The sequence below is a fragment of the Cinclus cinclus genome, chromosome 10 (genome assembly GCF_963662255.1).
Source record: "Cinclus cinclus chromosome 10, bCinCin1.1, whole genome shotgun sequence".
NCBI classification, from domain to species: domain Eukaryota; kingdom Metazoa; phylum Chordata; class Aves; order Passeriformes; family Cinclidae; genus Cinclus; species Cinclus cinclus.
Window position 1 is genome coordinate 17,555,771 of NC_085055.1, and position 72,089 is coordinate 17,627,859.

General features: G+C 40.4%; 2 protein-coding genes across 2 annotated transcripts; both read right to left on the reverse strand.

The window, feature by feature from the left end:
- Positions 1-4,171: 4,171 nt before the first annotated feature.
- Positions 4,172-4,663, reverse strand: KCNE4 (potassium voltage-gated channel subfamily E regulatory subunit 4). The gene has a single exon (XM_062499486.1). It carries the CDS (start codon positions 4,661-4,663, stop codon positions 4,172-4,174), a length of 492 nt encoding a protein of 163 aa, XP_062355470.1.
- Positions 4,664-29,646: 24,983 nt separating this feature from the next.
- On the reverse strand, positions 29,647-57,130 carry ACSL3 (acyl-CoA synthetase long chain family member 3). Its single transcript, XM_062499128.1, has 14 exons — positions 56,771-57,130; positions 50,186-50,363; positions 44,879-44,988; positions 43,543-43,681; positions 41,572-41,722; positions 40,843-40,966; positions 40,604-40,675; positions 39,983-40,122; positions 39,100-39,272; positions 38,407-38,481; positions 37,583-37,774; positions 36,657-36,771; positions 31,984-32,141; positions 29,647-29,810 (listed from the first exon to the last, which is right to left on the reverse strand). Exons 1-14 carry the CDS (start codon positions 57,119-57,121, stop codon positions 29,647-29,649), a joined length of 2,142 nt encoding a protein of 713 aa, XP_062355112.1. The 5' UTR covers positions 57,122-57,130.
- Between the last annotated feature and the right edge of the window lie 14,959 nt (positions 57,131-72,089).

The following is a 72,089-nucleotide window of genomic DNA, read 5'->3' on the forward strand; positions in this document are numbered from 1 at the left end:
GCAGTGAGTTGTAGCACATGATGGCCTTATCACCATGTGTGACCTGTGCTCTGGTCCTGGCAAAGTGGATTCACTCATTAGCCCTCCTCTGGTTATTCTCCCCGGGGCTAGAGCACAGCCATGCTGGGAGAGCTGGGGAGATCCTGTGCTTGGGGAAGAGATGGTTCTGCTCTCCCCCTTCATTTATTCAGCAGGTTCAGCCACTGAATGACTGTGCAGCTAAGCATGATGCACTGCTAGGATTTGGGACAGGTCCTGTCACACATGCCAGCACGGCAGCCTTGAGAGCTGGCATTTCTAGCTACAGTAGGTCCTGAGCCAGCCCATCTACACAGGCCACATGTGGCCATCTTCTCCTTTCCTTTCTCTCAAAGGGTGCATCTGGTAACTACTGCAGCAAATGGATGAGGTATAGCACTGCCAAGAAATGGGAGCATAATTGCTGTGTTCTTTTACAAAAGAATGCATTTGTAAAAAAAAATCACCTCAATTCAGTCAAATTACAGTCAATTATCATGGCCTTCAAGCCAAGATCTATTAGCTCTGAATCTAACTTAACTCAGTTACTGAAGCACACTGGAAATGTCATTTATTTTGGAAAAAACAATATTAGTACCTTTTACTCCTTAGTAGTCAAAAGGATTTTGAAAGAAGATTAATGGGAGTAATCTTTTTTCTTTCTATCTGTAGCTTTTGAAGATCAGCAACACTTATTTTGGAATAATAGCTACCTGGCAGTCTAGAGTCACTGGGCTGTCTTCAAGGCTTCATTGCATTCACTTGCACATGCATCTAACTTCTATAGCTAAAATAGATTTTTGCTTTTTTTTTGTTTTTTTTTTTTCTTTTTCTTTCCCCTGGTGTCATGAAAATACTGATTTGGACAAAGAAAAATGCCTTAGGGCAAAGGCAAATACATTCAGAACTACCTACATGCTTTCTCCAACCCCACAACCCAAGGACAGCTCCATCACAGTCTGCAAGAAGGTGGCCACATTTTTGTGTTTAGTAACTCTTTTCAGTGTAAGTAGGCCCTGAAGCAGGCAGTGTTTCCCTTTATAGCAGCTCAGTTTAAAACAAGAAACTGCTGGAATAAGGTACCTTTGTGATCCATGCAGCAGAGCTGTAATTTACATTTTGTCCTGTTTTTCCTCCTTATCAGCAGCGCTGTCAGATATCTCTTGATTCATTGTGGTGGCAATGGAAACACTGAAAAGCCCGTTGGTAAATGTGGAGATGCAGCGTTCCGGGCTGACCCACTATTCCAGGACACACCGCTGTCCCGGGAGACTGCACGGCTGCAGGGAAACACTGCCCTGCTGGTGGGGACCTTCAGGTCCACAGAAGCTTGTGACCAGGCCCCTGAATTATTTAATAGGGAGTGAGGGAAGAGAGCAGAGCACGGGGGAGCCTGTTTTGTGGGAAAGAGAGCAGATAGAACTATTTAGCAATCTGATTTTTGAAATAACCTCAAATTACCCCGTGCAAGCAGGTCTTAACCAGTGCTGGTGAATCTGTACATGTAATTCAACAGATTTAGGGAAGTTCAAAGTTGCCCCTAAACATTTATCCCCTTCTTAGGGAGGCAGATTCTGAAAACCCCCTCTCTACATAATACTGGGAATGACAGAGGAGTGGTGAGACCCAGGGTCAAAGCTTGTGACAAAGCCAGCTCTGTGCCATGGCCAAGCAGTGGAAATCCAGTGGGACCACAGATCTGTGTCACATACTTGTCCATAACCTCAGCCCTAGCCCACTCAGTTTGCTACAATGCAAATCTAACTCTGAAACTCCAAATGCAAACATGTCCAGAGGCTGACTAAGCAACACAAGTTTCCACAGCAGTTTTGCCAGCCTGCCCAGTGCCTCCCCAGCACCCCCAGGTCTGTGCAGAAGGGGATCCCTGGAGCTCTGCTTGCACACACTCATGACCTGAGCGTGCTGCCCAACAGCCAACAGGGACCAAAGGTGGGTTTGGAGCACCTGGCTCAGCCCTGCAGTCAGCCCACGATGCTGCAGCACTGCAAAGATCAAGGAATCATTTCAAAAAGAGGCTAAGAAAAGGATCCTGCAGGAATGGTGCCCAGTCTCCTTACTGGGAATCTAGTTGACGTAGTGAACAAACATGGAGACTTTTCCAGGAAATGTGTTTCTTTATTTAAATAAAATTAGTGCCAGTAGAAACAATAAACCTTAAATACATGAGACAATTATATACAACTCAATGTTAGGAATTATATACATCATTTTTTTACAGATACAAGTACATTTATACCAAAAATAAAGGACAAAGGAGAAAGCAATGGAAAATGTGACAACTTGCACATGTCAGTCTCATTTGGAAAGTTTCAGGATTCAAGTGATTCCAGGCAAAGTGCCAAACTTAATTTGGCTCCTTTCAAACTTAAAACAGCCCCTTTTAGAGTAAATCTACCAAAAAGCTTTATATGGTCTGATCCAAAGTTCAGTGAAGTCGATGGAAAAACTCCCGCTGCCTTCAGTGTGCCCCACAGTCCCTTTGTGAGCACAATGGAGCCTTTGTTGTGCTGTGCTTAGACAGAGGCAGCAATCCCTGATCCCTGCATCCATTAACCCTCTGAGCCCTTCCCAGCAGAGCAGCACAGCTCACTCTGGCCTCAGCTCATGTCTGCTGCTCAGCATTCACGCTTTTCGAGCTGTCTCTCAATCTCTAATGCCAGTGGATAAATCACAGAGCTATTTTAGTGCAGGAAATATGTGGAGGCATTTTGCAAACATTTTGCTGTGCAATGCTTTAGATTCAGGCTCTTCAGCCCTCATGCTTTAAAACTAATCAAAACACTGTAATAAGTTAATATAAAATATAAGGTATGATTGAAATATTAATTTTCTTATTTGTATTTATTTTTACTTATTTTAAAAGTGCAATAATTTAGCAACAATTTTCACGAGCATTTGAAAAATGTCACAGTACCATTAAACTGGGGAAGGGGGAAGTCTGTGGTGATTTTAAAAACTAGTTACTAATAGCTTTATAGAAATGCATGTGTCACATGTGAGCTGATTTAAAAAAAAAAAAGATGTAACACAATGCTTACCTACACTGGCTTAAACAGAGCAGAAAGTTTAGATTCTTTAATTATCTAAATGGGTACGATTTTACTGTCCTCAGATAGAGAATTTAACTCCAACAGAGAAACACAAAATCTTGTGCCAGTCCCTGACTCAGCTGATGATTTCAGTGGAGCTGGGAATTCACCCTTGCTAGGTTAAATTCCAATCAGAATTCCACCTATTTTTCAAGGGGGTGTAACAGGGCAGCATCTGTTTGAGCCTTTCTATGTTGTACAGACTATAACAAAGATCTTTCATCATCTCCTTTAACTTACAGATCTTCATCTTTCATGATCAAATGTGCACATCTTTAAAAAATACAGAACAAAAAACTAAACCCCCTTCCCTGTTAGTAACTCAGTCACAGGCTGGATTGCAGCAGGAGCTGGTGAAGCTGACCCAGCCAGTATGGGTACAACCTAAGCAAAGACACAGGTAAGTGTCACAGGTCTGGAGACAGACCTTACAAACTGCACAGAAACTCAGTGCCTCTTTTTTTCTGCCTTGTCTTTCATTCTTTCTGTACCTAAAGTCAGTCTCCAGCCATGCTGCAATCTCCCTTCAAGTACAGCACCAACAAATTTTCATCTTTCAAGGCCTTACAGAGCAAATGTGCTGTTGGCTGTGGTTTGTCATAAGAAAAACACGGTAAGAGTATTTCTATTCTATCACAGCTTTGTGTGAATGAGCATTACCCATCATCTTTAAGAACCAGGCATTTGCATGAGGGTAACTTCCCCAAATATTTCCCAGATATTTACAGAATTCTGAAATATGCAGAGACATGCCAGTAATAATTACCTCGTTAGAAAAAAACATATATATTCACCACATTCTTAGCTTTCATAGCAAGAAATAATAATGGAAAAATTAAAATTAAGCAACCCAATTATGTGCAAGTTACACTTTGCAGTTGGGTACCACTGCTTCCTTGTCCTGCCAGCTCTCAGGAACACCTTGGGCCCAGGAGCACAGATACCTGTTCAGAGTTCATTGGAGAGCAGAAAAGCAGAGCCACAAGTTCTTCATGGGAGCTCCACTCATGTTTTGGCAGCTGATCAGGGGAGCCCTGCAAGTGCTAGGAGTTCTTATGGATGTTTTCCACAGAGCCCTCGCTGCTCTCGTTGAGGGGCGTTTCTGACACTTCCCCGAGTTCAGAATCCAGCACTTCCTCCTGGATGGTGAAGTGCACATCTGGGGAGGAGGACTCGGAGCTCACGCTGCTGCCTTCCATGGAGCAGATGGCACAGGACAGGGATGGCACCATGCTCTCCTGCAGCATGTTCAGCATCATGGGGATCTGCACAGATTTCAGCCCTGCTACGGTTGGGAGAGGTTTTACAGCTTCCCCCCATTCTCTCTCCTCATCTTTGTAGAGCAGAAGCAGATTGGATGACTTCTCTTTTCTTTTGGATTTCATGTAGCCAAGCATTATTCCTATCAGGAAGATCCCGTAGAAAGACATGACAATCAAAATGTAAAAATATTCATTGCCATTGTTCTTCTCTGTGCTGGGGGATTCGGCATCAAGCATAGCTTGGGTCACATTTGCATGGTCCATCTTCAGCATGGAAAGTGTTTTACCACTTTACCAGCTAAAGCCTAGAGGAGAATGTAAAGGGATATGTAAGATCAAATTTCAGAGCAAAGGTGTAAAAGAACCACCTGGAAAATCATTACCCAAATTCCTCCTTATTCTTTGTAAGTTTGCAACCCCCACACCTGATTGAAGTTCTCAGTATGTTATACCTCTGTATTAGTATTGTAAGTGAATGGACTCTTATTCAGAAACAAAAAACATTAAAGGAAAGAAAACACATAATATTGAATTATCTTGGGTTCAATACTGAATTATAAAACCCCCAATCCACATGATTAAAGAAAGAAAACTATATTATAGGAAATTCTTTGCTAGGCACTTAAACATAGTTTTGTGCTACTTGATCATGTTTCCGTGGTGGGGGAAAGCTAGAAGTATTGTTTTGTTCAGCGTTGCAGGAAAAAAAATAATCAAAAAGCAACTTACGCCGGTATGCAAATAATTCCTCCTTTTGCAAAGCTCAAGAGACCTTTCCTCTACCAAATGCTGGGTGTTCTGAAAACTTTCCTCTGCTGCAGTTGGAATAAATAGCTCTCAAGAAATGTTTCATCACGTGTTTTAGAGGCACAGTTTATAATAGTTTTGTGTTGGAGTCAACAGATGAACTTGAAGGATTGCAGTTCAACCCACTGAACTCTTAACAGCTGTGAAAAGAAAAAGAGTTGGGAATTCAGATTTTACTCTTTCCTAACCAGTTCCACACTGGTTCTTTCAGCTTGTGAATCTGCTCCTTTAACATCCCATTTGTTAAATCTAACCTCTTACCATGAGAGCTGCTACACAGAATGGAAAACCTGTGGATGTTATTCTGTGTTTGTTGCAACATACAGAAAAAACACATGTGAATTTTATATTAGACAACACCAAGTTATTTACATGTCTGCTATACAGAGTCTTCCCTAAGGAGACAGAGGAGGAAACAAGTTCTTTTCTTTGGTCAGGACTAGTGACAAAGTTTTAGAAAGTGTGTGCAGAACAAAGTGGTGACTTCCAACTCGTGCTGCAGCTCCACTTTGCTGCCAGGTGAGGGGTTGGGCAGAGCTGGGCCCTGAGAATTGAGAGAGTTTTGGATGGATGGGTGTTGTGCTGCCTAACTTTGGGCATCACAGCAGTAACTGTGAGATCTCGGTTCTCCTCATACTCAGTGGGAGGGTGCAGACTCCTCCAGGGAGCAATTAGGAGCTCCTGAAGTTTGCAGCTGCCTTCTGCCTCTGTAGAAGCAGCTAAGAGTTAATGCTGTGTGCATGATATCATGCCTAGATAGATAGATAGATAGATAGATGGATAGATAGATAGAAGCCAGGGCCACTGAGTTAAGGATGATTTAAGTACAAAGGGACGTTACCAGTTCCTGGGCAGAGGGATGCTCTCTGAGCACTGCTGGAGGCTGCTGGGCAGAGCAGGACACCTCACAGCCCACTGGGGAGGGCACTTAGGATGCAGCCTGGCTTGCAGGGCCCACGGAGTTCCCAGTCATCAGCTCAGTGGTACAGGAGGCTCTGAGACCCCTTTCCAACACGTAAGCAGCAGTCCAGGCCATGGGAAGAAAGAGGCCCAGCTTGCACCTTAGGGATTTCATTTCCTTATCCTCTCCATCCCCGTTCTTCACACACAAAGCCCAATTAGTCAGGGCCCACATGTGAATGTCACCCCTTCTGCAAAGCTTCAAGGATGTTTATGTAACAGAACACTCCACTTCCAGAAAGCAGTGGACTGGTGCTGGAGTTTCCCAACGGTAGGTCTGGGGTTTTTTCCCTGCAGTCACTTGTGGATTCTTTGCATATACAGCAAATTCTTTTCCAAACTCTGCCCTTACAATCCCTCTGAGGTAAAGGCAGATAGGATTAACTTCTCTTCACATGTAGGAAAAGGCAAGAAAGAGAAGTTAAGCAACTTTAGATGTAGTTGAGCATTCGAGAAAACACAGAATTGTATCTGTGTTTGGAACCAGTTCATTTCTCTGAACAACTACAGAAAGAAAGGAAAAAATTACATTAGCCAGATTGCCCTCTCTGCACCTTAAAATAGAGAATCCTCCCTTTAGGATGTTGGTTTTATCTCCCTGTGCATTCCCATGTGATAGCTCAGGAGCTGTTGATGTTGGACTAATGTCTACTGGGATTTCATCTGACAAAATCTGTCTGCAGCACCAGCTTGCCAAGTCTGAATTCTTCTTCCCTGTTCCCGACAAATTGCCGAGCAGGCAACAAGAGCATATCAACTGTGGGCTAAAGCAGAACCCAGAGCAAGTCTCTGGCTTTTCTAGTTAACTTTAGGGAATATTTACTTCACAGCTTTCTCAGCTCCATGTGATATCTTCCCTCCCCATTCAGCTCTGAAAATCTGGGGGAGGGTTTAAAAATTAAAGACAATGTGTCAGATTTTAGCAACGCCTTCTCATGCAGCACTTTCATAGACTCATGAGGAAGTGCCTTGCATTGCTGGGTCAATGAAAATTGGCTCAGCACAAGGAGAAATCCTTTCTCTCTGCCCGTGAAACCCTCTTGGAAGTTGCTTGATCCTGAGAACAAGACCAACTAAAGCTCGTCATCAGTGTCACCTCTCACCTGAACACTAAGGCTCCTCCAGAGGCGTGGATACCCCATGGCTCCCAGCAGTGAGCCAGCAGAGCAGGGGCAAACCAGCTCTTCTGCAGGCACCTGCCTGTACAAACAGAATCCTTTATTTGCTCCAAACCCTCGTATTCTTCATGTAGGTGAAGCTCTGTGTAAAATTACCAAGAAGAACTGGAGCACCCAACAGGAGCACAGGGAGGAGACTGCTCAGGTATGTCCACAGATTTATGCAATTCCCCAAAAGTTTAACTGAAAGATGACTGGATTGCATAATTCTGCAGAGTTATTGATGAAAACTCTTCGCAACTATGTTTACTTTGGCTAGCTGATGATAACTCTTCTCCATCTGTTAGCCTGTGGTTCTTAAAAACAGTTTAATTTTAAAAAGGCCTGCAAGGAATTCCCGAGTCTTCTACGGAAATGAAGAGGAGGGATAGCAAGACATAGGGGAATAACCACCTGAAAAGCATATGCCACTTGCTTACTGGTGTCATCAGTCAGCTTTCTCAAGCAGTACTCTGTAGAAACTATATTTTGTCTCAAAAAAAGACCTAGAAAATTAAAAATCAGAGTTCCAGTTTTGTGTTTCAAAATTATATTTGCTGCAAATTATATTGTAAAGATATTGATCACACCAAAAAGCCTGGCTAATCTGATTCTTATTTTTTAAGTTAAGCTTACTAGCTACTTCTTTCTTGATGTCTCTTTCGTTCTTCCTTTCAGATCAATTCTTTTCCCTGAACTTCAGAGAATTTCCCCTGAAATTTCACTTTGGCATCTCTTACGCTTTCAGCAATTGGCTCTCACGTGTTCCTCTTCACCTTCTTTGCACCCATCCCAAACAAGGCTGTAACATTTAAGAATAATCCTCATGCTGTTGCTATCACCTTCCACATTCCCCCTCTGGAAAACATTCAGGCCAATAAAGCAGAGCAACAGCCAGGCACTCCAATAATGAAAAGGTCACAACATAGTTGTTGATGCCAGATTTTCTTTCTCAAGGTCCCTGTCTCCTAGAGAGCCTTTTGTGGCAGCAATCTCCGTCAACAAAGGACGCAAACGTTGAGGCTTGAGGCATCCCACGGGGCAGGAATTCACAACATGGCTTAAGGGATCATATAATATGAGCCCTTTCTCCAAATAAAAATTTGAGGACAGTCAGAAAACTGAACAAAGACATAATTTGTTATGAAGACAACATGAAACCTCCTTAGAGACCCAGATGACTCTGCAGGCTGCCATGGAAAATATATGCCTAACCCTTCATTACAGGCATAATCCATGGTCTGATGCTGCATTTATCTTTCTTGCCCCAGTTAGTTATAAGAGTTAACAAGACTAAAGACACCAAACAATTGTTAAAGGGCCAGCTCCTATGGGAAGCTGAGCCTGTTCGATGAGTGTTTGCTGACAGTACCACTCTAAAGAGTACCCAAGTATGAGCTTTTTTAGAGTTATCATCTGGAAATAACAGAAAAGATAAACAGGAAGGACAGAAGAGCTGGGGTTTTTCTTCTTCTTGCACATGTACATTTAATGGAAGTAATGTTTGGTCATTTACTGCTGGGGAGAAAAGGGAGAGAGAGATTTGGCCTGCAAGTATGAACTTATTTTTGATTTAGACCTTCCAGACACTACAGCTTGGCAAAGAACAACCAACCGGTGGTGATCAATGATCAATGTATTTCCTTCACATGTATTATTTCAATTAAAGTTGGAGCTGCTTTTGACACCATGAGGAAGACATGATAAAACAGATGTTGCTGGTCTTGATCTGGTCTTGTGTTTAAGGACCTGCCATGCTGAGAGGCACACACTGACTTTTAGTCCTGCAGCAAAACACACACCTCACTGAGGACCTGAGCCCAAGCCCCCCAAAGCTACTGGCAGTGCCTCTCCTAAAACAAACATCCAGACCTGCTCCTTTCAGATTCTGTGTGGCTCAGTGAAGCCTGTGAGTGTGTTGGAATAAAAGCTAGTTCAGAGGCAGCAATACACTCATTCCCAGAGTAGGCAGTGAGGGGCAGAAATAGGGAAAGCCACATGCCTCCTCACTATTAAGTGTAATAACAGTATGAAATTTATGAGATTTACTATGTGCTCTTAATGCTTCCATGCCTCATCAGTTCAGCCACTGAAGTGAAATTAATCTAATAATACCTACAAATTTCTCGTGCTGGAGGCACGGCCTGGTAACACACTGGCAGATCACCATCCAAAAAGGCAACAGCCACTGTGTTCATAAGCACAAGGGCTGGGTTGGCATTTGAGCCACTTGCACGTGGCTCTAAGTTCAGTGTCATTTTCCATCACTCTCCCTTATTTTTCATACTGCACAAATAGATGACATTCTTCATAAATGTGACACGAGCAATTTCTAGAGGAAGATGTGTCATCCATAATATACTGTGTTGCCATCTGGATGTCAAATGGGAGTAATGGTCTGATCTGTTATTAACTATAAAAACCTTAGTAAAACGCTGCAGCTCTGCCTTGTTACCTTACACTTTTCACTGGGGAAAAATGTAAATACAACTCCAGAAGAGGCAGGCATCAGCATTCCCTCCAATTTCAGAGTTTGGTTTGCTTTAATTCAAATTTCATTTAACCTTCGTAGCAGATCCATATTTGTGAAACTTGAAATTTCTCAGGCCTTCTCTGCACACAGGGCAGCAAAAAGATTTTTTAATCAATAGAAGCAAATACAGGGTTTAGCAGCACCTCACAGCCAAGGTGACCATCTGCACTCAGTCTCAGCTCTAGCAGTGGCAAGAGATTTCCCAGAAGCCACGTCTGGAGTGTGCAATTGCTCTCCAAGCACACAACAAAGATCTGTAAAGGCAAATTGAGAGATGGCAAGCAACAGAAAACCTCAATGATATCTGTAATAAAAGTTCAGACTAAATTTAGCATTTACTGTAAGACACGTGCTGTGAGAGTCTTGGAGTTTTGGAGAGGCATTCCTTTTCAACCTCTAAACTGAATTTCAGAAAGCTAGTAGTGACTGGAAACAGAGTGGAAACAGGTAACTTTCAAGATAGCAATAGCAAGAAGTTACATTAAAAAATACAAACTTTTCAGTGGTTAATATGATAATCTGAGTTCGAAGTCACCACAGCTTCAATTCTGTCTCCTGTAGCTAAAACAGGTTACAAAGTTATTTTATCAACATAGATTTCCATGCAATAAAATGAAACCTATACTTCACATTGCCTTACCCTTTTCCTTTGATGTGGCACAGTGAATGTAGTGATGCATGATTTGCAAATGCATTTTTTTTAATTTTTCCTTTACTTTTCCTTCTGCCAAATATAATAATCTGTTGCATGCACTACCTTTAAAAACAAAAGGAACTCAAAGCTTACTTTGCTTTTGGAGTCAAATAGATTCAGCTACTCTCTGTGGCTCATCAGTGTTCAACATTATTTGCTTCTATCTGGATCCAAAACAGCAAGCAAAATGCAAAATTCTGGATGCCATAAAAAAGAAAAAAAATAAAAATATCAAGAGCCTTCTAATGTGATTAGCAGAGTTTAGGAGAAATTAATTGACAAATCTAAACACAATTCTTTCTCTTCAGCAAAGAGAGTTCTTGCTCTCCCAGCTATGGAAAGGTCCTTATTTAGGTCCATTCATTATCCCTGAACAGCTTCTAGCTCTAATCTACTCAGAATTAGCACCTTGATTTATATTAGTAAAGGCTTTTCAACTATAAATTTTAGATAAAGGGGTATGTATCTATATTCAAAGGGCTTTTGAAAAATTCCCCTGGATGAAGCACGAAGATCTCAGTTTTTTCTTTTTCTTTTGTTAATTTGAAGACTTTTTACAACAAGAGAAAGCCATCAATGCCAGTAATTGCTAAGCATAAGAAATAAAGGGGAAAAAAATACACTGAAAATATTCAAGTGCTCAACTTGAACTCTCACCTGACTACAGACCATAAATTAAAGATCATTGGAAAAGTTAAGAGCTGGCTGCCCAGCATACAGTAGAAAGCTTATGCAGACACTGATAAACATCTAGCTGTCCAGTTAAACACAACCAGAGATCAAATAGGAAAGCATGCAGTCATTCCCTGTGCCAGGAAACATTTTATTACAATGGATTCATATCAGCAGGGACCCTGCTGCCCTTCTGAGTAGGAGCAGCTGCACATCACCTGTTGTCACTTATGCAAGTTCATGTCTCATGTCTCTTCCTCCTCCTCAGTTCTGTGGGCTATGGGGAAGCCCAGCATGGCATGGTCATTTTGCTTTGAGCTTTTTAGAAAAAATGATATTTGGAAGCCAAGGAGAACAGAAGAGCAGGATCCTCTCTCATGAAATGAACAGGACAAAGTTCACACATGCAGTGACTTCACTTGCCCTGGTTCAGAGGTGTATCCATTTTCAAAGTTGTCAAATAATTTGAGAAGAAAAACAGACAAAAATTTAACCATGAGGGAAACCACAGGCTCTGAAATCAAAGAGACAGTTCTTGCTTAGTCCTACTAAACCACAGCATTGTGGGTTATTTTTTCATACATCAAGAAATGGTAAAGATTCCAACATTTAACAATGCAAGTTCCGCCTCAGACATGCCCAGAGTTCCCACTGAATCCAGCAGGATTTTAGGGAGTGTTAGAGATACAACTGCTAACACAAGGCAGGGTACAGTCTGGCTTCCAATTTTTCTGCCTTAAGATTAAAGTACCTGCCAGTACTAAGGGGTATTTCATATCAAGTTCTAACACTGCTCTTGAAAACACAGCTTTCAAAAGAGATTGGAAACAGAGAGGGAGATCATCATGGCATTTACTACAAAAACAATTCCACCCCTTTAGGAACTCACACCATACAGTAAAGACTACACCCCAGCGTCACAGTGATCCTCCATCCTCCTGAGGACAGAAAACAAGTACAGGGGGAGATTCACTCTCCTCTCCCATAAACAGGTGTAGGGCAGAGATGAAAGGAACAGGGAGTGTTGTCACAGTAGCACACATCCAGCCCAGTCAAAGTGAAAGCACTTGCAAGGCCTTAGAGGAACAACCCACACTTTTTTCATTGTTATTTCTTCCAATCCTGCAAAATCAGCTCACAAAGAAAGAAGCAGCCCATCCTTGTTTCACAGCCATGTCAGTATAACATCCCAGGTCACTGTGACCTTCAGTGCTTGTGAGATTTTCATTTTCACATGAATACCAGATGTTGAGCCCTCTCCCTCTGATACTCACTTTTCTACAACATCAGGGGCTCTGCATCTTGTGCATTTGTAGCACTCCCTCTCAGTTCTGGTTGTGAAACCTCCACATTTAACTGTAGTTGTTACAGCAAACATCCATTAATTTCAGCTCTCAACCCTGTTGACCTAAATCTTCATGGGATTTCAAACACAGCTTAGATTACATCACTGCTGTTCTCTACAGCACTCCCCTTTCAAGCTGAAGCAACTAAGATAGCACTTCAGTTTGATCTATTACATCTTGGCATCTGTTGACTATATTCACTTTTTAGAGCACTCACTTTTTAAAATACTCAGAACAGCAATTTGTATTCTTATTCCAAAAGTCTGCTTTGGCAACACAACAAAGGAACAAAATAGCAGTCTGGGGTATAAAGAGCATCAATAGGATGAACTCCAGGTGTACAGCAAAGAGGACAGAAAGTACACAAAAGACACAGCAACAGCACATGTATCCTCTCCATAGGGAGGGATTCTGCAAGGCAGAGAAGGGAAAGCAGTAAGCTGTGATTTCTGAAACCTGGGTCTAAGATTTGTTCCTGTGTTTCAGTATTTTGGTATTAGTCTTCATAGCCACAGCTGTGAGTGGGCAGGGAAAGGGTCCCTAAATGCATAATGTAAAGAATGGGCTGTAAGCAATGCAGGATCATGCCAGCCCTAACAAGACAGGATTTCATTATTCTTAACTGTTAGGAAAACTTCATTTCCTTCAGATAACACAAGCACTCCTAATCCAGCCTTGCGTGGACAACCGATGGGGTTTGAATAATCTAATCCTCCACTACCAGGACCTTGGATAATGTAACATTATCCCCCTCGGAATCTCTGCCCTATTCCATGCTGGCTCTGTGCCCACACCATGGAAAACTGCCCCTCTGCCATGTGAGGAACAGAAACAGGAGAGAGGGCACACATAACTGTGCAACAATGCTGGTCAAAACAATCCAAATTAAATTCCCAAATGGATTATTAAAAAATTATAACAAAGAAAAGAAATATAGCAACATAAAAATGTTACTCTAGGCAGTGGTGGTTTACTTGCAAATGGTAAGATAAAACACCAAAAAACAAAAAAAACCCAAAAAAAACCAAAACAACAACAACAAAACAAAAATAAATAAAAAAAACCAGAGGAGATGTATTTTTCAAATGCAATCCCTTATATTTCAGTGGGCAGACCTGAAAAAATTTTGTTAAAGCAAAGTTAACCATTGTTTTGGTGAAATTGTGCTTTTAGAATTTAAAGGAAAACACTCTCTTCCTCTCTTGGCTGCTTGTAACATGTGAATTATCGGCCCAAAGTAAACAACATGTGGTCTTGTGTGGTCTTTTCATATGAGGTTGGTATTTCACTTGAAACTACGAAGTGACAGGAAGTGGGGAGTTCTGTGCAGATACAGGAAACCTTGTGTTTTCCCAACAAGCTATGGAAATGCAGTGTGTTTGAAGGGGGAAAAAAATCATTCCTGTTGCAGATGGGAAATGCAAAAAAAAAAAAAAAATCTAAACACATAGAATGAATAAATATTTCTTTGAGTCATATAACTAAATAATTTAATGTAACCATATTTACAACATTTCCTGACTCTTGCATGAGCATGTCAATGCCCCAGCGTCACTGAGTACCAATCAATTCTTACACTACAGTGTTAAAGGGATTCCTGAAAGCAAAGCCACTCCTGCATTATTTGCAATATAGTTCTTGATGTGTGGAGGTTGCTCACATAAATCACCCACTTAGGGAAGAGAAACAGTGCTCTGGCAGACAGAAAGGCTCAGCACAGCAGGTAAGGAGTGCATTAGCTGCTTTCTTCAGCAAGGCTCCTGAGGAATGATGAGTGTTGCTACCCATCCAGGTGGGTTTGCGTTGGATTTCTGAACCGCTGCCTGCTCACCCAGCCCCAGCACGCCCTGCCTCCTCCCACCATGGCAGGGCTTGCACACCAAGCATCTACTCCGTGAGTTTTCCAACTGTCTGCTCCCTTTCCCTACCCCAAAACCCCTCTCCCGCATGACCTGTGCATATTGCCATCAGTCCAGCCCTCCCTCTGTATGGCTGTGACCTCCACCCTGCCCAGCAATTCAACCCAGCTCAGCCACAGCCCAGGAGAGGTTTGCTCCCCCCCAGGGACCCCACAGGATTTGGCTGCATCCCTGCATCCCACGGGCTCAGCTTCGTGCTCTGTGGAGTGCAAAGGCAAGAGGACACAGCCTACTGTCATATAAAAAGTCATTCCACTGTGAACTGAAAATGAAAACTGGAAGCCATTGCTTTGGGTGCTGGGACTCATCTGGCCCTTGCCTTCATTTCTGGGCTTGCCACCTTCTGAGTTAAACATCCTGTCACCCTTTCCCTCTGTGGCTCTTGTCCCTACCCTTTGATTTCTCCCAAGTTACCTCATTTTCACCACCAGTCCTTCAAAAAACTGGTTGCCAAAGAATTTCCTTAGAACCCCTCTAAAATCAACCTACTATCTTATAGTAGTAGGGTGAAAATTGAGATAGAAAAAAGATTTTAAATAACACTAAAATACTACGAAAAAATACTCATGTGCACTCAGTACCACATCCTTATACTTGTCCATAACTTCTGTGTCTCTTCTCTGACTTTACTGGCTATAAACACAATGTGTCATAGCAAACCAAATTGCTATGTTTGTGCTGGGACAGAACTGTGTTTTTCTGCAGCAAAATACCTCACGTTTTCCTGAGCCCTGAAATAGCAATCACCCCATACATTTGTGAAGCACTCTCAGCTGGGACAGCTCTGCAGGGTTTCCAAGTGCTTTCCCAATACCTCAAGAAAGAGCTGCCCAAACCAGTTCCTTCCTTCTCCCCAAACATAAACTCTCTTGGCCAGATTTCCTGGGGGTGCAGCTCAGCCCCTTACTCCCCCCACCACCAGCACTGGGGCTGGTGCAAGGCACATTCCAGGGATGCTTCCAGCCACAGTGTTGGGGCTTCCAGCTCTTAACTCTCCTCCTTTTCCTCAAAGTTCACCCATGTTTTAGTCAGATTTTTTTATTTTAAATAGTTGCTCATTCAAAAGCAGAGAGGGGTGCATCTATTCTGGAAGGTTCCCTGCCCAGGTCCTCCTTGCCTTGTATGTCTTAATAGGATTGGAACACAGAACAAGAAAATATTAATCTGAATTCATTCGCATTTGTAAATAACAGATTTAAATGAAAGAGTGACTGCAGATTTAACAGCATTAGGATTAGCTAGCAGCATAAGCAAAAAACAAAGAACAATGGAAAAAAACTCACAAAAAATTTAAAAACCAGTTCTTTGGGATTAAGGAGTTTTGACAATTAAGCTTTATGATTTGCTGCTGAATCAACCAAAATATGTCATTATTTGTCAAATATGAAGTCAAAATATGTCATTATTTTCTCCTAAACCCAAGAATTAACAAAAAAAACCATAAAAAAACAAACAAAAAAACCTCCAATAAATGCCTTGGTCTATTATAAAATATTTTTTTTTTTTTTTAAATCAGGATCTGAAAATTACTACAGAACATAACTAAAATGTAAACAGCACAAGATTGCCAGTGATGAGCTGTGCAAGGGTGCAAGTTTGAGATGACAAGGGCAGAACCAACTTGTTCTGGACTCCTTCATGATGTGGGGGTGAACTTAAAAAAAAATCTCTTCCAGTTATGTGAAGGATAAAAAGCAGCTGCAGAGTCACTCAAACAAGCAGAGACCAGCAATCCCTGAGGATACCACAGCACTTACCTCCAGGAGCAGCAGGCTCTGCCCTGCCTCTGCTGCAGCTCTGTCAGAAGGCAGGGCTGAGCTGATAGACACCACAAGATCCCAAAAGTTCCTGCTAGGAAGCCCACAGCCCCTGTGCAGCCAGAGGGGTGCTCCTTCACAGACACCCACTACACTTCATTTTAAGGAAAGAAAATATCTCTTTCAGTACAGGCACTCAACCAGCACAGGCAGAGCCTGAGAACTGCTCAATTCCACAGGACACAGCAAACCCACACAGACATCATCCCCCACTGAAGTCACTGGGGTGGTTTGTTTTTCTCTAAGGTGAATAATCTGCCCTTTAGGTTTAATACTTAAATCCTTTCCTAGAAAATATTCCTGGCAACTCAGCTCTGCAAATTGCCTCATAACCTCGTATCCTGCTGATAAAAGGGTTGGTCGCTTCTTCACTGTGCCCCAGAACACCACGTTTGTGTTACTACAAATCTGCACCTTTGCAGCCACCTCCAGGTCTCACGGTTTAATGTTTGCTGGTCTCTGGTACATCTCTGCCATTAGCTCCCTCTCAAACACAACTCACACACACTCTCCAGTTTTAACAAACCACAACAGGTTTCCTAAGGGTGGAAGTTGTGATTGATCCTGTCTCATTGTTGGAAATCTCAGTGTAGGGAAGTTGAGGTCATCACTAAAACACAAACTTGTCTTTTTAGTTTTTTGGTTCTTGGCTCGTGTCATTTATCCAGCTCCCCACTGACGAAACAGGGAAAGGGAAAGGGAAAGGGAAAGGGAAAGGGAAAGGGAAAGGGAAAGGGAAAGGAACACAGACAAGTTGGGTACCCAGTGCTCAGACACTTCCAATAAATAGCCCCGTGCCTTGCTGTGATTTAGCTCAGGAAAGCAGCCATTTTGCTAAATTAAAGATATTAGATGTCTTATGAGTAAAGTGAGCCTGGGCTTTGCTCCCTAACTTACTAGCATTTTCATTTAATTTCTCTTGTTTTACTCAACCCTTCATTTCAGAACTGGTCAAGTTACAATCGCATAGGTCCATTACCACATGGAAAAATCCACGTGCCAGGCCAGTGCCATCGACTGCAGCAGCACCTTAGGAGCAGTGACTCCAGCAGGAGTGAGCTGCACATCCCCAGCCCAGCCTTCCCCCTCAGCCCGAGTTGCCATGGCTACGAGAGATGCTCAGGAGATCGGGACATGCCGAACAGAGATGAGATTGCCACGGCACAGAGGCAAGAGAGGCCACCCGGGGCAGGGGACACACTGCCAATTCTAGATGCCATCGTTTTCATTAATAAGGGAATGTGATGTAGCCAATTACCCACAGGTTATGGAGATTTCTGGGGCTATTTCTGTTGGACTAAACTTAGGAGAAGTTCTAATCCAGCTTTAAAAACAAGTGGCAAAACCACACGAGCTTTTTAACAAATCATAGACAAAACATATTGTATTTCTATCGTTATAACAAAGTGGGGGCAGTTAATATGGACTAAACATAAGTAAAAACCAAATGAGGATCCCTCACTTCTACATGAACTTCATACTACTTTCTAAAGATGAAAGGTGGAGGCTTCCTTCCCTGGAAGCAGAAACAGTGCAAGCAGCAATCTCCTCTGTACCAGCATTTTTAATACTGGAAATTTGTCCACAACTGGGGGTGTTCAAAACTCAATCTGTGTGACTCATAGACACTCTTAAGCAGGACCGTGTTATCAACTCCCCCCACTTAATGAGACACCCTGCAGCACTGAGATTCTCATCTCACACAGCTCAGCTGTTGCCAAGACACCATTCACACTTCTGACTCCCCATTAACATTAGCTCAGAATCTTCTGCCCTCGGCTTTCAAAGCACCCCAGAAGGACTCAAGGTTGCTGTAAGAAAACAAGGCAAGAGAAAAAAAGCTTCTTGCTCTCGCAAGAAAATTAAGTTCAGCCCATGGTTTTGCATGCCTCAGATAACTAGGAAACCAGAAAAATGAAATCCTAAATCCATTATTTTAATCATTTGGGGATCTGAGTTGTGAATTTTGAATTATAACTTGCTAGGACTTGGCAGGAGCAATTAAACTTTAAAAAGCAGACATGACCATAGGTTCCCCTGTTTCCACCCGTTTCTCCCTTGAGTGCTAACAAGATCTCTGTCTCTGTCTCTGCTTACATCCATAGCTGAGTCCTTCCTCCTTCCCTGGAAGCCCACAGCACAACCCCTACACTTCTCAGCTGCTTCCCCATTTTGTTCAAAACACAGACGATCTGAGCAGAGGTTCAGACAGGGGCACAGAAACTGTTCATCCTGAACAGAGTTTTTGGGATCAGCATCCCAGGCTGGAGATGGGGAAGGCTCTGCTGCAGAGGCTGGCCAGCACTGCTGCTCCTCAGCATGGACGAGGTCAGCGAGACAGAAAAATTCCAGCCAGCCTCATCTCACTCCATGATTTTACTCTGCCTGAAACAAACTTCTCTTTGACCCTACTCTCCTCCTAGGATGCAATCACAGCACTTGTGAAATGCTCTTGCTCCTGCAACACGAAACCCACGGCAGGGAAATCAGTCCCGTAGATCTGAGTCTGAGCAGGACAGACAGACATCCAGTAAGCACCACGTTCCCAGGGCGGTGTGTCCCAGGCTCACACTGGTACTCTCAATCCGTGTCTTTAGCCCTCGGCAGGAGGCTAAGGCTGGCACAGGGAGATGAATGCCAACGCTCCTGCAGGAAGCCAACAGAGCAATAAATGTCCAACCTCTGCTGCAGCAACCAGACTGTTCTTACCCTCAGGTAGGTTTGTGTCAGATCTTATTTCAGCTGAACTTGATGTTAGCCTTCAGAACAGGCAAAATAAAGAAATCCTTACATCTGTGAAAAAAAATATTGCAGGCAAATAAAAGAGGGATAAGAACCCCTAAACCAACACATTTTGTTGAGGTTGGTGTAACGATACCTGGGTGTGAGAAGTGGAGATTTCTGATTTGCACCCTTCATTCTGTCTCTGGACATGTCACTTTCTCCAGAACTGAGAGGAAAACACTACTGGGTCACTGCCCAGCAGGAAGATGATCTCCAGGGAGGTCAGGGGCTCTTCCCTGCAGCAGAAAAACTACAAAGGATGGATTAAGAAGAGATAAAGATTTTTTTTATTTTGCTTTGCTATTTTGAAATAGACAGTCAAAATCTTTTCAAAATAAATAAAGTAGGACTAAGAAGATAATTCTTTGCAATAATGAGAGGTATTGCTTTTTTCTTGATCCAAAATGTAAGGGAATCAGGTCAGAACTGTGGGTCTTTGCTCTTGTGGGAGATTCCCAAATTCACAGGAAAACAAATGTAACTTCTGCTCACCAAGCCATCTATCGCACGCAACTGCTATCATGACTGAGTCATTGACAAACTACAAACATTTCCCACAATTTTCCCGTAAGATTTTGGGGGTTTTTTTTGTCAAGCAACTGAAAAGAAGAAGCCAAGTCAGCTCCATCGCAAAAATCCCAAGTTACATTTTAAATATTAGTTACATTATATTTAAGTAGTATAAATGTATATTGCCATCCTTCACACCTACTGTCAGCTGAGTTTTCTTACACTTCAGTTTCAGGGTATGAACTCAGACTGTGCCCCAGGATATTCATACACCTGCCTTTTAAGACTATCACATGAACCAGCAGAGAAACACCAGCAGAGATTTTTTTGCTTTGAAACTACCAATACCAACATTTCAGTTCATTAGCCAAGGAAATAAAAAGAGTTCAAGTAAATTAACGGACCTCACACGTTCTGAGTTACTGATTCCCTCAGTGCTGCAGGAGAATTCACACCCAGAGCAGGTGCAGTGACAAGGGGCTGTGTCACACTTGTTTGCTGATGTCCCCAGCACCCCAGGCTGGTTGGGGACTCCATGACTAAGGTGGGTGGCCTGTGCAGCTGCAGGGGCTCCAGGCTGCTCCAGCTCCCACCTCTGTAAGCATCCCCAGAAGTGATCCAGGTCACACCAAAAAGTTCCAGCAGACAGATTGAGGTATAAACTCCAGAATAAAACAGATGAAGAGAAGGGACAATGAAGAGGATTAAAGTTTCAATACACTTGAGAAAAAATTTTTACAAGTCAACTCTGTTAATGCAGAAAGTCATTTGCTGCCGCCGACACATGCTTCTGGTTTTAAAAATGATTTATAAATAAGGCGTAAGATACCAGATGTGGAGATGATGCAAGCATTTGAGATGCATCAATCTTTAAAGCTATTTCTTTCTGAAAACTATGAGAAAGGTCTTGGCAGCAAAATCAAAAAGTTTTTTTAAAAAGAGCAAGAAGATACTAATTGTTTCTTGAGGGGAGCTGGGAAGAAAACCAGAGCAGGACTATGGAACAATAGCTATAATTTTCTGTGTCCTTTGCTGTAAAAAGTCAGAGTTTAGGAGGAAGGAGCTGAATTCAGAGGCTGCTGTCAGGAGAAAGAGTTCTCTTTGCCGGGCTGGGTTTGTGCAGTGCTGCCATGGGAGACCGTGGCTTGGCTATGCCCCCATCCAGCCACACTCACAGGGGCCCACCTCCTGGAAAAACCTGGAGCAGGAGGAGCTCACCCTCTCCCAGCCCTCCCAATGGCACTGCAGCCCTCCTAATGGCACTGCCAGCCCTCCCAATGGCACTGCCAGCCCTCCCAATGGCACTGCCAGCACTCCCAATGGCACTGCCAGCCCTCCTAATGGCACTGCCAGCCCTCCCAATGGCACTGCAGCCCTCCCAATGGCACTGCCAGCACTCCCAATGGCACTGCCAGCCCTCCCAATGGCACTGCCAGCCCTCCCAATGGCACTGCCAGCCCTCCCAATGGCACTGCCAGCACTCCCAATGGCACTGCCAGCACTCCCAATGGCACTGCCAGCACTCCAGCTCCAGGCACACTGGGGAACAGCCAGAGACTCAGATACAAGAAGAGAACATGATAGAGAAGGAACCAAAGAATTCTTAAAAGAAGTCTTACTTAAACAAAAAGTTGAAAGAAGCCAGAGAGCTGGCTGTAATCTCAGCCCTAAGAGCGAAAGAAATGTGAAATTATAACAGCATGTGCTCCTAAAGAGACTTTCTAAGGCTTTGTTGCTGTGCACCAGCACAGGATTCTTCAAATCACAATGGGCTAGAAATTTCTATGACAATAATGCTGTTCTGTGTACTACTGGAGTTTTCTTGAAAATGTAAATAAACAAAGACAAACAGATGGAAATAATTATAATTTGAATACTTGGAATTGTTGGAGTGCAGTTTTCAACTATCCCAGATCGGTCTGGGCCCTAAAAATCTACCTAAACCTTTTCTAGCTAAAGCCAAAAGAGAGGGGAAAAAAGGAAATCATTCCTGGCACAAACAGGTGGGAGGTCCCTGGGCTCTGGCCCACTCCAGCACACAATCCATGGAGCCCTGAGGGACAGCCTGGCACTCCCCACCTTCAAGTAGGGACAAGCCCTTGGAGGGGACACCCAGGGAGTGATCCAGCAGTACAGGTGATTGACCAAGTATTTACTGTGGCACACAGGGGCAAGGACTATGGTTTAGCTGCTGTCAGCAAAGGAGAGGGGCAGCCAGTGCCCCCCAGCCAGCACAGACAGGGATGGAGAAGGGGTGAAGGGGCAGCATCCTGGCACCAGGAGTGCATCCTGTGGTCAGTTAAACTGTCAGACATCACATGGCAATTCAGAGCCTTGTTTAATTTTAAATACAGAATATTTAGACTAATAGGAAAAGGTTCCAGGATAATGCAAATTTTTTTCTTTTCCTTTTTTTTAATCAGGGTTTTTTTTTTCCCACTTCCCACTGAATTGGGGCTGCTACAAACCATCAACACTGGCTATTCACAAATCATCAAGCCAGAGGCTGAGGACAGCAAATCTTTGCTTTCATGGCAGGCATTTCTCAAATGGAGTTCTTTCTCTCCACCAAATTATCTCACCCTTCCACAACGACCCCAAAACCAGGGTAGGTACACACCTGCACAATGCCCTGAGCACAGGCTGCTGCAGGTGACACTTGGCAGCCCCCAGCCTCACTGTTGCAGCATTTCAGAAAAAATCCTAGAAAATGTCTAGAAATCTCTGCCAGTCAAGACTTACAGAGAGCATCATTCCTTCCTGTGGAAGCAATCCATTTTACCTACATCTTTTTGTAAATTCTGTAAAACAATCAAAAAATACAAAACATCAGCTATGGAAAAAAAGCACACCAGAAAGAGCTGACCAGCCCATAGTATAACAAAAAGTTACTGGTAGAAAATAGAACCGATAGAAGGAAATGGAAAAATGGTTTAAAAACAAGTATCCCTTAGTAGCACAGGGAAATATTCTGGGGAAAGTCCCAAATCTCATCTATTTATGAAAACATTAGGAAAATTACTGCAAGACCCAAGGGAGCACACTCCCCATCAGCAACACACCACCCTCAACCAGACCTGTCACCTGTCAGTCCTGGAAAACCTCAGATAATCCATTACTAAGCATACAGAAGAATAACTATATGGGAGATACTTTCAAATAAATATTTCAGAAGTTTATCAAGACTTCAAATAAAAATGAAAGAAATTTCTGAGAGAAATTTTAGCACATTTTTACTTGTAACATCCTTGGAGAGACATCAGAGAGTACAGCAGGAACCATCAATCCCCATGGTTGTCTGCGCCAGGAAAGGACAACCCAAAACCTTCTGGCCCTCAACCTGCCCTGTAACAGGACACCTACACAATGTGCAGAGGCACAGATATCCCACTGCAGCTGCACTCAATCAGTAACTCACCAACACATCTTGATAGAGAAATTACTCTTGAAAAGTCTCCCCTTTTTGACTTTCCTATTGTTTTACAGCTCTTACCCAACTTTGGCAAGAAGGGGGGGGAAGAGGATGTGATGCTGAACAGGCCAGATTGCTTATTGGCATTCTCAGCCTTCCTGCTGATTATGTTACACTGCTTTAGCTGGAACAGACCCAAGTCCTGAATTGCAACAAAATTAAGCAAAATCACTTCATTTCCAAGAAACCTGGTAGAAATACCCAGTAAAAGCGTGTGAGATCCAGAGAACTCATGAAACACAAAATGCTTAATGGGTTTGAGAAAATAGCTTCCTTGCAGCTTGTTAAACATCCACAACCTATCTTCCAACTACACCACATAACAGGAACTACACTTTCCAAACCATTCTTCACTCTTGTAAGCTATATGCATAAGATTTAAAAACAACTGTACAAATATGATACTAGGAAATGTACCAAAAATAGAGAGTTCGCTGAAAAATTCCTGATACAAATCTTATTTCAAAAAAACTGAACTGTATCTGACCAGCATTATTAAGATAAAGTACAAACTCAAAGCTTGTATTAATAGTTAAGCATCCAGGATGTTTTGCCAGGTTGGGATACAATTACTTTTATGGGAATTTAATAGTTTATTTTGCTATTAATAATTTCATATTTCAAAATGATGCTTCTTTCTTCCTTAACCTCTCTAGGAGCCTAAAGTAGCAGAAACCCAATGGAAACTTACTTTATGTAAGGAAACTTGCTCAGTATAAGGATCTACATCAAAATCTCACCTTTTCAGAGGAATAAAGGTCATCAGCCACCAGGCTCATTGCCAAACACTACTGTGATTACACATCAGTGGGAAGCCATCAACTTTTCCACTAAAGTTTAATTCTTACATTCATAAAGTTGTCTCTCAATTACCCACAAATAACTACCAAAACAAAAACCAAACAAGCTACTCAACCTTGCTACACCAACAGAAGGCATTATTAGAGTTCCAGAGAAAGAAATAAACACACATTTGTGATAAAGGTGGAAAGGGAACAGTGGAATACATGGCAATGCAGGGGCTAGGGATTCAAATACGGTACATGGCTTTTCCTGCTGTTGCACTTGGCAATGCTGAGTACCCCCGAAGTCTGATGTAAAATATCTTTTTGACATTTCATGCGTGACAGGAGCTGCACTATCCTTTTGGGTACTTGTGCTCCCAGGTAACTGGACCCACCGAGCTCCCAACAGGGAGGCAGTGTTTTCTTTTCCAGCAAGCACTGGGGAGCAGGCAGCAGCTGGGGGCTGCCCATGCAGGAGCACCTGTAGGTAGCAGTGCCCTGATGGCCAAGGTCTCTGCGGTGGGCAGGGAGGCAGCTAAAGCCAAGCACTGGCTTGCACATAAAGCAGGAATGAAATGCTGAAGCTGGTCCATAGAATGAAATCTGGGATTCAAATCACAGAGACATTACTCGCTTAAAGCAAGAATCTAGGAGAGAAAATACTTGCCAACACACTCTGAACCTTTCAGGCACCCACAGCTGCTGTCCCTCCAGCCAGCACAGCTGGGTCTGTGCTAGACAGAAAACATTATTCTCAAGTATTACAACTGGTTTTTAAAAAATTACTCACCCTTTCAAATGCTTGGGTACTCCCTTTGCCCGCTGTCACCCCTGGATTTTTTTTTGTAGACAATAATAGCAACTCAGGTCTACAGTGTTTCTATTTGTATTTTTGTTGTATCAATTTTGGATCCCATGTCTCTCTAATAGCTACTTGAATATATTTTCTGATACAGTTACATTTATCCTGTCTGATATTAGTTGCTATAATAAATACCCATGATAATAGTTCTGAACTTGTTTATTTCTCTTTACTAAAGAGACCCTAACAGCATTTTATTAGTTATAAATGTCTAACAGAAAAACAAAAAATCAGCTAAAGTGAATCATATTACCTTAAATGATTTGAAGTAAGTTTTCAGTCTTAAAATCCGCCAGTATTTTTGAAAGAAGAAAATAAACAACTACTTTGGATATAACTGAATCTAGAGGAAGCTGCAGCCTTCTCATGGCTGGTTAAAGGGATAAACAAAAATATCAGCTATACAGCACGTGAGGTTTGACATTTTGTCAGCACTATGACCCTGAGCATTTGGGGAACCTGCAAATAGACACAAAAAAGGGGAAAAGAGGCTTCTGCTGAGATGGCTCCAGGCTGGACATGTTACCAGCAATGCTTTGTGAGCATGTAATCAAAACTTGATATTTAAGTGCTTAAGATCTCTTATGTCCAATTGCAAGCATCGAGTATCTGACCCTTCAACACACAAACTTAAGGAGAATTGCATACTAAATACAAGTCCTAGCACACTTAGATAGGAAGAAAGGTCATAAGCTTACAGCTTTACATCAGGTATTACCCACAGCCAGTTTTTCTAAAACCAGGTAAATGGCAGATCATATGCATATAAAAATTGACCAAACACTATTAATTTTCCTGCAGTGAAAATCCAGGCTAACCTGGTAATTCCTGCTCCTGCATTCAGTACAAAATGGGCACACATATTTGAAACAACTGACAATACCAAACATATTTCTATATTATCAGCTCTGTACTACTGAAAAAAATGAATGTACAGGGCCAAATTTGTGAAATTAATTTTATTTTTGAAACATGATATCCAATTACAAATAAATAATTCATACAATATAACTCAATTAGGATATACAATATTCAGGCAGTTCATAGTAACAACCAAGATCACATTGAAAATGAGTTTACATTAAATAACCCATTACAGCAATATACAATTGGTCATTCAATTAATGTTTCAGCCTGGTCCAAGGTTTAGGCAAGTTGAAAGCTGTTCCTCCTACCAGTAAAGAAACAATGTACACAATTTTATACCGAGTCCAAAGTAGTTAATACACCACAGTAACAAAAATTAAAAATGCTGCATTGCATCACCTAAATGTAGTTTTAGTACAGAATAAAAAGATTGTGAATTTTAGCAGGACAAAGGTTATTGCAAAGGAGTTTTATGTCCTAAAGCAATTTCTGCATAAACTTAGGAGCTTTACAGTGTTCCTAATGTATGGTTGTGATTCCACACCCTTCTCTGCATCCTGTCTGTACAGCAGTGGATGTAGGTACCTGTGATGTTCTCAGCTCCAGTCACACACTGCTTTTCACTTCCATTTCAGCAGAATCTTCCCCTGCTCAGCTACAGCTCCCCTTGGAAGTGTGCTCCTGCCTCTGAGAGACCTGCAGCAGCAAACTCACACTGTTTTTTTCTGACATGCAACTTTTGAAATTCCCACCCACCGCAGAAATGCTACGCTCTGTAAAGAACACTTACATCTAGACTGAATGATAGCCTAAAGTCCTGACATTTTGTTAAAGAACTGTGAAACTTAAAGGATATTCACATGATCCCTGGAATTTCTCGGTCAACCACTGTAATAAAGAAATACATAGATTTTCACAAGAAAGTAAGTACTTACAATTTTCAATGATTCAGAGACCTGGTAAGTATTTATTTACAAGTTTTGTTAAAAATCCCCCCCGCCCCCCCCCCTTTTGGGGGCCTTTCAGGTGAGGTATATGCCCCTTGCTCTTAGTTTGAACTCAGATTGTTTAAAGTTACAGCTCTTTCCATCACAAAATCCCCCATGTGACAGAGACCACTCCTCCCAAACACACACTTCTGTTCCTGTACAGCTGCCCACTGTCTTTGGGACAGCACAGTGCATTCCAGCAGGTACTTCTGCTCTTGGTACACAGGGCATGGGAAGACACATACACACACACAAAAAAACCCCCTAAAAATATAAATAAAAAAAAAATATGAAGGGAAATTCCCAGCTGGCAAGCAGTGCATCTCTGCAGGGCTGGAACAACCCCTCCAAAGCTGTCCCTGTGCTCAGCAATGCAGAAGCACGGGGTGGCAGCCAGAAGGACGTGGCAGCCTGCAGGAGCAGGAGCAGGGAGGGGAGGGAATCCCACACCTGAACTGCAGCCTGACCGAACACCCCTCTGCAGCCACGTCACTCCCCAGCACCCACAGCACAGGTGGCCTCAGAGGGACATGAAGTACTCACAATCCAGCAGTAGTGGAGTCTGTCTCTTGCTATAAATCAAAAGAAAAAAACCCCATACTCATCACAAAGATTTTTTTTTTTAAATCTCTCTCCAGCGCTGAGACTAAACTTAATGAACTGCTTTGTTTTCACATTCTGTAGAAGAAATAAATGTCCACAATGAATCTGATGCCTAATGAAAGAGAAACTATATATATCACACCCATTTTAAACATAAAAAACCCTGAACAGTAAAATCAAATGTACAGTTAGACAGCAACCCCATCTTGTGACTGGATTAGAAAAAAGAAAATAAAAGTACTATTTCCAAACCATTTTTAAAGTTTCATTTATGCAAGTTCTCAAAAGGGGATTTAAACCCTTAGCAGAACAAAATACTAACTTCAGATTTGTCTAACCAAAAGCAGATTTATTTTCTTAAATCTGCTGCACAATGCACCAAATTGATATACATAGTACTTCAGCAATTTATTAATTTTCACTAAAAAAATCACAAAAATATTTGAACAACGTACAGTCTGTGCTGAGCTCTATTTAAGAACTTGTTGATGGAGTACAGACACCAATTTAAGTGTTAGTAATGTCTAATACATGGTGTGACACTTCCCTACAGCCTTAGTAATTTTTCCACATTTGGATTCTTCAGTAATTTTACAACATTTACCTTGTCTCTATTTGCCACAAGGTTCTCATTTATCATCTGGATATCTAAAGGCAGTAATCTCAAAAATATGGTTCCAATTTATTTTTGTTGCTTCTATTTCCATTTGATTATTTACACCAAAATTTACCAAACGTTAGCAGCTTTTCATGGACAGCAGCAGGGGAAATTCATAATTAGCACAAACCACCTCATTTCACCAGGGTACCTGCTTGATAACCTTCAATTCCTATGAATCTGTTTTCTATAATCAATGGAAAACATTCATTTAAAAAAATATTTCAGGGGTTTATAAAATGAGAATGTGCACATCAAATATCTCCCACATCCTCATGTCACAAAGACAAACAGCAGGAACTCCCTCTCCCAAACTGAGCTTCTGGCCTTCAGCATTGCTATGTGCTACCATAGCAGGGCACTAAGTGAGCATCAGGACCTCGAGTTTTAGTACTAAAAGTAAACACTACACACAAGAGTAACCTCCAAATTAAAGCCATTTTAGTATTTGCTTCATCACAAAGTTGACTCATGTATGCCTTTTCACATTCTCATGTAACCCTGATTGTTCTTTCCAGAAATATTCTGAAAATAAAATTCACATCTGAAACAAATCTGAACACTCTCACTGGAGATGAAAACAGCCCCCGTATTTTTTCAAACAATATCCATGAATCTCTACTGAAACAGAAACTGAGACTCCTTCCCAAAGTAAGAACAAGTTGTAACAAACCAAGCAACATAAATACCTCTGGCTGACAAACGCTTAAAATATCTGTTTCTAAAGCAAAAAGTATTACACAAAAGAACAGAGAATCAAGGGGAGATTTTTAATGGCACAAAGGGCAGCTAGGCACTGTGTGAGTTGAGAACATAACTGTCATTATGACTTTAAAAATCCCCCCCAGGAAGGTTTGGGTTGCAGCTAGAACAGAGCAGGGGTCTTGCCAAACCTTCATAAACAATGAAAGAGCAAACCCACTGTAATGTCCAAATCTAATGAGAAAAGACAAAGGTTGCTACAGTCCCTTTGCTAAAAGGACACAGTCAAGCTTGTAAAGTGTTAGGTGAAATTAATGAGAGTTCATATTAGCACTATACAATGCAGCTCTGGATGAAATGGTCACAAGCTATATAAAAAAGGAGTTTCTGTATCTGAGAGATTATTCTTAGGTTTAACTACTGCTGTGTTAATAGCATCTTCTGTATTAAAGGAGCTTTAACTAACACCTGCAAGAGTACCTGCCTTGAGGCAGAGTTGTGCCATGAGCATCCTTCCATTTTAGATAAAAATAAAAGCAACCATTAGGCACATATTGAAGGTGTATTACACAAGCTGGAATGTAATTTTCTCCCTCAGATTTACACAGAAAAATAGCACAGCAGCAAATAACCTGGTCCTCTGTTCAACAATTACCTTGTAAGAAGCATTTTCAATGTACATAATGTCACAACATCAATACCTTCTTATCTTTAAATAATTAGGTAAAAAAAGGCCCCCAGTATAACCATTTCTTATATAGCCAAGTCCTCTCTATATACATCCAAATTTTAAAGATACAAATAAAACATTATACAGGATTTATAAATGTTTAAAAACTTGAGGCTTCAGAATCATGGTTTCCCAGAAAGACCTGGGAAAATCCACAGACTGACAAGGTAGCAGAGAAAACTGGAAAAAAGGAGACAGACACAAGTTTGCTGCCATAACATTTTACTAAACTTGCCAGTCATCATGGTGACGTCATTAGAAAGAACAGTTTAAGCTGGAAATGAGGAATGGTGGTTTTCTGTGTTGATCTCACGTGTTGAGACGAGACAGGCAATTCAAGTATTTCCTATTTGATCCAAGCTCATTGTAGCAAAGTGGTGCAGAGAGGATTATTTGACGTTTTTTCCGTACATTCGATCAATGTCCGTTTGATAGAACGCCGTGAGCTCTTTGCGTTTTAGTTTGAACGCGTCTGTCACCAGACCAGTCTCTGGGGTCCAAGGATCAGGGCTCAAACGGATCTTCACTGGTATTTCAAACTTCTCCAGATTTGCTGTAAGAATAAATATTTTTAATACAGAACATAAATGTAACAATTTTCCTAACGTTAAGCACAAAAGGAGAAAAGCACGTGACCCAAATGAAGAAGAGCTCCTCCAAGCCCCCATGGTTGGTTTGACAACAAGCAGAGTGACAGGACTGCTAGTACCTGTTGTCCAGTTTCCACAGAAATACTGGAATAAAGCCCAGCTGTTCAGGTATCTGTGCAGCTCCCTAACTTCAAAAAGAGCCTCAGTGCATGGAAATTATAACCTCAAAACAGACTCTGTTCTACCAGCATCATGATATTCATCATCTGGTGAGAAAAATCTTAAAATCCATACTACTTAGGTTAGAAAAAATGGGGGAGTTTTTTCCTGATAGTTCTAAATTGATGATGGGAATTAAGTTCATATGGGAGCTCTTCCCTGTGCAGAAAGAGTGCAGTGCTCTCTCCACGTTACACCTTCAGCACAAAACACTATAATTTGCAACAATTCCTGCTGTGGTTTCAGACATGAGAAGAGAAAAACAAGTAACTAAGAAAAGTAGCCAACAGATAGCAATAATAATAAAAAAAACAAATCATCTTTTCAAGTTGAATCTCAAAAATACACAGAGATGTACTCTTACCATGTGCAACCTGCCATTTTCAGATTTTCCTGTCCCTTTTTCTCCTTTTGGCATTAGATTACTGGGTTTGGGTTTTTGGAGATTTTTGCAATTTATGACTAAAACCCATAGTATTTAGAAGTAAAGCCCGTCATACAAAAGTGAAAACCAAAACCAAATATAAAATAACACCAAAATAATTGAATCGAATACTACCTTTCATCAATTTTAAAAAAGTATTTGATTTGATAGAACAGCATTGTACAAAAAATAAAAGCAACTTTGTACATGTTCTCCAACAAAGCAGCTTCTGAGAATGACTTTGCCCATATGCTCCATACAGTGAAGAAAACCAGACTAGAGAGGTGGAACAAGGAAAGAGCAGCTGCAGTGTTGAGACTGCACTCATGGCAGGAAGGTGCTCCTGGGATGGGAGCTGGCAAATAACCTCATCAGAGTTTAATATATTCACAAGCAATATGGAAAAGAGATGAATATTAACAAGCAGAGATTGCTGGAAGCATGTAGGTATCCAGGGTAGAAAGGATGAGGACAAAGGGCAAAGAAGGACAGAAGGACATCGTGATACTGAGCAACTACAGAGCAGCAGCAAACATCCACTGCAGGAAAGTGTCAAGAGATGAGTACAGAAAAATTTACACCCCGATGATCATTTTAAAAAGTCATTCTGTGGCCGTACCTGACAGCATTATGAAAAAAGCTCGGTGCTCAGAAATGGCAAGAAACAAAAGTAAGGCAGAAATTATTATAAAACATCCCTGTGCCACTGCTTCATTCTGCACCAGAACAGCCTGACAGACTACAGCCAACTAGCATGAAAAAGCTACTGAGGGGGAAGAACAATCCACACTGACAGAATCACAACCACCACTGGGACTGTCCACTGCCCCTCCCAGAGCAGAGTCAACCTGAGATGGCAGATGGAAGGCCTGGGACAAACAAGGCATTTCTTCACACAAACAGGCCAAGCTACAAACTCAACATGAGATATTATGGACACTGATGTGGAATATCTGAGTAATTTTCAAATGTGGCTGGAAGAGTTAATGCAAGGAAAGTCTAAAAGTTACTAACTACAAAGATGCTGCTTAGGTTTTGGAAATCCTTCAGATGAAAGTGGAAGCCAAGAGAGCCCCTGTCCCCATGGGTTTATTTCAACCCTGCAGTGGTATGTAGCATGTGAGACTGTCTGTTACCTAATGCATATTATGATTATGGACCTGTAATTGATCCACAGTGGTTTTGGATAAGCAGCAAGGCCAACAAGACACTAAAGGACATCTTAAAGACCACACATATATACAGAGAACTGTATTTGTAACGCTTCCCTGTTTTTATAGTCTTTCCTCAGCTATTGGCCACAGTAAAAAAAGCTGCATGAAACAAAAGGACCCAACTCATGTTTTGTTGTTGGGGGTTTTTGTGTGGAAATCTCATTTCATATGGGTTCAATGAAATACATACACTCAAGGAAATACTTTTTAGGGCCTATGCTGATCTATTTCACAGACATTGCAGTCCACAAGATTGATACCATCTACCCAGCCACTCACCTGCCAAGGCAGCCTCAGCTAGCACCTTCAGAACCTCTTTTTCCATCTCAGGACTGTTACAGATCTCTTCCCAGGTTCCTTTAAATCCTTTTTTTCGGGCTAGTTCTGCGAGCTCCTTTTGATTTGGCACAACAAATCCAATGACATAAGAATGGAAACTGAGAAGCACAATGTACTTTAGTATGAATTTTGCAAAATAAACAACTGTTCAAAAATAGCATTTCAAGTTGAGGGGTTTACACTTCATACAGAGATTGCTCTAACAGCTGGCTTTTGTTCACCTGATAATCTTCGTGAAAGAGTACATAAGTTACCTCTGCCTGCTTAAAAACAAGTAGAAAGAGAAGCTACTTACCTTACAGTAACTGGATTGCTTCAAGGTGTGCTGTCCATATGCATATTCCACTGTGTCTCATGCCCAAAGCTTTGGGAAGCAGTACCCACACGATGTCACTGTGCCCTGCCTCTCCTCATGTTTTGCAGCCCGGAATGGAGACTGGTGCTCGGCTTCCCTACCTCAGTTTCCTCTCAACTGCAGAATCCAGTTACTGTAGAGGAGTAGAGGACTGCAGTGAAGAGGGGTTGGAGAGCAGGTTGTGGAATGAGCATATGCACAACACATCTCAAAGGATGCCTGCTTCTGTAAGGGAAGTGACTTCTCTTTCTCTTTCAAGTGATTGTCCATACACTCACTCTACTGTTGGCACTCTTTGTCTGCTCCTGATGTGCCCAGAAAATAGGAAGCTGTGATCTCAGTCTTTGGGCCCTAAAGCACAATTTACTCTGAAATAGGTATTCGAAGTTTTTCAGATGGTGTGAAGTTTAGGTAAAACGTGCACAGAACCTCACACAGAAGACACATTCTAACAAAGCAGATCACAGAGCCTGAACTGAAAGTGATCTCAGAAGAGCTCCTAATCAATTCACCTGCCCTGAAGCAGGGTCATATGCAGCTAACAGATGTTCGTCTACATCTTAAACATCAGCAAGCACTAATGCCAGTATTTCATCATAGCATGGATAAGCTGCTCCTGATGGCAACTCCCAACTCTTCCTCTTTGCAGTTTACCTCAGAATAATCAGATTTCTCTCTTTTCCACAAAAGCTATTTATTCCTTCACAGATTTTCCTTGTCATATTTCTAGTCTTGCTTCCTTTCTTAGGTTTTTTAGACATCAGCAGTGTCTTTTCCTCCTAATTCATGCCATTATAGAACTCTGCCCAGACACTGCCATTTTTTTCCTGGACTCTTTTCATGAGGTCCATCTCTTCAGATGTGCTACATGTAGAACTCAGACCCTTTAATCCCTGTTAGAGCACAGATATCTTTGAGCATTTTGTAGGCAATACATCTGATTATGCCCTTTACCTTCTTATAACAGCATGGCACTTGTGGATTCATGTCAGCTCCTACAGAATTGCTACCAACTGGTAGTTCTCATCCTTAACTTCTGTAGTTTATTTAGCTGTCAGTATAATTTACAACTCTTCTCTTTAAAATTAATGCTGTTTTCAAGCAAATCTCCATCTCCAAGCTTGCTCTGCATTCTCATCCTATCCTCCACTGTGGCTTTGGTTCCCTCCCATCATAACTATCTACAGATTTGTTAAAACTTTTCAACTCTTACCAGACAGATCATTAATACAAAATACGGAAACTTAGCCCTAGCATGCAGATAACTGTAACTATATCCCTTAACAAGATAATTTTAAGATACTACCTCTAAATGTGCTTTTGGTTACTGCACATTGCAATTTTCTCCTTTGTTATTGGCATGTATCATAAGGGGCATCTGACAGGAGTTGAGAAGCCTGCACCAGAGTCCATTACAAACACAGACTTCCCTGGCAGCATCACCACAAGCTTTGCCTGCCAGCTCAAAACCATTCTCATTTTTCTCTTCCTTAGAATGCATTACAGGATGATTTCAGATTAGCCTCACTATCACTACTGCTTGCATCTCACCTTCTTCCTTTGCCTCTGTCCCATTCTCCCCCATGCACACTCATGCTGCACTCTGTACTTACTGAACCCTTGTAACTTTGCTCCCTACTCTGTAGGTATTGTGTGTGAAGGCACCTGGGACACGAAGGACTCTGGCACTTTCATCTCTGGCTCCTGTAGTCTTCTGACATGCTCAGGATCATGTCCAGAAATATCACCAGTGTCTCCAGGGATAAACAGCATATAGAAATAATCAGTTGGCTGGGTAAGCATCAAGCTTTCTGTTAATCTAAAATTCAGCCCCTTGAGTAGAAGTGTACTTGTTCTGAACAAACAGGTTCATCCAGCTTTTCTTTTTCTTGGAAAGAACGCCTTGCGGCTCACAGTTCCTGGTACATGCAGTTTTTCATTCTGTGCCACGAAGCTAAATCTTCTCCTGTTGCAGTTCAAATGCTAAGGCATTTATTTTGTCTTGAGAGGTATCCTGAAGGTACATCTTCCCTCTCGAGCAGTTACTTCCCTCTTGCTGCTCCTTATGCCAATCTTTTGTATTTGGCAGCTTTGTCTGGGAAGTGATTTTCACTGGAAATGTTCAGACTTTGGTCATCCAGACCTCCTTAGTCATCTCTTCCATGATGAAAGATTTTGCCAAACTGTCTGTCCTACATAAGGCAGCCTCATTCCCTTGCTGTGCTTATGGTTCTACTCACATATGGCTCTCAGACCTACGGTCAGAAACACACTAAGTGGCACTACACATAGATACCACTGTTTCTATTCTGTGAAGTCTGGTCCTTATCTCCTTGAGATTACTGAGGACTCCCTCAGGTCTTTTGTCATGTTGGCTCATTCCTCAGGTAACTGAGCTACTTGTTTTGCTGAGGTGATGCTTGAAACCCACTTAATGTGTCTTGGACTGGTGAAGTATTGATAAAGCAGTAGGAGTCCACCCTGACAGAGCTCTAATCACTATTCCTTTCAGCAAATGTTTTTATTCCTTATCTCACTTATTTTGTCTGAAGTCAATACAGCCTTTGAAGTAGCAATACCATGCAAACAATTCTGAATTCCTACTACCATGTTTAGAGCTTTTCACCCTAAAATCTAAGGTCAAATCACATATTAAACCCATCTGTATAAGTCTGCCCTCCGTGTCCTTTTGCATTTGGAAGACAGAACAGCTACAAATAAAGGACTCCTCCTGCACAAGAGATCACCCAGGTAAAGTATATGGAGAGACAGGATCTAAGAAAGGTCACAGGCATTGTTACAAAACCTCTCTGAGCTCAGACTGCTGAGGTGAGCACATGCCCACAATGAAATGTGCATATGGACAATCATTCAGGGACTCTATTAACATGGCTACTCAGGCCACATTACACACATAACAGTATTAAGAAAAAGTGGAGCAATAACAGAAAAACCCATCTGGAACTTCTTGTTTCTCCTTGGTCTGCACTCTTGTTTGTAGATTACCTTTAAAAATTGCTCATAGGTTTTCCTGTTTTTAAGCAATAGACATGACAAGACCTATCAGAGTCAAGTGTCTGGCTGGCAAGTGCATTTTAGCTTCCAGTGTTATGCTGACCTGGCAAAATTAACACAAAAATTTGGTAGCACAAGTCCAATAGTGAAATGCAATCCTGGAAGAGAAGAAACCACATGTAGGAAGCTCTTTCTCCACAGATTACAAAGGGTGCTTCAGGCTGTCAAAGTGAGCAAATGTGAGACTCAGTGAGTCCAAACCACAAATAAAGCTTAATAGAATGGGAAATTTTCTGAGCAGTGGCAGGCCCAGTGCCAGCCTACTGATCCAAAACTGTCAAAACTGCAGTTACAGAATGACTATACAACCTCCCCCAAAATTACAGAGAACCAGGTGAACAAACCAAAAGTTAATTGTTTTATTTATTACCACTAAGCAATTCTCTGGTATGCTTATCCTGGCTTCTTTCAAAGTAAAAGTGGGGCTTTTTGGGCCATACTGGGAATCAGAAAATTTCTGATCATTCAGAAGCTCCAAAATAACTTTCCAAACATCAACATCAAACTTCAACAGGAAACAAAGACCACCTGAAGTATATGGATATATGTAAGAGCTAAGAAACTCTAGAAATAGAAACTTAAGACATGTTTGAGCCCTTATCACCTCATTTATTATTAGTACACCTATAAAGCAAATAGAAATGAAGTTTGATTGTCATTTATTGTGTGCTTGCACAGTGTTTAGAGTGTGTTTTTTCTCAAGCTTCAAGGTGGTGTACTGCAGGAGTAAAGAAAAGTAACTTTAATTCACAAACCAGCTACTGGGCCATTGGTGTTTTTTTCCCACACCTTCCTCTGAAGTACCACAGCACTTCCTCTGAAGGACAAATCACAACTAAACACAGCAAGGAACAAGGTGTCCTAGGGCTTCTATAGGTAATCTCCAAAGTGTTTGAGTGATGCCTGTAATTAATGCAATATAGCTCAGCTGCTTTTCAGATTAGGGAAAGGGGAATGCAAGATTCATCACTGGTATGACCAGATAAATGATGACAAATGAGAAAGGAAAAATAAAAATGGATTTCAGATCTGTTCAGTTTGATATTTATTCCATTGTATTAGAAGTAAAATCCTCTATTAATCCTGATTAAAAAAAATTCTACACATTGAGTGGCAAAAAGTTTTGTTTATGGCTTCAAGAGGACAAAGAACAGAGCAGTAACAAATTATCAGCTGCTCTTACCTGCTTGCATATGCACAAATATTATCCACCAGTGGGAGATTCTTCAGAGCTGCTTCTACTTTGCCAAGAGAAACATATTCTCCTGCCTGCAGTTTTACAAGATCCTTTTTGCGATCTATTGAGGAAGAAAGGAATCAAGTGTTAATTACAGAAAACTTTTTTTAAACATTGATCTAAATCTTTTTTAATGCATATTTAAACATCCAAACTGTCTCATGTTTGACGAATGTACCAGAAACCTTTAACATCAGGTTTCCAGACTGCATTTTATCAGTCAGTCTTTCCCAGCAAAATGAGGGACATTACAATTCCACGCATTTTCTGCCTTCAGAACAGCATTTCCTATATGACGGCACCATCATGTGCATGGAAGACAAGTAGGACTATGCAAAAGCCACTGTTAGCCAGGAGCATGCATTTTGTGCTGTCTGGCCCAGACCCACAAGGCAGTATGTACACAATCTGGTGACATTATGTTATTTATTTCAGGCTAAATCCATATGTAAAGAGCAACTATTCACCTTTTAATTGAAAAACAATAGGACCTAAAAATTACACCCAAATTACTTGAGGTTATTGTACACAACCTTACAAAACTACACAATATTATCTACTGTGTAGTAGCTATCTATGTATGTATCTATCATCTTATCTACTCAATTAGCTTATATTTAGCTCTCTAATTACTACCCAGTCTCATTAACTTAGGGAGTCAATGTTAAGATTGTTTCAAAATGAATCAAAAATCAGCTAAAATTCACAAACACGTTTACATTAACACATCAGAACTTCACTGGGATACATGGGAAGGCTTTAGATCGCATGACAAGATATGGAGGGTTTTTTTCATTACTGTATTTCATAGCCTTGAAAAATGTGTGTGTATATGAATATCTATACATGTTTACCCGAATTTATTAACTCACCAATAATTTTTAGACATCCATCATGATGAAACTCTCCAATGTCTCCAGTATGGAGCCACCTCTGCCCATTCTCATCAACAGTGAAATCTTTTCTGGTTCGTGCTTCATTTTTGTAGTAGCCCACAGTCACATTCTGCCCTCCAATAAGGATCTCACCTCTAGGATATGGTTTATCAGTGTTGTAATACCCACCTAAAAGGATAGGGAGTTTTATTAAGTTTATGAGAATGAAAACATATTCCAAAGCAAAAATCTGTGCCATCCTTCTAGCAGTAGTAAGTAATGTCTTTTATCAGTTTCACACAGGCTCAAAAAAACCAAGTCATTTTGCCTCATAGTTAAGAAAAAATCCATGAGGTTTTGCATTAGTCCAAAACACACTTAAGTATTATGTATTTCTACTCTACAGTACATAAAAGCCTACAGTGAAAGGAAATACCCAGATGCATTTCAAAATTTATTCTATGTATTTTATAAAGTATCCATTAAGCTTCTATTCTACGTGCCAATTTCTAATGACTCTAAGAATAATATTATGAAGATTATTTTAAAATAATTTCTTAATGACAACTGAAGGTATTGTGCATACTACCTAGTCAAAATGTCAATTGCATTGATAGGGAAATATCCAGACAGAAGCTGTTTTGAAACTACTGAGGAATTTATTTACCTTTCTTCTAACCCAAGAGCAAACTTTTACAGGCAAAAGTAGCATTTAAAATACAAACAGCCAAGAAATAGTCTTCTAACTACTGCTACTGAGGAAAGCCCAACAGAAGTTCTTACAAACACATTACAATTTAATCTTAAGCAGGAATTCTCACCTTCTTCCCAGTTCATTAACTTGATTTCACAACAGACCAAAGGTGCTCCCACTCGTCCTGTAGTGTAGTCCCAAACTAGAATTTAAACAAGTGCATTTTCAGAAAAAGAAAAACCAAAGCTGGTTAGAAAAAAAAAATTCTTGTTGTTATGCATGCTCAGTGAAAATTAACTGCTATTTATTACTGAACTTTAATTCACAGAACCAAACTTCCAAGAAAACCCAACAGATTTAGAGAAGAGAACACAGATAAAATTCTTATCCCACCAAGAGAGTAGATGGCTGTATTGACTCAGTCACTAAAAGGCAACTGAAAACATTAGGTTCTGTTGTATGAAATTCAAATCAGGTGCAGGAAGATTTTAATTCCTGATATCTCAATGTATTCAACAAAAAATTGAAAAAAATCATTCAGTTCATGTTGTAAGTACAACAGTACCAAGATCCCATTCGCACTAGAATGGGTTGCAGTATCACAAATGAGAACATCCATTTTACACTCGGGTCACCTGGCTTTAGCACAATGCCTCCAAATCAGCACCGCCACCGTTTTACACATTTTTGGGAACACCCAACTCCGGGATTCCTCTGAATGATGAGTTTGGTGGCCCCAGCAGAGGAGCGGGCGGGCAGGGCCGAGCGCGGCAGGCTCAGCGCGGTGCGGTACCAGAGGGACGCGGTGGCGCCCGCCCACCTTCAGTGATGGTGCCAGCCCCAGCAGACTCGGTGAGGCCGTAGCCCTGCCCCACGGGGCAGCAGAAGCAGATGTTCATGAAGCGCTGCGTGGCCGCCGACAGCGGCGCGCCGCCGCACAGCAGGACACGGATCTTCCCTCCCAGCAGCATCCGCACCTTGCGGAAGATAAGGCTGAAACCCAAAGGGAAAAGGACGTTTTGGTGCTTAAAAACAAAACAAGAGAGCATCTAGTTTTGGACCTGAACTGGAAGTTTCCATTGTCTTCACGTACGGTTTTATGACACCCTAGGAAAACCTTGGGGAGCGCACTGAAGTTTTCAGAAATACAGGCATAGATTTCTAAGATTGTTTCCGTGGTCTAGCTTGAAGATAGGTTAAATGTTTAAGAACACAGATTTAATGAGGCAGTGAAGTTGCATGATTTTCTCCTAAAAATACTTTAAATGGTATAAATTTGGCAAAAAAATTATCCTTTACTCTCACAAAGCCCAGAGTTCGACTCAACGATCCTGTAGGTTCTTTCCAGTTTGAGGTATATCATTGCTCCCTTCTGTGAAAAATGTGGAGTCTATGGTTTTCTGTAGGAGTAAACTTATCATACTCAAAAGTTGTATAAATTTATTATTAAATTCCTGATTAAAATGCAAGAAATGTAAATTTTCAATCCATTTCAAGTTAAACAACATCACTTAGATTGCATCAGTAAGTATTTAAACCATCACACAAACTCCTGCTTTGCTGTTTCAATTCACACTCAAGTACAGATTTGTTCATGTGCAAAATGTCAACAATAAAATGAAGAACAGCACAAAAAACCCAGATACTGCTCCTGTGGTAAGACTTTGATTTTTCAGTACCGTTAAAAGTGAAGTTAACATTACCTGTCGCAGAGTGGGGTACTGTAACCTTTGGAAATCTGTTCCATTTTGTAATTGTAGGCCAATATAAATAGATTCCGCTGGAAACTGGTCATTTCATTCACTTTATTCATGACATTTTTGTAGATTCGATCCATGATTTCCTAGTTACAGAAAAAGATGAACTTTAACTCAAAGAAACAAAAATCCTGAATTTGGCACAGCAAAAAGAAAACACAATCTAGAAATTCAAGTGAGCTTCAGGTGATAACCCACTCCTAGGCTCCCTCCTCTTCCCTTGCTAAGAGACAGCAAGATGGTCATGGAAAGGAGGAGCAGTAGTTAACCCCCAGCTGCCTCCTGTCAACTCCCTTGACCCCACTGTTTCACAGTAACAAACAAGAAATGACTAATTAAAATGGGAATCGAACCTCTATCGCTATCTTACCTTGAAAAGGTTTGATACTCATATGATTTTTATCCCAAATTTACAATTAAATACCAAAATTATTATTTTAAGGCACCATAACATCAAAGATTCTACCTTTTCTATTTAAATGGTCATGGTATTTTGTTGCTAAAAATTGAATTATAAATTATATCTTAAAAAAGGTTTTATAAATTATTCATCCTTCAGTTACTTACCGGAACAGCTGCCATTAGAGTTGGCTTAAGTGTAGTAACATCCCCTTTGCTTCCTTTCTTTATTTTAGAAGACTAAAGTGAAGAACAAGTTTACTAGTAGACACATTCAAGATCTTTAACATCGGAAACAAAATTTGTACTATTTTTAAAGAAAAATTACAAAGATCTGATGTAAGCAAATTTAATTTTTTTTTTTTTTTTTTTTTTTTAGACCCTAAGGACTTAGATCCACAACATACCTGGTCAGCCAGTGTCTGAGGGGAAGAGTAACCGATGCGGCACCCATGAGACAGACACACAAGCTCAGCACTCAGCTCCAGAACATGGGCAAGGGGCAGGTACCCAATATAAATGTCTTTTTCCCTGCAAAGAATTTTTAAAATACAGGTTTATGCTGCATCAGTACAGTCCTCAGATGCATCATCAAGCACAGTTTATGCAAAGTTTACTGCAGAAATGGAGAAAGTAGAAAATGCCTTTGAGCTTGAGAGCATATTTCAAATTACGTGGGTTTTGTTTTGGGAGTTGCATACTATGTACTGTAGGTTTAAGGGTGAAAGAAGTGTGATGGTTACTCATCCCAAGATAATTAACCACGTGTTATGGTTGCAAAAGCAACTCAGTGAATGAGATTAAAAACTGCACCAAACAGAAAGATGCCACAGAATTTAAACATTAACCAAGGGAAGCACTGCTTAGGGAGGCTTTCAGCCATTCTAGTGCAAGGTGGCCTCACAGGTTTTTGTGTCCTGGTCTTGCCCACACCAAAGAGCAGAGAACAAAGAGCACATGAAGTAGTCATGTCATTTAGGGCAGTGCTGGATGATGCTCAGATGTCAGCGCACAGAGTGATGTGTCACAGCCACAGCAATATAAAAAGTTCACATTTCACACAGTAATTAATCTAAAATTAATCTAAATCTGCATGACTTCTTTATTTGCTGGTAAGCAAACTTTTTGGTACACACCCCAGATTTGGGATCCTCTCAGCCATTCCAGTTATCCCAGCAATTATGTTGCAATGGGAGATCATAACTCCTTTGGGAATTCCTGTGGATCCACTTGTGTACATGATCACTGCAATATCCGAGGGCACAGGCCTGCATGGCTGCTTGTTTCCTGCAAGTTGTTAAAAAAATAGGATGCGTGATGTGTGGAGAACCTCTCAGGCAGGGAGATCTGACACACGGACACATTTCAGCAGTCACTGCAGTACAGCACCACAGGACTCTTGCTATTACATTCTACTTTTACATAAAAAGATTGTGGTCAAGCTTAAATGCTTTCACAAAGAGTAGGGACTTTGCATTAGCTGAGCAATACTTGGCCTGATTGTCCTTATCTACCACAACAAAAGCTTTCCTATTATTTTTCCCCTACTCCTGCAGTGGAGAGAAAAAGAGGCAGAGCTTTGGCTTGCCCAAAGCACCACTGAGCATCCCTGCCTTGGGGAGGTTCAGTGCCCTGGTTCCATCCCTCTGTGCCAAGCTCCTGCCTCACACACTCCCTGGCAGGGAACAAGACACTGCCTCATCTGCAACACCTGCAGCAAAGCACTGCTGAGCCAACCTGAGGTCCAATCTCTATAAATATTCAAAAGAAGTTCAACAGCTTTAATTGGATTTAAGTGCTTTTTAAATGCTTGTGCTGAGAGCAAGAAAATAGAAAAACTACTGTGCTCACTCAGAGGAAACTGCATCACACACGGTGCATGTGGCACGGCGCACGCACTGAATGAGAAGCATGAAAGCAACATTTAATCATTTTCCACTCACTGAATCCTGCCTATTCTGCACAATGAACACCACAGAGGGAAAAAAAAAACCCATAAGCAATAGCTTATCTACTTAATATTAATTGGACACACTTGACCATAAACAATTCATGATAGCATTTCACAGTTTATGAATGGTTAACTTGACAAAGATAATGTTCCTTTATTGTAGTGCAGAGTATGTGATATTTAAAAGACTGAAGAAAGATTAAATACATTTTTACATAGCACATAGATTAACAAATTTCAGGGAGCTAATTAATTACAGGCAAGTTTTTTCTGCTAGTGTCGTATTAAATGGTTTTAGTAGTACATAAAACTGGTATATCAAATAGGGAAAAGCATCTTCTAAAGAAATGAGAGGTCATGATATGTGGAGCAATCTGCCATTCCACTGAACACCAAAATCAGATGGATTGACCATCCCCCCTACTCCTAAAATGCAATCCAACATTCCTGTGCTTGCAGTAGTTAAGAGATTCTGAAAACACAAAGGATAAGAACAAAATAAAGCAACTACTGAATATATTGAAATCTTACAATACTAGGATGGGCAGCTCTTCAGAGCCAAGAACAAAAATTTCTTAAGATTACAATTAAAGTAAGTTCTAAAATTCTGAATTATAGTTCTAAAAATGTTACATAGAGCAGAAATAGACTTCAATGAATTTACATTGATTGATGCTTTCAGAAATGTAATAACTGACCAAGTTCTATCAGATTCAAATGACTATTTTACGTTTTGCTACCTGTGATTTTTACAGAACTTAATGGTAACAAATTACTGATTTCTTCTGTTATAAGATACACAATGATTTTCCTTCTGTGCCCAGAATAAGGAGGTTTTAATACATCTGCTCGTAAGAATGCTTTCTAAGTTGCTATCCTGAAATAATTGCTTATCCTATAAACTATCCTTCAGCCTGTGACATTTGATTGGGAAGTCAGTTTTTACTCCGTTGAAAAACAAAACAAAACAAACTTACACTCCAAAATCCAACCATTCACAACCAAAACAAAACAAAATTCACAGATTTTATTTAAAGGAAAAGGAGATAAGAAAAGGTTAAATCTGCATAATTTTGAAATTTGCAGTTTCTTCAAGTTTATTCAACAGGGTCAAATTAGGGCACCAAAAGAGACAGTTTGAACAGGAAGAACCTACCAGTGTCTGCCTTGGCCCCCATGGCTTGCACAGATGCCATCGTGTGAACAATGACACCCTTGGGGAACTCTGACCACGTTGTAGGTTTGCCATCCACTGTAATTATATGTCGCAGTAGTGGAACTTGAGAAACAATTTCCTGTGGAAATGAAAAATGGGTTAAGAAATTAAAAATTAGCTCTATGCCAAGAAGTAAAAAAAAAAAAAAAAAAAAAAACAACCCAAAAAACAACCAAGAACAAAAACCTCCATGCTATCTGCTGTATGCTTTTTAAAAAGCACTAATATAAAACCTGCCACGCTCAAATAGCTGCAAACCTTGAACCTTTCCAATTTCAAGGCCAATAACTTCTCCAGCCATTTACTGATTTGAATTTTATTTCATGAAAACCCCACAAATAAGACTGCAATAATTTGTAGACATAATTGACTTTCCCTTCCCACAGAACACTGAGAAAACCTGGTAATACTGAGCTCACGATAATTCTTAGATTGCTCCTTGGTAATTATGCTACATAAAATAAGCAACAGCTAGCAAAAATACTGAAAATTACTAGTTAAACACTTCAAGCAAAACATAAGTTCTAAGACATTTATCAGTGTTCTCCTGGAAGAAGAGAAGATCATCACCTATAGCAGAGCAAATACATTCTCTTACTGCAAACTGAAACAAATGTGCATGGCATTGATATTGTCATTGTAGTAACTTCTTTTTAAAGTTTGGGAAATTCTCATTCAAAATTCCACAACAGCACAGTTTTTCATTATAACAATTGCCTTATCTGAAAGGTCCAGTTTCCCCAAAACACACAATGACGAAACTCATGCAGATTAGCTGTTCCACTTGGGTATTTTATCAGGGTCAGTAAGTCAAAAAAGCTCTTGACTGTTGCAATGTTTAGTGAGCTTTTTCTCCCCGTGCATGGAAAAACAGCTCTAACTCTTTAAACACCCATCTTTAGACATGAAAACCATTCTCTGCTGGGAAAACATCTGACAATAAGCCAGGAGCATGATCACAGTTAGTTGTTTATACATTTTTCTCTTCTTCCCATTGTTACATTTATAGGCACTAAATCCACCCAGAAACCACGGCAGTTTCTCGTAAAGGTGTTTTTCCAGGCAGAATTCCAGCTCTCCAGTCACTGAGCAGCCTGAAACCCACTGAAAGCAAACTACCACTTTCTGTACATGAAGACAGATAGATAAATCTTCTTCCAAAAGCATCTGCATTATGGAAAGGCAATAAATCATTGTTCTGTACAATGGAACCAGGCTATTTAGCAATGGAGAACTTACACACTGGAAAGAGATAGACAAAGAACAGTTTTCTGACCTTCAATTTTGTTTGCATCAATTCTTTACTAGTAATGATGGTGGTCACCTCTGTTTCATTCAGCCCATGAACTATTGCTGGGCCTCCCAGCGTGGCATAGAGAGTAACAACTGAAACACAAAACAGGGGAAATGGGTTTCAAGTATAGTTTACAAAGAAGAACTGAGATTAATCTAACTTTATTATTCCAACTTAAGCAACACAGCAAAAATATTTGTCAACTCAAAGATGGGACAGTTTTAAAAAGCCTCTTAACATCTGAATTTCAATACAGTGTTATTTTCAGCTACTCCCAGAAGGAATAATGAACAACCATTCTCCATGTAACTGTTTACTCTTTTCCAAGGTTAATTAGAGGACCCAAAACCACACCACCTTATGCAATTCTCCTGAATCTTCTCTCATACTTTCATTGCTTTCACCATCTGAAAAGTAGGCAAACATTCTTAGTTTAATCACTGTGTCACATTCCTCTAGCACACAGGAAAGAAACAGCTTTCATTCATGTGACTTTTCTTTCCAAAATTCACATAGCCTGTTACTAACCTTTTACAATTGATTGCTAATAACAAATTATTACAGCATGGCAGTACAAGTCACCAGCAGAGAATTCTCACACTCAGGAATGAGTCTGTGACTATCCTGTTCTGCCATCTATTTAAAACAATGTAGTAAAGGTTTAATCATCGCAGTCATTAGACCCTGAACTTACATAATGAGAATCATACAGAATAGCAAGAAAGAAAATATTTAGAAAATTGACTATAAGAAAAATTGTTTCCTGTTTGTAAGGTCAGCCCATTAGTGAGTGTGTTAAACAATGATTTCATATTATCACCATTAAAATAATATTTAATTTCCTGCCATTTTCAATGGAACTGAATGAGAAGAGACAAGAAGAGAGTAGGGAAGAAAATGGCAGCTAAAAACTGAGAAGTATTGCTCTCAAAAAAAAAAATTATATTTTTTCAAGCTGAATACTAAACAGGGACATCTCAAAAAGGCTCTGAGATCAATAAACAGAATCAATAATTACAACATCCTTGCTGGGAGTTTTCTCACATCAAGTATCTGAATATCTTTTCCTTTTATTCTGTATGTAGCTGAATATTTAAAGAACGCAATTATGAAAATAAGACAACCTACTGTACATTAGGACTGTAATCACTGCATCCAAGATTAAAAATTAAAATTTAAAAAGTCCTCCTGTATTCTAAGATTTTAATTTTAGTATTTTAAATCCAAAGAGTTACTAACCCAAAACAACTCAAAAGCAGTTTTGTTACATAGAAAAGTAACTAGTTGACCTCTACTTGTTTCTTTCTCCTTAAAACAGTCCATCATAGTTCGGAACTGTTGCAGGGCAAATGCACATGCACTGTGTTTTCTTTAATTTGGTGGGAGCAAAGTCCAGAGGAGTGCCTCTCCTCGTTCCCACGAGCTCTCTCTCCTTACTGCAGTGACCCCTGTTATATAAACATGTAGCAGAAATTCAGCTGCCCCGAGCCAACGAGCAGAACCAAGCTGACAACACTGCCCAGAAGGCAAAGCATCATCTCGGGAATAACCACGGAGGTACTTAACTACCCATCTGCAAATAAGTACGTCATGACACTCAGAGCTATATGACAGAGCCAAAGAGAAAGAGAGACCATTTATATCATGGGGCACTGGTGTCATGGAAAGAGCAAAACTGAGCAATGACTCTCATCTCCGAAATTCTCCCTTCTCCTCACCGGCACCTAAAACTTTTTCAGGCAAATCCAAAAGTTTTTATAATTTTCCAAAACCACTACATTTCTCTCCTCATTCTCTTGAAAACAAACTGAGAAGGGATTATTTTGTATTCACCTTTATACGTGCAATAGTACAAATGAGTCTTTGTTATCTGACCAAAGGCTTGACAAAAAGAAAATCCCCAACACCACTAAATTTGCCAGCTCGTATAAAAGACAAAACCCTGCCCTAAAGAAACAAACAGAACTTTTAAAATTTATTTCAAGGTAACGGGAATGTTAAACTGAGTATTTCAGCATCCATTGTACATCAAGAATATAAAGTAAAATGCACTTTTAAAGGCTTCAGCCAAATTTAATTCTGACAAAATCACTTCTGCTCAAGCATGACTGAAAAATGAAACCTAACCTCTCCTACTCCACCATTTCACTATGCACTCCTGTGTTTTATCTGCCTACCCTGGTAAAGAGCTGTTCATACACTAAGACGTACTTAGAAAGAAAATCTGTTTTCCTGTTGGTACTACTTCTTCTGTTTCTGAACTAGCAATCCCACTCTACCTCCTGCAAATACAAGACTTAAGACAACTTCAGAAAAAGTCACATTTAAAAATCAAGCAAGTATTTCTATCTATAAAAACACTTGTTTGTGTATGCAATCAAAAAAAGCCCATCACTTTCTTCATTTTAATTCTTCAGTGCAAAAGGCATTCTCTCCAACACTATGTACGAAGCAGATGAACCTGCTCTGTTGACATCTGTTCTGAGCCCACTCCATCAGACTGAACACATTTCACATTTGGAAAGAATGTCCCAACACCCCCACAACAGTTAGCTGGTATCAAACCTGCACACTGAAAAATGCTAACATAAGCCTTTTAGCAGTGTCTTGCCACTACTACTGCTTCAACATCATCTGAATCTTCCAATTTGTCCTGCAAGCTGCCTGTGAACACTGCACAGCTCTCTCTTCATCTGCCAGCACAAGTCAGCCAAGTTCACAGAAGATGACACAGCTTAGATGCTGCACACCATGTCAGAGTGTGTGCTGAGGCACGTCGCAGTTAAGGGGATTTAAAGCACTAATCCAACAAACCCAAAAACACACACATACCATTCTGCTCTCAACGTCCAGCCCCCAGCTCAGAATCACCCCCCCCCCCCCTCAAATTACAAATCTACCTAGGATTTGTAAATGTGCTTCAGTTACAAAAGAAAAACAAGGATACAAGCCTTTGCATTTTATTCCCAGGATAGCCACTAGAAACCTGACAGATCTCAAAAGTGATAAAAAAGAAACTGGCACAGAAACATGTAGTTTAAAAGCAGTACAGGCATCTTATCTCAGAATAGTCTGTGCAGTCCTCTGCTCTGGTAGGCAAGCCTGCAGCATTTACTCACTGAAAAGCCAACCAAAAATATCACCAATTTAGGCAGAAAGGCACCTGGAAAGATCACCTGCACACACCATCCACTGCAGCAGAGCTTAGAGCCATGGCCAGGCCAGTCAGGGTTTTACAGATCTCTAAGGATAAAGATTTCACAACTGTTCTTTGCTCCTGTTCTGGTACACAACCACCCTCACAATGAAGATGCTTGCCCTGACATGTAATCACATTTTCCTGCCATTGAACTTGTGACTGTGGCCTGCAGTGATATCAAAGCACACCTCTGTGAGCAGAGCCTAGCTCCAGCTCCTCTGCATGCTCCCACTGGGTAGTGTCAGACAGCAACAAGATCTGAACTCAACGATGAACAGACCCCTCTCTGTCAGCCTCTCCTCAGATTCTACATTCTCTGACCCCTCCAGCATCTTGGCAGCCCTTCACTGGACTTGCTCCAGGGTGTCAGCATCTTTTCCTGATAGGAAGCCTCAATGCAGACACAGTAGTCCAGATGTAGTTCTACCAGGGTCCAAAAGGAGGAGAAGGACCTGGACCTACCTACCACATTCATGCTACCAGCATCCAGGATGTTGGTCTCCACTGCAAGAAGGTGCTGCAAAATCCTGGGTGACTCATGGCCCACCAGAACCCTCGGGTCCTTCCCTGCAAAGCTGCTCTGTCCAACTGTCCCCCAGCCTATACTGGTGCATGAGGTGCATTCCAGCACACACAGAGGAAATTTTAAGTGCCTTTACTGACCTCCATAAGGTTCCAGACAACCCACTTTTCTAGCTGACAGGCTCCTCTGCACAACAGCCCGACCCTTGAGCATACTGGCTGCTGCCCCCAACATGCCACCAGCTGGGGCCTCCTGTGTTTGCACTCTGTCCCATCATCCAGGCCTTCAATACAAAAATTAAGCAGTACTGGAGTCACTGTCAGCCACTGAAGGCTGGAAAATAACTCTGTTCTATGGCTTACACTCCTTGCAGCTAATGGTCCATCTTATCCATCTTTACCTGAACAGTTTGGCTGTACAGGTACTACAGGAGGCCGTGCCAAAGGCATTGCTCCACTCCCAGTACACAACATTCACTCTCTCCTTGTCCACAAGGCCAGCTGTCACACAAGGCAAGCAGGCTGACTTTGAAATGTTAAGGGCTAGAGCAGAGCACCTTGTCACCACCTTGTCCATCCATAACATTAGGGGACCAATACAGCAGAAGGTATATGCAAAATAACCAGAGACAGGAGTAAAAACTTATGTAAATGAAAACATGCTACATTCTCATCAACATATTGCTTCTCAAACTGAAACAGACTCATGCTCAGAGCAAAGAGGGACCATTTAAATAGAAATCCTATTAGACTTGATTGAGGGACCATTTGAATAGAAATCTTATTAGACTTGCTTCCAAAATCTGAAAAGAGTATATCTGATAGACATCGTTAGTGCATCTAAGTAGGAAATCAGGAATTTCTGCAGATCTGGCTTTTACAGCCCACCTTTTATTGAAGGAGGGTTAATGCAGCACAGGAGGGAAAAGGCCAAAGCCTATGAGGAACTGCAGCTTCTGGCATATGCCAGGGAACAAGATGTGTCCCCCTGACAGCACCACAGAATCCAGCCAGGCTGGGATTAGTTAAATGAGGGATATATTAAGGAGCAATGATGAAACAGTCATTTAAAAAACTATAGCGCACTGAGCACTCAGTACATCCTTGAGCAAGAAAAATAGGCCTAACCAAAGTTAAAATTGAAGAACCAACTAAATATCCAGATAAAACAAAACTTGCAGGGACAGATGAAGGTTTGACGTCAACTCTTGAAACTGAGTCAATGAATTAATGTGTGATTTTTGTTTGTTTGTTTTCAGAAACTTGGGAATCTGTACTGATTTGAGATGAAAAGAAAGTAAACCTCTCACAAATTCATTGAGCAAACTATACTTACCAAAACCATTCTCCCCATCTGCCAACAGATAGAGGTTTCTCTACTCACTAAAGCAAAAGGCTACAAAGTACAGTTTCTACCTTATGCAGTATTTTTTTAATTTGAAAACTTTAATGTTCTATATAAAATCTAGATAAAGTTTTCTAAGTGCATAAAGCAAAGCAAGAAAGAGTTTTGTTTGCAGATTGTGAGATTAAAAGCCATAAAAACTTCAGGGAAGACAGGTACTCACGCTGGTAGTTGCACATAAAGCAGGCCTGGGCTGCAATCATCCACTCAGCTCTGGTCTCACAGAAGATAGCAATGTTAGTCTTTGGCTGCTGACCCAAGACTGCTAAGCCATTTCCAAAATTAACAGCTTTAATATATACATCTTCGTAAGAAAGCCAGGTGTACTTGCCAAGGATGACCTAATAAGAATAATAAAATCAATTTAGAAAATGAAAATCCTTAACACATGTCCTACTACATCTTCACCCATGTGAAGAATCCATGGATGTTTGAGTAACATGTGCTCGAATTATAACAGCAGTTTACTCAAGATAAAGATGATATCTCTGCTTGCCAAAAGCTACAGGGCCTGTGGAAGTTCCAACACAAATACCATATCACAATGCAATATCTCCATGTATGTTACCCTCAGTTTCTATTTTCACAGAAGGGAAAAGCACCTGATTCCCACCATCTTTTGTTGCTTCAGAAGCCCTCTGAAAGACTGTTTGGTTATCTGGCCCACATACCTGTACTTTTTAAAAAGGTTTGGTTTACATAAAGGATGATAAGCACTGGTTAGCACAGTACATTCTCTATATCTGCTTTCTTGGATATTTGGGCTACAATTCTACAAAAAGATGACACTCAGACGTTCATTTAAAAAATATTTGAAAGAGGGAAACTGAAATCCAGAAAGCAGTCTATCCATGGGCCCTCAGTCAGAAACTGTGAAATTCCTTTCCCTTTGTTCTGAAACAAATGTCAAGGGGACGAGTAGTAAGAATTTTGCCCTTTTTTACTGTTAAGCAAAAGAGGGACCGAAGACAGGAAATTACTGGCAAGCCTCAGTTCTGAGAAGTCATGTAGAATATATTATGCAATCTCACTTTCCCATATGGGAAAGCTGGTGCAAAGTAAAACTGGATTTGAATTTACAGGTTACTACCCAGATTTCTGTGTGCACTTGCACCTTGCAGTACTATTTCCTTACTGAATGACAGGGTATTTCTTTGAGATCAACCTAGAAATTTTCATATGTAGATACAGTATCAAGATGTTTTATACTGAAAATCTATACTCTAAATTATTATATCCTACCCATGTATTTATATAAGCACACTGACAATTCTGAAAAACAATTTTTAATCAAGTATTTCTTTACAAAGCATTAGTAACAAATGCAAGCAAACGCTTAAAAAACTAGAAAAGTTAGAACTAGAAAAGTTCCTTCCTTTTTTTTTCCTTATTTCATTCATCAGCATGAACTAAATTTCAAACTTCGGGCCGTCAAATCTAACAACTTTTTGATATGTAACTACACTTCTAATAAATCCATATTTCCACGTCCACTTCTTTAATAAAATGTATTTTAAAAACACCTCTCAAGCTCTAATAGAAAAGTAAAATCTAGTCATGTCCTTTGTCAAGACCCTTTTCCAAACTGCTCAAGTTACACTTAGTTGTAACAATGAGTTGTACCTGCTACAGCTTCACTGCACGTTGCTTATTAACCTACTTGTTTAGCAGGACAAACAGGTACATGTGCAGCTGCTTGGAAATTTCACAGATGTCTTCATGGGAAAACATCATTTAACAAGCCCAAAAACCAACATTTGTCAACAACAGCAATACATAGCATTTCCACCAGAAAATACAGGTGTCTCACCATCATCTGCTCAGGTTTTCCTGGCTTATTTCCAGAATGTCTGTTTCAGTGGGTGTTTCAAACCCCAAAATCTTTCTGGAGCAGAAAGATCAGGCTGTAATGGCAGCGTGAGGAGCAGAAGCTTGCCTGTGCTCCCTGCCACAGCCCCCTGAGGAACAGGGGGGACCTGGGAGTCCCTTTTTGTTACAACATAAATAAATATCTTGGTATTTCTGGTGTGGAAAACTCTCACTGCTTCCAAAAACAATATTGCACCTCTTCCTGCTTCCATACAAATTTCAGTAATTTGGAATTTAAATTCAAATTCGGGATTTTTTTTTTTTCCCCCAAAGACAATATTTTTGGCAGACATGGAAGTTCTTGACAAGTTCATCAACTGAGAACAATTTATAGCAGTGACTTGAACAACATCCTTTCCCCCATTCTACTCTGCCTACAGCGTAGCCTCAGGAAAACTGCTCACAAATAATAGGCCAAGAAATACAAGCAGATTCTTGTTACTGTTTCTGGTAAGCTTGCCAATCCATAACAGGTTTTAGTAATTTCCACCACTCCATAACTCACTGAACTGGGGAAAAAAAATCATTAAATGGCCAAAAATTAATTTCTCCAAATTATACTTGTGATTCTGCTTTTCCCCCCCTTCTCCATTCTCTTAAATAATTCACTCTCATTGCTTAAGCAAGTTTGATATGTAGCAAATAACCACTTCATTGCTGCTATCTTTTCTAAAAAAGGAAAAATCCTTTTTAAGGATGCATAAGCACTGTTGGCTGTAGCTATTTATATAAAAATATGTTTCTGAAGAACACTGACATGACAACAGGTAAAATCTTCTACCATGCAGTAATTTTGAGTTTTACTTTCCTACTGCCTTCCATATATTCAAGTTCCATTGTTCCTTTCCCATGCCAGGGTTTCTTCTCTATTCCATCCTTATGGCATTTATATTATATACACAGCAGTGAATAACAGATACTCATATATACATATTATAAACTGCTCTAAGTCCCTTTCTCCTGCATTTCTCTATCAGCTTCCTCTGCAGAACACAGAGCAGGTTATGTTTTCTCTCACACTCCTTATGCTGGAATATGTCTCCAAATCCATCTCCCTTCTTGGCCTTGCCCTCAGTAGCTTTTGCTAACATTTTCTTTCCAATGTACAGTGCAAGAAAGTCAAGGAGCTACTGGACAGAGTGCAGTGGATGCCACAAAGATGATGAGGGGTCTGGAGCATCTCTCATGCAAGAAGAGACTGTGGGATCTGGGGCTGGTTAGTCTGGAGAAGACAGAAGATCTCATTAATGCATACAAGTATCTCAAAGGGTGCCAAGAGGATGGTGCCAGGCTCTTTTCAAGGGTTCCCAGTGATGGGACAAGGAGCAATGGCCATAAACTAAAACATAAGAAATTCCACTTCAACATGAAGAAGAACTTCTTTACACTGAGAGTGCAGAGCACTGGAACAGCTGCCCAGGGAAGGAGTGGAATCTCCCTGTCTGGAGACATTCCAAACCCACCTGGACACGTTCCTGTGCCACCTGCTCTGGGTGACCCTGCCAGGGCAGAGGGTAGGACTGGATGATCTCCAGAGGTCCCTTCCAACCCTAACAATTCTGTGATTCTGCTTCTGCTGCAAAGAGGTGATAAGACTGGCATAGGTGCCACAGTCCTTTAAACATTAACACAAATTTAACTTAACAACTTTCCGCTTGATAACTAATGGAAAGAAAGTCACTGTCCAAGAGCTGGCAAAAGGGCCCAAGAAGGGAGTTTGAGCCCAGGTGAAAGAGAAGCACAAAGAGCAGCCAGCACCTGGGGGGGTTTCCCTGGGAAATAGTGCATTCCACAGGAAAACGCTGCCCTCTCGTGCTCCAGGCTTACACTGCAGGCTGAGTCACCGCACGATACACCAGGAGGTAGCCAGACTCTATTCGTACTTGGGAATCCAGAAAAGCAGAGACTAACACACAGCTAACATTTCTCTTACCCGGATTTTAGGAACATATTAAAATTTTTAGTGCAAAGATGTAATAAAATGTTCTTGATAAAGCTGGAGGCTCATGTAGTTATTAAACTACCTGAACTCAGTTACCCTTGAAAGTCTTCCTAAAAGTACCTTATAAGGTTTAAAGAACCTTGACTGTGATTTGGAAACCAGTGATCATGAATTAAATACATTTTCTTGTAAAAGTATATTAAAAAATAACACAAAGGAGGTCATTTGAAATGCCCACTTTTGGCCTTTTTCACATGAGCACATGGATTGCAGCATTATCTAACGCACCATCTACAACAATCTATGATTTTCAACATCATAAGTGACTCTTACTGCTCAATGACTTTGCATGGCAAGAACCTTTCTGAACCTTCACTTGAAGTTTCAGTGTCAGCAGTAATGATTTAAGTTCTGAATTGCCAAGTGCTTACCCATGTGCTTGCTCTTGCACCCAAGTCTCTCAGGCTTTAGATGCATCACCTTCCCCAACAAAGCTGTTTCTTCTTCCCACTGTCTTTCTTATTTTGTTCCAATAATTCTGTTCTTGGTTACCAGCCCTTTTTAAAGCCCAGCAAGACAAACAAGCAACCCCCAAAACAAACAGACATCTCCCTCAAAAAAGAAACCAATTAAAGAACACACACACAAAGCCAAATCCACATACCAATATAGATCAAAGCAAGCACCTGATGATATAACCTATAACTAAGGCAACACAAAATAACAAAGCTCATCTTTTGGACATCATAAAATTTCAGGTGTGGTTAAATTAAGCCCCTTTTCCAATTAATTACATCTTAATCTCAGTGGTATTTTCAACACTATTTTATCCTGTCTTAAATACATAGTTTATGAAATTAGTATTAGGTATGCATGATACTGGAGAAGGAAACTGGGAGGAGTACACTACAGAAGGAAATAGAAGAACTAACCATACACAAATTACTATGAAATGCAACAAGTGCATGAGCAAGTATTTGTATTTTATTCACATTCATGAATTTCTGTTACTTTGGAATTTGCACAGAAACAAATATTTTTGCAACAACACACTGCCATAAAAAAATCAAGAAATTACAGATTATCAGAGATGTTGTTCTCACAATAAATTAATGGAGTATCTGATCTTAAAGATGCTAAGAAGCTCTAAATTTTAGCTGCAAGTGTGAGGATGCTAGTTTTCTCATTAATCAAAAGTTCAATAATTTACTTTTTTTTTAATTGCAGCTCCTGTAAGGTATAGAAATAACATGCACTATACCTATGAATTAAAATTGTTGTTCACCTTTTTGAAGAACTGCACCAAACCTCAGCAAACTGGCCCTGCTAAAGGCCAAAAAAAGGTTCCTGGAATGAAAGACATTTCAAAGGAAGAGAACCCTGACACTTCGAATCAACAAGGTATCTTATGAAATGTTCTGGTTTTCCTCACTTCCTAACACATGCTATGAGGTCTTAAGAAACACTGCATTCCCTAACAGAAAAAAAAATATTAGAAATGGACTTGAGTGATAATGCCTCAACTTGGAACAAAGTAACATGAGGACAAGTATGGCAATCCACCATAATGAACCCTTGTGTCAAGCTTAGACAAAATTACCTAACTTGGGTAATTTCTAAGTCTAAATACTCACAAACAAGAAATTTAAGTGGATCAACACAAACATTCTTCAGTTTTCCAATATTCACAATGCCTTACTTGCATAATGGAAAAAGGCTAAAATTCCTAAGTTCTTAAGTCCTGCATTCAAAACTATGATTAAAAAGCAGGGCACATGTCACAGGCAGCCAAAATTCTGATCTGTGCTCAGAAGCTGTTCTTCATCCAACATGAACTTTCTGTTTCTTTACAGGGTAATGAGGCAGTAAATGTGCATCAAGAGAGAGCACATGTAACCATTCATGCCAGCATTTCCTTCATACTGCCAAACTAACTCCACAGCTAAGGGGAAGTTTCACTGACAATAAAGCTTGTAAAAAGATTTTAACAGAACTGAACTTTGCCATATATTGTGATATTAACCAAATTATATTTTAAACATACTCCTCTATCAGAATTGAAACCAGCAGAATGAAGAGAATTTTCCATCTGCATGGAAATTAATCTTAACTAAAAATTATCTACCATGGATTTAACAAGTTCTAATACAGAAATGCAGCCCTCTAACACACAGATGCACAAATATGCATATTCTGTTGCAGTATTCTGCGTTGCTTCTTCTGGAAAAAGTGCATTCTTCAATGTATCTGAACAAAGACGAAGCAGCAATGACAATACAGACTTGAACACTACACACTGTAAAAAGTCAGTCCCTTGAAACAACAGAGCTCTTGTCAGATACTGAAATCACATCTCCCACACACACCAGGATTACAGATTAGCAGAGTAGTTCACCTTGAAGGAGACTCACAGAAAGAAAAAAAAAGACTCTTCCAATAAAACCTGTGCAATCCTTTTCCAAACAAAAAATTCATTTAAGTCCTGAATTCCCAGGACAGAACAGCAAATCCTGAAATTACAACTAAGTCTGCTGGAAAGGCACATCTGAGTACTGGCATCTAATAATTTTTGTACATTTATCTGATTACAGCTCAGAATAACACAAAGTGAGACTTTAAAATTCACTTACAAAGAAACAATTGAAGCTACTTACATCACCAGCTGAATATTAAAAACAAATACCTAAAACATACTTGTGTTTTTTCTTTGACTGAAACCATAAATAGGGTATCTACCCAAGAGTGCAAAAAGGTTTAGATTTGGTTTAAATGCCAAGTATTGAAATATTAGGAATTAGATAATTTAATTCTTTTCACAGCTACTGAATCTAAGCAGAGATTTTTCCCCAGCTTTGCTTTACTGGACTAGAAGTGCTACATAAGAAAGCAAACACACTTTGGAAAAAACTTCTTGAAGGCATACTGCAAAATACTTACCTTTTTAAAAACTTTTCCTGATGGCTGGATTTCATCTTCCTCTTTCAGTATTTCACGTGTTCCCAAGAGTTTTTTGTCCTTATATTTAGTTTTAGCGTATTTAAAAACTTTGTCGAGTGTATCACACCCAGGATATAAAACTGAAGCTAAGCAGTGCAGACTGTTAACAGATCTGTATGCACCCCCAGGCTTGTTATTCACAGGTCTGGCTTTAACCTGCTTGGCTTTTGCTATAGCTTGCTTTGATCCTGAAAGAATGTACCATGGAATGTATGTTACAAGGGAGTACAGCAGGACTATGAAGTTTATAAACTGCAGAAGAACAGGGTTGATGTTATGCTTCAACTTCATTTTGGCTGCTTGAGAATGTTACAAGACAGAGCTTGGAAACATGAACCAGCTAGACAGGGATCCAAAAAGATCTGAAAAAAAGAAAAGAAAAGGTGAGTAGTAAACTATCACTGCTGGCAGGGGGGCATTTCTAAACACAGTATTATAATCCATATCCCAGTAGGTCTCTTAATGCAGGACTTAGAAGTCTGAACCCCATACACAAATGGAACCAGACACAGATACACGAGGCAGAACTGTTCCACTCCCCTTTAGCAGACTGCAGCACAATGACATGCGAGTCTGAAAAATGTTTTCTGATATACAATTTAAAAGATCCTCTTCAGCATCAGAGCTCCATGTGCACCTTCACTAGGAATCTCTATGAACCTCTGACTGTGCATCATCAGCCTCCAAACAAGCCCTAGGAACACAGGCAATGTCACCACTCTACACATGGGAACCCTGACCATAAAGATGTTGAAATGTTTCCCAAGCACTGGGCACACTGGGACACCCACCTAGGAGAAGGAAAGCTATGTACAGAGCTTTGCTGGTTTATTCCTAGGGACTTCTCATCAGCCCTAGGATTTCAGGCTCAGAACCAGTATTCAATGAGCCCGCTTGTATCAATAAACATGAGCTAAGTAATATTGGGTAAATACCAGAAAAGAGCTTACAAATATCCCCAAATTCATAACAACAGCACTATGAAGAGATGTGCAACTTTTTCCAGAGTTTCTAATGATGCCAGGATGTTAACTTTGTCTTTTTTAAAAGCATGATTTACCATACCAAATGACCACAATGACAGTGCAACTTTCTGATGTATTCTAATGTAGAGCCAAGAAATCATGCAATCTCTCTGAAAGATTAAAAAGATAAAACAACAAAATAATTGAAATCCTTATAGAAATCGGGGATGGTTGTCATAATGGCTAAAGATGAATTTCTGCAACATTCAGTGAGCCACTAGCTAAAAATCAGTACTTTGTACATAATAAACTACAAATGCACTTGGCTCAGTTGACCTTTCAAATGTATTGATACAACTTACTAAAAGCAGTATTGTAAATCAAGCAACTAATAATGATGTATATGTAAGATGCACAGCTTTTGACAATCCTAAATTAAGCAAATTTTCATTCATAAGATATATTATTCTGCGCTGATGTCTTACACTCTGGCTTTTCCTCCATAAACTCCCTGAAAACCCTAATGAAAAGAAATTAGAGTTGAAAAAAGTAATGTTTAAGTCATATAAGATCCTTCAGTAGTAATGGAAAGAAACCTTGTTTCATTAATCCTAGATCTGCAGTTCTTTTGGGAATGGATCAATACAGCATCCTTCATTTTTAGAATGATATTAATTCCATCTTTCCCTGAAATATAAAACTTCCTAGAACTCCATGCAAAAATATTCCATGATCATCTTTTTCCCTAACAAGCTGCTGTAATCTCATTGTAAACACTGCATCATTACAGTCAGTTTGAAGGAACCAAACAACATCAAAGTCTGTGTCTCAGGGTGCTCTGCAGAACATACTCAAACTATAGGAGCTCTTCACAGTAAGGACTTACTGCAACAAGCAGCAGTGAGGGGGAAGAGATTTAAAATACTAAAAACATTAAATGGAAGTGCATATATTTTAATTTTCAGATGAAAGGCAAAAAGAGCAACGACAAATAAAAACCAAACTTAAATAGGCTAAAGGGCAAATTCAGTAATCACTTGAAGAGACTTATGTTCTTAGGCTGTCACTGAAGGATACTTAATGAAAATAATCATGAGCCAGCCAATCAGCTACTGCTGGCCAGAAAAACTATAATGTTGTTGATAGCAGCACAGAACAAGATGTTTTAAAGCTGAATCCAGAGTTCACACAACAGGAGTTTGTCCTTTTTTTAAAAAGTTCTATGCTGCACTATTATTTTGCCTGGCCTAGGATGTGAACTGGCTCCAGTTCAGGAGGTGAACACCTTTTTTCTCCTTATAAAGCTGGAGAACTTCTCTCTGCCTAAAAAGTAGAAATTAACAAAATTAACAGAATTTAACCAAACACTGGTACATATGAAAATTAAAGCAACTAATTTAAAACCTTCAGGTAATCTGTTCTCCAAAGAAATGCCCTGTCTGACAAACAGTCAAGGCTGTTCAAATAATACTCTCTTTGGGTTCCACACCTTTCCTTGGTCAGAGAGGCACTGAGCCCTCCCAGAACAGCAGCCTCCCATTTCACTTTGCAATTAGTTATCTCAACAGCTTTATTCCTTCCTCAGAAGGAGAAAGGAGCCTTTTCCACTATTTCTATGATAAACATGCCAACATGTCATGTCAAGCTCTCTCTTCTTCTTCTTCTTCTCACCCTTGCATAATAACCCCCACACCTGGAAATCTTTGCTTTGAATTGCCAACATAAATTGTGCTTTGCCCTCCATTTCATAAAAGGCTGCATTGCAAGAAAGGGTCTAAGGAACACTCCAACAGGACAGACTAAAAGGAAACATCTTGGACTGTCCTCCTGGCTCAGAAAAGCATCCTGCTCTAGAACTCTGCTCTGATGTACATCTCTCAGCCTAAGTAAATTCCTAATTATTTCAGCTACTCCTTCACAAAAGTGAGGCTATTACTAGTAATCTATTTAAAAGAGTTTATTTTTAAAAATAGGAATTTTTTTCCATTCAAAATGTAATGTTTTTAAGATTAAAAATAATTTTTTGCAAATGAAGTTTCTTGTCTTACCAGCCAAGTAAGACTCCATGCTTTTTCCTTCAAAAATCTTATAATTAGGAGATAGCAAACTCTAGCAAGAGACAGAGAGCTCCCATGCCAATGTCTTAATGCAATAATTTGGCAATGGATTTCAGACTCTGGTATTTACAGAGCATCTATAGTTACATCTAGCTTGTAACTGTTCGTAATTACCATTGTAACTGGACACTGGAAAAGTGCAATGCCTTTTGGAACGAGAAAGAAAAATAGATTCCAGTACTTTCATTAGAAGAAAAAGTTCCAGTGCCTTTGTAGGGTGATGGCTCTAAGGACAGCTGAGCCATGACAAAGGAAGTTCCTTGGTGGCAATATAAAGGCTCCCCCTCTTTCCTTGCCTAACTGAAGAATAGAAGTTACATTTTAACTCATCATTTTATCTGTTTGCTATGCTGTTGAAGAGGAAAATACCAAGTAAGCAAAGGAGATGCAGTTTAAAATATCTTTGTGCCCAACAGATTTATCACTGCCATTCCCAGGAGAACATCAAAGTCTGCTAAATGGATCACTAAACATTCAATAAAAAGATCATTTTGATGACAAGGTAGAAGCAAAACTCTATCCTGACTTGAGGCTGAAGTGCTAGCTGTAAGGCAATTATGTTTTACAGCAAGCAAAGCCAATGCAGCTGAACATGACAGTACATTTTCTGTTGTTTTTCTTCTTCTACAAAAGGTCATTTAACCTCATTAAGAAAACCACTTTTAACGACAATGTAAAAGAATAAGACTGTTTTCACTGAGATACAATGTTTGATCATGCATTCTTCTCTTTAACAATTACTATTTCTAAAACTTTAATGTATGCTATTTTAAAAACACAAAATGAAAATACATTATTAAAAATCAATCTGCAGAATTAATCTAAAAATTAGAATCTTTAATGAAATTTTCAAGGGTATATCAGATCTGGACAGCCTAAAAGGAAAGCAATGTTTGCTGTTTATAATTCTGCCTTTAAGAAAAAGTTGTACCCAACAAAAACAAAATTTTGAAAGGTTTAGTGAAATACTATACAGGGTTTTAAAATTTCATTGAAGTACAATATGTTATCACTTCATTAATTTTGGAAGTATATGACTGCTTCTGTCCATAAAAAAGAGTGTAATCAAATCCATCATTTTGGGGCAGGGAACAGAAAGCAGAGCACATGACCCTAAGCAGTTTTCACAAGTACAAGACTACAGCTCAGTGACAAAGTTCACTGCATTTCCAACACTGGAATTTTGTTCTTAGGTAGCTCCTGCTCAATCACTGACAAATAAACACACATGACATGTAGTAACATTCTAACTTAGTGGTTTGGTCTGCAGATTAGCTGTAAACACTGAGGCTCTTACAGAACATGCGTCCATCCTGGTTTCACATAATCCTGCTGGGGTTTTTGAGGAATCAGCACTTAAACCCTGACTAGTGATGCAGGAAAGGTTGGGAGGTGAAATCCTGGATGAAAGAGCTGCTAATTTATACAAGAATACAATTTATAGAAAATCTGCTCAAGCAAAGGGTCCTGGACATGCATAAGAGCTGTTCAGTTACATGCAATTCATGTTTAGTTGGGTAGTCACCAAACGGGAAAGAGCAAGACCACAAACTAAGTCTGACAAAGTTTTTCAACAGCAAAAAGAAGCAGCAACCAGTACACTCATTCATGAGTCTGGAGAATTAAACAAGTACTTTTCAGGACTGATCCTTCTTAATATGTAATCAGTGATTTGATCTGATATACTACTTCTAATAACACTGTTATACCCTTCAGTTTTAGAAGAAAACTTTCGTTAGATGAGAAAGAAAAAAATCCTTAAAGCAATGTGTTTACTAATTGATCTCCTTACAACAATTACATTACAATAAAAGCATGAATTAACAAGAAAAAAGGAACCTTATGCAACTTCTCATCGTGGCAGGTACAGGTACAAGAGCTGATAGAAGATGTTCCAGTCTCAATTTACTCAACAGGAGTTGTCACAGGCAACTGCATGAAATCTAAAAATGGAAAATTCCCATTAAATAAGGCAATTATGAAACACATCCTCCATTTTTTCACTTGCATTTTATAATAAATAAAACCTTTTTCTCATCTGATACTGCACTGTACCACCTCAGAGAGTGCAGGCCCACTGCATGCAAGCCATCAGCACAAAGGCAGATGTACCACAGCACAGCCACTGCTCAGACCTGAGCCCCTTGAGTACAATCAAGGTGGCTCAACAGCTCTAGGCAAACTCAAGAGCTCATGCTCCTTGTCTCCCTGACAAATTCTAACTACCAGTGGCTTTCAGTGTACACTGCTCCTACCCTTCAGGGCAGAAAAAAAAATAAACCTATCCTTGTGTCTCCACCCACACAGAGAAAGCATTTCAGACTGAGTAATAAAATATTCTTGAACACTTTACAAAAAGACTTAATAAAATACTAATCATTGTATTTATTGATTTTGGTCTACTATACATCAAAGTTTTATTTATTGTCCTTTGCAGAAATAAGTCTTGAAAACCTGTACTGGCAAATCACATTTAAAATAGGCAAATGTAAACATTTTGTACCTATTACCTATCTGCAAACATTTCTATTTGCACAGCTATCCAGTTCTTAAAGATAATCTTCTACAGTTTCAGTGGATTAACTATTTGCTGCTTGAGGTGAGCGTCCAGGGTGCTCACTTCCCCATTTTTTGACTTCCATGACTTCACTCATACTAACCAAACGCCAACCCAGAGACTCCAAGACACTCTTGCAAAAAAAAATTTTGGTCAGCAATTTATAGTTGTAAAAATGCTCATTAAATTTGTCTTATCAGTGAATCTTGCAAACAACCCCCCCTCCGATTTATTAGCATTCACTGAAAGGACAGAAAAAGGTTATTCACTGGGTTGGGCTTTAATAGACAAAATAACTGAGTATCTTCATGTACTGTACTGAAGCTTACAATCTCTTAATTATAGAATATAACAACAGGAGTTCTCAAAACAATATAACAAAGCCTGTAATACAGATTTCTAACTGTACCAAAAAAATAGCCTCTATTAGTTTACACCTGGATTTCAAAAGTAACGTTAAAAATCCTGAAGAGACAGGGTTTTACTACATCTGGAATTCACTCAAGAGCTGTCAGTGTTTGCTAGCACTCAGCAAGTAAGCCTTTCTTTTACAAAAACAAGAGACCAAAAAGAAAGAAATCTCTATTACTGCTTTATGAATACTCGTGTAGTCAGCTATATAAAAATAAAAAAGCAAACCAAACGTACACAGATGCAGCAGCCTATGCTCCACAAACTCCCTGGACTGTGAAGCAAGGAGGGCTTGAGGCGATGAACAGAGCAGAGGAGAATCCCAAACACGTACCTAAGTGGAAGGTCTCTTTTGTAATATGGGTCTAAGGGACAATTTTATTTAAAAACCGATGTTCTTCACAGGTACAGCACAAGTTGTCATATATTTCTTGAAACAGAGAGGACAGAAATTCCAGCAAGCCCTACTGAATGCTGGAGATGGATGCTTTTGGTCCCTGGAGAAGAGCTGGTGCTCAGCACATCATCCCAAGTTGGAAGCAACAGCAGAGTGGGTACAAGGACACGCCTCACCTCCCCAGCTCACCCTTCGCTGCCTCCCAGAAGCCTCTCATCCCACCACCTCCTGCACTCCCTGAGCACTGCTGCCCTGGCACTGCTCCTGGGAGCTGTGCTGCTCTCCAGAGCCCAGCACTCCCCAGGCCAACCCGGCAGACCCCTCTCTCACAAGCCCTGTGGCTTCCACACAAGTGCACACACTGTCCTTGTCCCCTGCTTGCTGATTTTCCAGCCTCCAACCCCTCCAAGTCACCCTTTTCCAGGCTGCCGCCTGGGTCTTGGCATCACTTCTAGCACAAGGCAGACCTTCCACGAGCCTCTCAAACATCCACAAAACCTTTCTCCAGGCAGATCTGAATGAACCCTGTTACAAGCAGGAACGCCTCTCTGCAGTCAAGTTGGGAAGAGGCCCATGTCTCTGTCCCAAAGGACATTTGCCTTCAACAGGGAGGAAAAGCAATGCTCAGCAGACCCCCAGGAACCAGCACCCACGGGAACAAACCCAGCAGGACCTTCCTCAACAGCTCCACATGAGCTTGCAGGGCTTGTCACAGGTACTGAACAGCCCCCGCTACAAAAAGATGGGCAAGAGGATTGCATGGCTGCAACACACGGGCACACTCAGCCAGAGATCCTTCTGAAACTCTTTCAAGCAAGCGCACAAGAATTAAGCTAATTCCCTCATCAACTGCAGTCCTTGACGTCTCACTCCCAGTCCTGGAACAGGAGACAACCTGTCTCTGCCTGACTTTGCCCTCCCTGCTGCTCCACATGCTGTGAACTGCTGTGGTCTTACAGAGAAAGAGGGATGGTGGGAGACCAAAATTGCTATTGATTATGTCGCTGCTCTCAAAAGGAGACAGTTCTTCAGGACACTGAGAATAAACACTCTCTGAAAGGACAGGTAGGGTAATTCTGAGCTACCTTATTCAGATCACCTGTAGCCTCCAGCTGTGACCCACCTCTAGTGCAACCCTGGGTGGATCCTAAGGCTCTTTACATGCTTCCCCTTGCTCTGCCAGGGAACACAACACTGACAGATGGCCAGAGCCATTGCAGCACTCCCACTCCTGCCTCCACACCTCGATCCATTCAACACTTCAGCATAAGCAAATCCACAACTCAGCTCCAGTCCCGGGGGAAACTCAGGCACTTCTCAGCAGGGGCGTGTTTCTGAAAAGCACAGCAGGGCACACACGGGCAGTCAGGAAGAGGCATCATGACCTGGAACAAAGCAGTTCCTGAGGCAGGAGTTTAACAGACCGCTGGGGCAGCAAAGGCTGCTCACCAACTGCACAGCCTGAGGGTGTGATTTCAGTTTGGCTCAAGCGGATTTAATGCTGGGCTGCTAATAAAAACAGACTGTTCATCTCCAAAAGGTAATTCCACTCTCGCCCTCCATTGTACCAACACAAGAGCGCCTGTGTGGCTAGGAATGAGTCAGATTAGCCTGTTGATCCAGTTTAAACCCTCTCCTCCTCAGGGTGGGATGGTGGATTTTTCTTCCTATCAACTTTGGTACTCGTTTGAGCGACTGCAACCACCTAAATCAACAGAAAATTAGCACTACAAAAGATGCTCTTCTTCTGCTATCCCAACCCGAGTAAGCACGAACCGACAGGAGTTACAGAGAAGGAAGCAGAGGAGGAGAGGCAAGGAGCCTGGCAGCGGAGGCGCAGTGAAGCGGCGCGGGGCAGAAGCGGGCTCAGCAGCACGGAGCCAGCAGGACGCCTGGTGACCCGGGTGTCACAGCACACCGCGGGGCCAGGGCAGAGCTGGGACTGCGGATTAACCTGCTGCTCTCCTACTAATGATCTCACTGCTTGCTTTTTTAGGGGGTTTCAAGCGCTACAAGCTTAAATACCTTTAAACTTCGGGTATAGGCTAATACACATCTTACAAATACAAAGGGGTTTAATTTATGTCCTTCACATGTCAATGCTACGTTTGTAAAATGATACTCCTATTCCCTTAGGAGGCAGCCAGAAGGCATGTTATTAGGATAAATAAATTATTATATCCTTGTTAAACACCAAGAGACTACAAAGGTAGGAATTACATGAACCAAAGAAGTCTTTTTACCCTCTACGGTACTAACTAAATTCTGATACAAAGGAAAAAGTTTTATTATCTAGAAAAGATTCCTTTTCCTCTTAGTAGGTTCATTTATATCAAGTGGGGAAAAAAAAAATCACACCTAGTGTTGGCAGACAACAGGGAGACAAATGTTTTGTTTAGCACAGAACTAAATTAGATAGAAGGAACTGACATTTCTTGAGGGCACAGAACTGTGCTTATTTAAAATAGATCCCTAGTATATCCAGTTATTCTAAAAAGGTAATGGTAAGTGGGTATTAAAAACTTCTATTTGACAACAACCTCTTTTAGGTACATGCAAGCCCCACTGTCTGAAATATCACTGCACACTGCAGGACAGTGAGGTTCAAACTTCTCTCTGCTTCCTAAGGAAACAAAGAGTGACACTTATGAGAAACTGAAAAATGACATCACAAAGCAGACAAACAGATCCATTTCCTCCACAAAAAAACCTACAGGATTCCAATGCACAGTCTTACTGCACGAGCTACAAACTTATGTTTAAACCTTTGTTCCAAGTGAAAAATAAAATGAAATCAAAGTGAGTTCAATGCTAATGAGCTCCAGGAACAATACTTAAACACATCTAAAGCTACCTTCACCCACAAACACACTTTCAATAAAATCAACTAAAAATGCAAACCTCATTGCAATTCTGCATCTTAGATTTTTTTTTCTACTTAAAACATTTTAAAACTTATTTTCCTTAAATAAGGGATTGTTTTTTATATACTTATTCAAGACAGTTCAGATATTTAATGGATTGACAAATACATTTTCTATTAATAAGAACAACAATACACAGCTCTAAGCTGACAACTTCATCAGCAAACGTGAAGCACTTCCCCAAAAGAAGGGAGTGTGCTAAAAACACTTATTTAAAATCATGTAACAAAGTAACAGCTGTGCCAGAACAGCATTCCAGTGCTGCTCCATCTTTCATCTCCTTCCCCTCCCACTACATATGTGACACTTGATGGCAAACAAGTGTCTTAACTTGTTCCAGGCACTTTACCAGATACTGTCAATACACTGCTTCCATTCCTTTTCACAAGCAGTTATTAGAGCATTTAAAAAAAGGCATTTAGCACCAAATGAAATTAAATGTTTTCATGTTTGTGACAGAGAAAAAAAGCAACCAATGGGTAAAGTTCCTTGCTACTGGAAAAGGCCGCAGAACTTTGGTATCTGCCAATTCACTGTTAGACAGAGATGAAACCACCAATTTCCCCAGCATACTGATAGATTTTTAAAGCACAGACACAAATTAAACATGGACAAGTACTGAAACAAGAACATCAACACCATGGCACATACAGTATAAAAAAAGTCTGCACAAAAACGAGCCAAAATCTTCACCATTAACCTCTGCCTCCTGAAGAAGTGGTGTAAGAGCCGAGTTATCTCTGCCAGTTTATCACTCCCAATTCCTACAGTCTCTTCCACTGGGAGCCAAGACTCTGCTTTCATCCCAATCCTAGGGACTCACCAGAATGGTTACACGTGCTGTTTTCTACTACAAAAAACAGCCCAAGACCAGCTCTTCAATGTCTGGGAAATCTGAAATGCTAAGGCATTAACAGCTCTGGCTTGTTGGTTTCTTAGAACAAAAATAGATGGTCTGCTGTCATACATTCAATGTGGTTTGTACTGTATCCTACTCATGTATTCATTAGATCAGAACAACAACAACAAAAAAATCTAGCAAAACAATCCCACACATTTTAACTGTAAAGGTGCTTCAGTTTCTCCAGCAGATGTTGTACATGCAGAAAACTGTTCTCACTTATTTTTAGTGAGTTCATATAGTGCCACAGTAAAAATTATTAGCCATCATCCTATATTCATTTTTCAAAAAACACCAGCTGGCCATGTCCCAAATCTGGTAAGTCTGTATGTTTATGTTGTCTTTGCCTTTTTTCTTTAACATTTCTTCTCTATTTAATGGGATTTTGTTAGGGATAACTGTTGACCCTGATGCTGGCTCATTACCTGGTGTGCAGTGTCAGCTCACACACCAAGATGAGATACTTTATTTCTTTATTCTCATTTGCTCACAAAGTCAGCAAAACTTTACAATAGTCACACATTTTACCAAGGGCATCTGTGTTCCTTGGTTACAAATTACATGGCTTTTTCACTAGCTAGTACTCAAACCCCTACTCATATTTCTCTTTCTCACTACTCCTGCTAGTAAGTCTGCATGCACAGCTCTTCTCTGCACTGGAGTCAGGGGTCTGTTTTGAGTGGGTGGTCAATTAATCCCCCTGCCAGAATCACCTTTCCCCAGTTACCGCTCAGTCCTGCTGACTTCACTCCTGGTGCTCTTGTCCAGACAGCCCAGTCATCTTGGGATTGTGGTCCCCTTCCCTTAAAACAGAAGGTTAGCCAAGCCTACAAGTCTCTACAGGCTTTACAATGCAATTGCTTAATCATAACTGCCTACCTATAGCTACTGATTAACATCAAAACAACTGCAGAGTTTGGTTCAAATCTTGAGGGACCTGATAACCTTACACCAGAAGCTCCTGAAAAACAAGCAGATGAATGCTCAGGTAACAAAACAAATATGAGAGATCAAAATGAAGATACAGACTTCACAAGAAAAAGTGTGAAAATTCTAAGTCTTTAGACAAATTTCTCACAAGAAATAGATCAGACAGATGAACAATAAGAGAAATTTTACAATACATTTCAAAGCAAGAAGGATATCAACAGCATGATCTAAGCTATCAAAGTGATAAAGTGGGGTATTTCACCATTTAATTTGAAAGGCTAAGATGGTGACATTTTCAATACACTTTTTCTTTTGAAGGATAAATGTATTCTCATGTTTCAATTAATTAGGGTTTTGCTAGGTTTGGTGGCTTTTTTTTTTAAACATCATGTCCAGTCATCTACAGCAATTTACTACCAAACTAAATGCAATTAACAAGTTCCCACAAGAATATCTACTTTTCTCACACCCCATACTTTCCACTGTAGTGTCTCAAACTCCAGAATAGGAACAATGCCCCTCCTCTGGCCTGCAATGGAAGTCACAAGTCCTCCAGAAAGGAAAGACTACTAAGGAAAGACTACTGCTCCCAACCCACGTGCATGGTTCAGACTGTATTATCCAACATTCACTCTCAGTACAATAAAGAGATCCCCCTCAAGCCACACAGCAGAAAAACAACAGGAACGCAATTTATAAAAATCACAGCCCTAGCAAGTTTTGCCTCAAGCCATCACTCAAACAAGATTCACTGAGAGTTTCAGAGTTCCTAGAATGAACCTCTCTGTAAGGACTAAGCAAGACATCTCAAGTGCAGTGCTTCACTCCAGCAGCAATAAAAATGCAGAAAATAACCTGTGGAACTTTTCCAGAGCACAAAGAAAGAAATGAAATTTGCTCTAAGTTCTGGGAATACGTAATTTTCACTTTTGGTAACTTTACCTTTGCCATGGGGTAACAAACCTATTCTCAAAAACAGAGTCATCTCTTTCTTAGATTGCTTACAGTGATGCCTGTGAAACCCCACATCCAAAACACCCAGGTTTACAGATCATTAAGATTGACTCTTAAGCTGGTTTAACAGAAATACTTTGCTTAAGACCTGGAATATATGTCCCAATACAACTATTGTCCTGTAATGACCAAAAACTGCCTCCCTCCTAGTATTTTTTAGGATCTAATGCTAAAAAAATACTTCATTTAAATATTTAATTCCAGATTTCAGAAAACTCCAGCTAAACCAAACCAATTTATAAGATACCAGAAATGCTGCACACACAATCAGTAGAAATGGGACTCCAAGAAATACATCCTATGAACACAAGCATGACACACTAAACACCAAATTGCCAACAGGAACTGGAAAGCCTGGAAAAACCACTGACCAATCAAGCACTTGATGAAATCTGGGGAAGACTACTAGAGAAGATGATTTTGGCTGTTAATGCTTCAGCCTCACTCCTCCATGTATTTATGGACAGAGAGCACACTTTGCACTCAACAAGTTGAGGAGTGACTGATGGGAAGTCACACAAAAGGCTGAACTACAGAAACACAAGTAGGCTTGTTTCTCTGCTTGTTCTCTTCTTGTTTCTCTGCTTTGTACTGTTTTTATTTCTCTTGGCTGCTCTAAAATTCTAGGGACAGTGGGGAATACAGTATTACAAAAGAAAGAAACAGCTAAGGAAAAAGACAGTAGTTCAAATTCAGTGTTTTCCTAAAGAGCTACTTGATCTAAGTTTTAGATCTATACTGCTTAGGGAAGAATTAGCCTTTTGTTCAAAATCCAGCACTATATTTTATTCATAAAGAAGTCTACCCTGCTCATTTGAGTCATCCTTCTATTTTCTAGCTTAAGAAGTAAAAGAGTATCTGGACAACCTCTCTTCTCTGTTATACTGTAACAAGTATCCTTTTCTCTCTTTATCACTCTTCCTTTTGCAAGCAAAGCGGGCAGGATCAGTCATGAACATGCTCAACAACTGCATAACTCGAAGCAAACATGGAACAAGATCTCGTTAAATTAGAAGCCATTTTCTTCTCTGAGAAGAAGCATTACACAAGTGTGGTTCTCAGCTCCAAGTCCTTATGTGTCACCCTTAAAAACAAAACTTACAAACACAGGTGGTGGCAATCAGAGGACAATATCCAGTGCCCAGTTATGTTCGGAATGGGATGAAGGTGAGGAAGTAACTACATCCTCCCAGGAGATCACTCAAGTCAGTAGTTCAGAACCAGTACACAAATATTGCGTAGGTAGAGGGAGGTTTGGGTAGAAGTGAATCCTGTTTTTCTCTTCAGGGAAATCAAACACACCCTTAGACTGATTATGCAAACATGCCCAAAACTGAGGTACGAGCCTGGGTAGAGCCTTCACTGCTAAGTTTCAACAACACTGACCTTTTCTAAAACGAAAGGTGCTACAGTATCAACAGCATTTGTAGGAATTTTGTGAATATTCTCAGGCAAAATTATTTTGTCTGTCTTATATAGATGTTAGCATTAGATAAATACAATTTGACAAGTTGGAATTCCAGAATAGACTATTAAATATTTCTAGAAGACTATAAATATTTCACCTGTTTTGTGAGCTACTAACATTTCAAACACCAAGGGAAATACATCTTGCTTAAAAAAAAATCCCCCAGAGAATCATGAAATATTAAGCTAATGATGTAATTAAAATACATGCAGTTTCAATCACTACTCTTAGAATCTATTATCTTGGATGTATACACACTTACAGAGGCACACAAAAACAGGTCAGGGTAGCAGATGTGTCAGCCCTTTCACAAGCTGGACCCGGTCACAACTGCATTTGCAACTCTGTAACACAGGATTTGGACAGAAGACTATTTTTTTCTTAACTATAAGTCATTTTATTAGTAAATTACAGATTTAAAATTTTTTGAGTGTCTGTTTTACCTAACTTTCCTAATCAAAACCCCTCACCCTTGGCTTGGTGACCTGGACATTCACACGTGAGCGCACAGCCCTGCTGCACCTGCTGGGAAGTGGATTTGTACCTTGCTCTCCAAAGTACTGGATGTTACCAGGCTAAGCCTTTTGTGCAGATTGTAAGAAAAGCAGGTAACAATCTCCACAAGCAAAGAATCTCCCCCTCGAAGGTGAAAACATAAAATCTACACAGTTCTCAGTGCTGCTACAGAATCTGAAAATGTTTTCTACGCATCTCAAAGTTACCCACTAGGAAAAGCACATATTCACAGTTTCTCTAGAACAATACAGTGCAGCAATACTTCATCAGGACAATTAAAATGCAGCTGTAAATGCTTGGGAAGTCCCGTTACCAGGGTTTTACAAGTCATTTGTGGACTTGCTTCTGGAACAGGCCAAACCCAGCTTGCCCCACAGATCACCAAGCTCCCTGCCTGAGCACTCCTGAGACAGTTGTCTCCCCTGTGTGCCTGCTGCCTTTACCTGGCTTAACCACTCACAAACAAAAATCCTGACAGAATCTGCAGACACAAAAAAAAGCAGATGTTTCTCTACATAACCACCTAAATCCTTCTCCAAGCCATCACCTCCTGCTTCTTCTGTTCCCTTCTGCTTTTCTCCATACCCATATACTTAAAACCAACTACAGATACCTCTTTACCAAACACAAATTACCAACTCATCTGAATTCTAAAAGCTAACCGCAGACACTCCACTTTCCAGTTTTTCAGTTTCTCACAGAATTAGCTCATAAACATTGATTTTCATAATGGGTCAGTGAAATTACTGCAGACCACACTCCACCATTTCACAGACTATCTTCTCATACTGTCCTAAAACTTTGACTGGTAGAAATTTTTCTGTATGTCTGATCCAACAGACCTTATGTCACCATGTACACCGATGTATGATACTATACTAATTGCTCAAGAAACACAGTGCCCATGCAAAACCTTCCTGCAGGTTTCTTACGTCTGAGCAGCCAACCTGAACAAAATGAGGCATGTTCCATACCCTGTCCTGAAGAGCAGTAAGGCAAAGGAATAAGTCTTGCCTCTAGAGATGCAGAAAAAGTGTTTGTACAGAGTTTTCAGTGTCT

What these genes read in the sequence shown, in the direction of transcription:
- KCNE4 (XM_062499486.1), bottom strand. Translation starts at nt 4,663, where the DNA reads ATGCTGAAGATGGACCATGCAAATGTGACCCAAGCTATGCTTGATGCC.
- ACSL3 (XM_062499128.1), bottom strand. Translation starts at nt 57,121, where the DNA reads ATGAAGTTGAAGCATAACATCAACCCTGTTCTTCTGCAGTTTATAAAC. An exon ending in TGATGCAAACAAAATTGAAG is followed by an intron (nt 43,682 to 44,878) that starts GTCAGAAAACTG and finishes TCATTTCCACAG; the next exon opens with GAAATTGTTTCTCAAGTTCC. An exon ending in AGTACCCCACTCTGCGACAG is followed by an intron (nt 39,273 to 39,982) that starts GTAATGTTAACT and finishes TTTGGGTTTCAG; the next exon opens with CCTTATCTTCCGCAAGGTGC.